The sequence below is a fragment of the Pinus tabuliformis genome, chromosome J (assembly GCF_031772625.1).
Source record: "Pinus tabuliformis cultivar Carrire ecotype Pingquan chromosome J, CPIR1, whole genome shotgun sequence".
In the NCBI taxonomy this organism is placed as follows: domain Eukaryota; kingdom Viridiplantae; phylum Streptophyta; class Pinopsida; order Pinales; family Pinaceae; genus Pinus; species Pinus tabuliformis.
In genome coordinates, this window is record NC_142295.1 from 207,800,390 (window position 1) to 207,872,478 (window position 72,089).

Genomic DNA, 72,089 nt, shown 5'->3' on the forward strand with positions numbered 1-72,089 from the left:
GGCCTCAAGGAAATCGGCCCACAGGAAATCAGCGCTCCTAGAAGAATTTGGCCCTAGGAGAATTTGGCCTCCCTCACCAGCAACTCGGCTGAAACGAACAAAGTTCGTTCTTCAAATTAAATGCTTCAGAAGACTTGGAATATGTAGATCTTCATTGAGATACAAAAATATATATATTAAAATGTATGAATGAGAATGATGATACAAATGAGAGTGAGGGGCCTACTTATATATGAGGCAGGTGCCTCTTCATGGAAAGTCATGTCCCATTTAGACATGTGTCTTCAACACTAATTACTAATTAACTAATCATTATTACAATTATCATCATTGTTTATATTTAATATATTTTATTCATAACATTGTCTTCCTCTTCAAAAAGCTTTGTCCTCAAAACTTACCGATAAAAGGTCTTGATCTCCTTTTCTGTTTTGAATGTCTTCTCGTCTCGCAACTGTCATCTTTGTTGATACAAGTTGATATGATCCTCTGAGTGATAAGCAAAATTGTCAGACTGAAAATGGATCTGACCATCCTAGATTAATCTTCTATGGAATATTCTGATCCCTGGAAATTTGTAACGAATTGTCATCATAGGACTAGATTGAGCTTACTTCAATATTCTTCGGAACATCAGTTTGTTGTTTCTGTTCTAAATGGTACAAATATGTAGCTTGATTGAGTTGTCTCCTCTCATGATTCGGATGTCGATAGGGAAATTTTTTGGTTTGACTTTCCCTTATTAGGTGTGTCGCATATTTTCTTCTAGTGAGGATGTTGTTGAGTTGGTTACAGAACCTTCACTTGGGGCGTTTATTGTTTCAACTGCAACATCTAAGTGTGTCTTTTGTTCAACTTGTTTGTCTTCTTCTTGAGTTGTGATATTCACTAGATCGGTATTTATTCATTTCCCTTCAACTTGACCTTCTTCATTCAATGTTACCTTCTCGATAAACCGTTGTACATTGTTTTCTAACAACTTCTTGTCCTTTTTAAGCTTCTTTATTTGCGTAAGAAGGCGTTGCTTATGATTTCTTAGACGTGAAAGTTCATCGTTTTCTAAATTGTTGGCTTTGTCCTTAATATCCTATCCTTTATCTTTTAAAGTGTTGATTGCTTCTAATAAATTTGTATTAAGGTTCTTTAAATGTAAAGTTTCCTCTTCTTGTTCTGATGAGTGCTTCTTAAGTTCTTTCTTTGTGACCTTAGTCTTCTTCAATTGTGCAAGTAATTTTTCAACATGGTCCTTGAGGTGAGAGATTTCTTCATCCTTTTCCATTACTTCCTTGTAATGCATATTCGCAAGATTTTTATGTTCCTATTGTAACACTTTCTTGTTTTGCCGAAGTTTGGCTATTTTTCCTTTTTTTTGATCTTCTAGTTGCAATTTCTCGGTACACTGGATTACGTCATTTTGTAGGAGTGATGATGGGTTTTCAACTTGCAATGTGGATTCTGTTTTCTCCATTTCCTTATTAAAATCAGCATGTTGTCGCTTATATATTGCCATTAATTGTTTTATATCTCTTGCTATTGATTGTTTTTGTGCATCACTTAGAAATTCAACAAAGGTAAAACTTTTTTAACATTTTGTGCAGACGACATTTTGATTTCTAAATGATTCCTGACAATTAGGATATCCCTTTGAACAAACATTTTGAAAAGACACTGTTGTTCTTTGTGGAAATCATCTTTTTACTTGCTTTTTATTTTTCTTCAAAGATTGACTCCTTTTGTTTTGTTGAGATGGATTTCGGGTTTTTTTAAAAGTAACCCTTTTAATTTTTTTATCTTTCAAAACCTAATAATGAATCCATGATAATCCTTTTTCTTAGAGGAACCAATTTAATTTATTTTTTTTAGTTTAACTAAATTATATAATTAATATAACTATATAAATTAAAAGTTATAATTTAATTATATTATTTGTTATAATTATATAGTTAATAATTATAACATTTTATAATTATAATTACTAATGCATAATTGTTTACCAACAAGCCCAAGTCGAACATGTGCAACGTTTTGGAGATCGACAATAAAGTTGGACGTTGGACGGACAGCGGACCAAGCAGTCGGATGACAGTTTGACAATATCAATGGTTCACTCTCAGGATGTGTCGGGGAGTAGGGCGGTTTGCAGCGGTGGTATATGTGGACGTCGGGAGCAGGACGAGCGACGAACAAGAATATGGTTGTGAGTTGTCGGAAAAAGTCATCAGGGTATGCAACGAACTGGGCAAATGCGCGACAATGAATTACGTGGATGGTTTTTACTTATAGTTGTGTTGCGGTGTGGAGTCGGGGTATGATGTGATGGAACATTTAACAAGGGTGGTGTTTGACAGAGATTCTCGTGGGCAGCGTCGTGAAAGAATTGTCGAAGAAATGCGCAGCAGGGATCGTGTGGCAGTGGCAGGGGCAACCATTGGCAGTCGCAAGTGCTGGCGTCAGCGTACAGGGAATGGCAACAACGTTAGAGAAGATGGCAGTAGAGATAATCGGGTGGCAATGTTAGAGAAGGTGGCAGGGGAGATAGTTGGGCGGCAGCAGTGTATGGGCAGCAACCAACATGATTGGATGGTTGTGGTGAATGCAGCGACGGATGGATCCGGATGAGTCACGGCGGTTTCCAGATGTTCCAGTGGTTGTTGTAGCATCAACGGTGTTAGCGACAGGAGTAGTTGCAGTAGCTCCGGATCGGTTGAAAAGTGTTGGCGGTGATGGTTGTGTGCCCGGTCAAGCAATGGTGGTAGCTCTGTCAACCGCACCTGGAGTTGTGGCATATTTTTTAAAATTTTAAAATTTTTTGTTTTTAATAAAAATTGTTTTATTGTTTTCTTATAAATAATTTTTATTATTATTTGTTTTTTTTCTAATGACTTTTTTTATAATATATATATATATATATGTTTTCTCCTTTGTTTATAATGATTTTTTTTAATGGCCAAGGACTTGATAGCGAAAATGGAGACCCTCCAAAAGCTTGTAGTGAAACGCTCCAACGTCAACAAGGTTGACGAATTTGATGGCCAAAGGCCTAGACCAGACTAGCTCTATGCAACGGTGGAGGGGCCAGAGGAACGAACAACTCTGATACCAAATGGAACGCACAAAGTTCATTCTTCAAGTTAAATACTCCAGAAGACTTGGAATATGTACATCTCCATTGAGATACAAGAATATATATATTGAAATGTATGAATTGTTGATTTGGGGTAGCATCGGATGTGCTCCAGCCACGAAATTTGGTGGAGAGGTTGGGGCACATGAGATCTCCAATACCCAGAAAGGGTTTGGGCAGATTCTAAACAGATCAAGAGATATTAAAATAATTAATATTTTTAATGGAGTCCCTAAGTCTAAACTTAGGGAAAATAAAATATTAATGTGTATTAATATGAATCTGTGTTAGAATGGTCCAAAAAACATGGATCAAACCAGATCTAATCTTAGTCGTTGATTAGGGACTTAATCTCGACCATTGAGATGTCAACAGGAATATTATAAGAGGAGGCTTGAGGGTCACTTGGAGAGTACACCAGAGTGATCAGTAATTCTATTCTCTAAAGCGGGGTTTGCTAAGACAGATAGAATCAGTGATCAGAAGAGCAGCTGAGGGGCATTGAGTACAGAGAAACAGAAAAGGCAGAGATTGTGCCGGGAGAGCAGCGCAGCAGCCAAGGAGGGTGACACAGAGCCAGCAAGGGCTCACGCAAGGCCACACAGAGGCAGCCAAGTGTTGCGTAGAGCACCAGAGGGGCCAATGTAGCTGACGCATAGGCTCCCAGAGCTGACGCAGGGCCTCCTGGGGCTGACGCAGGCCACGGAAGGCTGACGCAGGGCCAGCTCTGGGCTACGAGAGGCTGACATAGTCCAGATTGGGGAGACGCTGGGATTGCAGAGCATTTTTGTGCTGAGGAACTGCCAGAAGGATTTTCCGGGGTTTCAGCCAGGAGATTTCTCTCAAACTGTGAGGTATAGCTGCTAAGGAAATTCTCTGTTGGGTAGGCCAATTTCGACACCCCAGATTGTACTCTAATATTGCTTAATAAGAAAACCCTCAGATAGTTGCACCGATTTTCCTGCGTTGGGTTTTTCCAGGGACATTGGTCCAAAAATAATGGTGTCATGTGGTGTGTTTGTTCTTGTTTCTTTTAGTTGCTGATCTGTAATATGTTGAGCATACACTAGTGTTTATTTTCAGTATTTACTTTGTAAATAACTTGTTAAAGAAAAAAATAACAAGTAGGTAGGAATAAAACAGAAAAGTGCATGAAGGGTTTCTAACTAAGGAAAATTAGAAACTTCAACATGGTATCAAAGCGTGATTGCAGATAGCAAGATTAAAAGACATCAGCCGAGCGGAGAAATAGCAGCAGAAAACAGTTGCCCCAAGGTGACAAAAGTTGTTTCTAGCAGCGCAGAAGCCAAGGAAGTGTGACGCAGAGCCAGCCAGAGCCACGCAGAAGAAGCCGGGAATTGCGCAGAGCCTCAGAGAGGCCAGCATTGCGGACGCAGAGGGCCAAAGGGCTGACGCAAGGCATCCCAAGGCTGACGCAGACCTAACTAGGGTGACGCAGAGCCAGCGTGGGGCAGAGAGGGGCTGACGCAGTTCACAGAGAGGCAGTTGCTAGAGTCTAGAAGGTTGCAAAAATATTGCAGAGTGGAGATGGTGAGGTACTGTAGTCAGAACAGTACCTGACAAAGCAGGGTCAGAGGAGTTGTTACCGAGGGTTTCTAGCCGACAAACCTGGATCAGCAGTGCAGTTGCACAAGACGATCAGAGTAGGGGACATTTCAACAAGCGGCAAAAGGATTTCCAGGAGGGAAATCAGGACTCAAAGGGAGTCCAAAAGAGAACTTCTAGGCGGGAAGTAGAGACTCAGAGGAGTCGAACAGAGAACTTCGAGGAGGGAAGTAGAGGAGCGTCATGGCAATACACAGGGTAAGAGACCAGGATAGGCTGGACAGAGCATCGAACTTCGCAGTCTGGAAGGCTAAAATCTTATCAATGCTTGTCAAGAATCATGTCAAGAACTTTGCCTTGAAGGTTATAGTTGTCCCAGTCGACCCCAATGAAAATGAAAGGTACGAAGAGGCGATGGCGAGGGCCAAGTGCATTATCCTTGACGGGGTCAAGAATCATGTGGTACCACATATAGCTGAGAAAGAAACAGCGGTTGAGATGTGGAAGGCTCTCAAGAACCTGTACTAGCATACTTCTGTGCAAAGAAGAATGCTGTGTAAGAACCAAATGAGGTCATATCAGATGAAGAAGGGTCAATTGATTGACACCTTCCTCGGAGGACTGAATGAGATCTGAGACCAGTTGACTGCTATAGGAGCGACACCGAATCAGGAGCTTATGGTGAGGACAACCCTAAATGTTGTCTCAGAAGAATGGGAAGTGTTTGTCCAGAGTATCCTGATTCCTGATCGTTGATTCTATCCATGACTTTTCTGTGTTATTTTTCCTTTCCTTTTTAATGTTGATTTTGCAGCTGCAAAATGCTACGTCCTAGATGGAAATCTGCTTTGCAAGGAAATTGCTACAACTCCCTCTGCCTCTGGTAATCTCTGATCTGGAAAATTTTATTCTCTATCGACTCTCTCAGAGAAATAATTTTTTCTCAAAAACTGACCCTCCTGGCCCCAAGCGACTGCGTTGCCTCTAGAGTGTTTTGAACTGCTGCCTCTGTAGAGATTCGAAATTCTCTGCCCTTCTACTACTGATCCACATTTAAACAGGAACGCAACAAATTACAAAGATAACCATAAACACAAAGATGCAGCGAAAATAATACTTCATTTCATTAATGTAAAACACTGAAATATGCTTACAAACAGAAAATGGAAATAAACAGCTAGGGCGATGGTAGCTTATCTCTGAGAAAATATGTGGTGGCTACATGCCTCTGAAATGTGTTACAATGAGGCTCGAAGGCCTATTTATTGTTGAGAAACAATGGAAAACCCTAAACATCCAAAAACCTAACCCTAGAAGATGAAACGCCAAACTGTGGGCCCCGTTTGGGTAAATTGGTACATCAACTTCCCGAGGTCGTAACTTTGGCATATGATCTCTGTTTGACGCGTACAATATCTCATTAGAAAGATCTATCCGAGAACTACAATTTTGGGAAGAGCAACATCGGTCCATGGACACATGTTGCTCCCAGTTTTCCCAAAAACGTCATTTAGGGCCTCAAAAACGGCTCCCGAAGTTTAGGACCCGAAAAACTGCTAAAAATAGTAAACTGTGCTACAATTAAGGAAACTGAAAAGCTGAAAAAAACAATGGTGGGGGTACAAGTGGACTTGGCGGGTGGCTACCAATATCCACCTAGATCATTCCTCCCCCCTTAGGAAGCAATGGTCCCCATTGCATTGAGTTCCTCCATGAGATGAGGAAACTTCTGCTGAACTTGGTCCCTGGTGAGCCACTTGCCCTGGTGAAGGAGTTGGCCTGCTTTGACAACTCGATACAGTTGGATGTTCTACTGGCGAGCGTGCTTAATCTGTGTGTCCATGATTCGATCAATTGCAGCTTTTTCCATGCAATCTAGATTTAACTCTGTGGGTGTGAGCTGTTCTACAATGTCGGATGTGTCTAGTAATGGTGGAAAGTATGGCCGAAGGCGGTCCACATTGAACACTGGGTGCAGGCCAAGAAATGGGGGAATGCTGAGCTCAAATGCATTGTCTCCCACAGCCTTGTTAACGGTGTAAGGACCATATCGGAGTGGCCTGAGTTTTCGATAGGCTCTGGTAAGGCGTTCCTTTTGCAAATGCAACCAGAGTTTGTCACCCACCTGAAACTTGTGTGACACCCGATGTTGATCATGTCACTGCTTGTACTTGGCATTTGATTTCTCCAGAATGTCATGGACTTACTGGTGAATATGTTGGATATGCTCAATGAAGCTATTTGCCTTATCTGTTTCGGACTGGACATGAGCCGAATCTGCGTGAGTAGTTGCAAATGGCATGGCCACATCCATGGGACATAGTGGCTGGAATCCCAAGCCCACCTAAAAAGGGTTGTGGCCAGTCGAGCTATGGAGAGCCCGGTTGTAGCTGTGCTGAACATAGGGGAGGCTCTCATCCCATGTGCGTGGATGCTTTGAGTTGTACATGCGTAGAATGTGTACAATCGTCCTGTTGACAACCTCTGTCTGGCCATCAGTTTGAGGATGGAAGGCTGTGGACTTAGTGAGTTTGCTGTCCAGCATCGACCAAAGACTGGACCAAAATGTACTGAGGAACCTGCTATCGCGATCTGAGATGATAGACTGAAGGATCCCAAAGTGCACCCACACTCGTTCAAAGAAGAGTTTAGCAGTGGCTTCTGCTATGATATTCTTCTTACAGGCCGCCATAATGGCCATCTTCGAGAACCTGTCGACGACCACAAAAACACAGTCGTTTCCATGCTTAGTGGAAGGAAGGCCTGACATGTAATCCATGGAGATGGATTCCCAAGGTTGACTAGGGGTAGGCAGCGGGGTATAGAGGCCTTGCTTCTTGACTGTCGATTTGGCAATGGCGCAGGTAGTGCATGATCTGATGTACTTCCCGACATCCTGTCGAAGATTCGGCCAATAGAAATACTTCTGTAGTACTGCCACCATTTTCTCGACCTCGAAATGCCCAGCAGCCCGACTGTAGTGTGCTTCCCAAATCATCTTGGCACACTTGCTTGAAGGAACACAAAGGTGACCCAGGTGGCATAACAGGGCATCCTGGAGGTGAAAATCTAGAACATGCCGACCCTCCAAGAGTGTTTGGTATGTGTGGCCAAAGTCTGGGTCGCTTTTGTAGAGAAGTGGCCAATTAGAAGTCTCGTGCCCACAAGAGTTTAGCACAGTGGTTAATGACATGATCGGTGGTCGACTGAGGCAATCTGCAACATTATTGGTGCTGCCCTTCTTATACTTGATATTCAAATGGAACTGTTGCAGGTATGTGGACCACTTCTGATGGCGATCATTCTGTAATTTCCCTTGGGTCTGTATGAATTGGAGGGGTCGGTGGTCTGTGTGGATGACCGTTTCCTTCCCCAAAATGTAATGTTTCCATTGTCGGCAGGCCTGCACAATGGAATACATCTCTTTGTCATAAGTGGGATGCTTCCGGACTATGTCTGAAAGTGTCTCACTGTGATATGCCACTGGATGCCCGTGTTGAGTAAGGACTGCCCCAATAGCATAGTCAGAGGCATCTGTCTCAACCTCAAATGGTTGTTGCAAGTCTGGCAATGCGAGCACTGGTGCCGAGCAGAGGCGGTCTTTCAACTCTGTGAATGCCTTCTGTTGAGATTCAGACCAAAAGAATTTTGCTTTCGCTCCTCCCTTGGTGACTTGACTCAAGGGCCAAGTGATATGAGAAAATCCCAACACGAACCTATGATAGAAGTTGGCAAGACCTAGAAAGCTGCGGAGCTCCGTTAGAGTGGTTGGAGAGAGCCAATCCCGAATGACTTAGATCTTAGCTGGATCCACAGGCACCCCCTGTTCATCAATAATGTATCCCAAATACTGAACGTGGGTCATGCCAAAAGTGCATTTCTCCAAATTGGCACATAACTTGTGTTGCCACAGTGTTTGGAGAACCTGCCGGATGTGCTGGAGGTGCTCTTCCCAACTCTGGTTGAAGATCAGGATGTCATCCAAGTATACCACTACAAATGAGTTGGTGAATGGCCGCAAGATGTCATCCATTAGCCTCATGAAGGTTGCAGGAGCATTCGTCAATCCGAAAGGCATAACCAACCATTCGAAAAGGCCCTCCTTGGCTTTGAAGGCAGTCTTCCACACATCGGAGGGTAGGATTGGTACCTAGTGATATTCTGACTTCAAATCGATCTTGCTGAAATATTTTGCCCCCTTCAATTGGTCCAGGAGGTCATCGATCCGTGAGATCGGGTACCTATTACGGACAGTGATCTTGTTCAGCGCCCGATAGTCAATACAGAGCTTCCAAGTCCCATCCTTCTTCTGTACCAACATAATCGGGCTCCCACAGGGTGATGAACTCGGATGGATGTGACTTTTCTGTAGTAGCTCCTGAATCTGCCTCTTGATTTCATCGTTCTCCATAACAGAGCGCTGATAGATTGGCTCATTAGGCAGTGGCGCACCTGGGGTCAGATTGATGGAGTGCTTGACCTGACAGTGTAGAGGAACCCCTGCGGGGGAGGTGAAGATGTCCTCATACTCCTCCACGACCTTGTCCATCTATAGTTGTCGTGCGGAGGGGCCCTGTCTGGAGGTCGTGGCCACCGTCTTCTTCTTTCCTTGAGGGCGTATCATCAGGAAAACAAATTTCCCGGTTTTGGAAATGAGCTTACTGCATTGTTTTGCAGTAACCAAAGAGATGGCAGTAGGCAGTGCTACCTCCGGTATCCTGTACAACTTATTTCCCAAAGTAATAATAACAGCACGGGGCCTTGATTCATACACAGCATGTCGCTTCCACAAGTATGGTTGTCCTAATAATACATCACAAACTTCAAGGGGAGCAATGTCACACAATACCTCATCCGTGAAGGGCTTGATGTTGTATGGAAGGTGACACTGCTGGCTCACGCGAAGATCCCGTCCTTGGTGAAGCCACCCGATGGTGTACGGTTGTGGATGTGTTGTGGTCAGTAAGCCCAGCCGCTTCACGACCTCTGCCGAAATGAGGTTCTTTTGGCTCCCGCTGTCGACAATGAACTGTAGTGGGGATCCCTTTACCCACATCTGGGAGTGGAAGAGACGCTCCTCCTCCTCTGGATCTTCGAGTTCCTCCTTTTGGATCTTCGTGGTGGCAACGGTGGTGTTGGGCTCCGCATCAATAATCTGCTTCCCTTTGTCATTCCCCTTATCGAGTTCTGACTCAGAGTCTGAACATGCATCTAATTCTGAAACCTTTAGCTCAGCCACCAGTGACTGTTTGGCCCGACACCCACTTGTGTTGTGAGTGGAGCTCTTATGGAACTACACCATTTTCCCGTGTCCTTTTTCGGCTTCGCGGCGCTGTTCTTTGCTTGCAGCTTTGGCGGGTTGTCTTGGGCCACCCCGCCTTGACTTTGTCCTCTATTCTGCGATTTGAGGGCACCTTTCCCTTGCTTCGGATTTGCAAATCCAAAGTCTCGCTTCTTCTGTTTAAACTTTTGCTCGACCTTGACGGCATATCGATATGCCGTGCCGAGCGAGGAGATGTTTAGGAATTCTATTTCTTCCTGGATGTACTTGTGCAGGCAGCCGCGGTATTTATCAAATGTTGCTCCAAATCTTTGATACCCAACTTTGTGCAAAGGGTATGGAAAATATTGGTAAACTTCGGCACGTCTTGGTCCCTTCCCTGCCGCAACATGGTCCACTTTATGTATTGATCCTCATAGCTTCCAACAGGGTAGTACTGCTCCTTGATGGCATCCCAGAATGAATTCCAGGTGGGTGCGGCTGAAGATAGTGAACCGGTACTTTCATCCTTCTACTTGCAGTAGGTTTCCCACCAGTCCTTGATGTGGGGGGCTGCTTTGAGAAGAGCGAAAATAATCTTTTCCCAACTGGAAAAATCATGAACAGAAAAAATAACCCTCTAGCAGATTTAACCATTTATCGACGACATTTGCGTCTGTTTGACCCTCGAATATGGGGATTTCAAAATTAACTTGTACCTTAAACGGTGTGGCATTTCCAGAGTAGCTGTGGAAAGCCGATGCGTCGCCCCTCGGTAACCGCTGAAGGATCGAGGCAAAGTTGTCCATCATCGAGTTCCTTTGTCGCCCGAGGGCTTCTTCAAGCAAGATTTTGATAGGATCTCTTGCTCCCTCATCTTTCTTTTCATCCGCCATGGGAGGCCGTCGGGTTTTGCGAAGCTGGTCTTGCAAAGGTTCGACCTGTTCAAGCCCTAACTCCTTATATCCCGACCTCGTTGGGGACATGCAAAAAAAAACAGAGAAAAGGCAGACCCCTCTGATACCACTGATCCGGATTTAAACAGGGACACAACAAATTACAGAGATAGCCATAAACACAAAGATGCAACGGAAATAATACTTCATTTCATTAATGTAAAATCCTAAGATATGCTTACAAATAGAAAATGGAAATAAACAGCTAGGGCGATGGTAGCTTATCTCTGAGAAGAGATGTGGTGGCTACATGTCTCTGAACTGTGTTACAATGAGGCTCGAAGGCCTATTTATTGTTGAGAAACAATGGAAAACCCTAAACATCCAAAAACCTAACCCTAGAAAATGAAACGCCAAACTGTGGGCCTCGTTTCGGTAAATTGGTACATCAACTTCCTGGGGTTGTAACTTTGGCATACGATCTTCGTTTGACGCGTACAATATCTCGTCAAAAAGATTTATCAAAGAACTACAACTTTGGGAAGAGCAAGATCGGTCCATGGACCCATGTTGCTCCCAGTTTTCCCAAAAAACATTGTTTAGGGCCTCAAAACGGCTCCGGAAGTTTAGGACCCGAAAAAACTGCTAAAAATAGTAAATTGTGCTACAATTAAGGAAACTGAAACGTTGAAAGAAACAATGGTGGGGGTCCAAGTGGACTTGGCGGGTGGCCACCAATATCCACCTGGATCAACTATTGAGCTCTCCAACTTACAATATGTGCTCTGAAACCATGTTAAAATTCGAAGTCTAGAATCCTACTATAATATTTGTTAAATAAATTAAACAAATTACTTGCAGATTCTTACGGAAAATATCGAAATAAATACACTACAGCTTTCACAAATTAAATATTGTTGAAAAATAAATGCAAGGACAATTAGAGAAATGCTAGCACACATATAAGCACATTAACACATATTTTTGGATAATCGTCCCCGGAAAAACCCAATGTGGGAAAACCGGTGCAGCGAATGAAGGTTTTTTTATTATTCTTCAGCAGTAATTCATGTACAAGATATCAGACAGCGAAAATGGAGAAAGAAACACTAAGAGAAATTTAGCATTAAATTTCTCACTCTACAGCGATTCTCTCACCCCGAAACGAACTCTTTGCCCTTACGCTGGTCTCACTACGTCATCCTCTGCGCAGTGCCCTGATGAACTGCGTCCTCTCTCACGCTGGCCCTTCCAAAATTTATCCTGCACTATCGAACTATTGTTGATGCCCTCTCTCTCTCTCATGCAACTCACCCTCTGGCTCTATCTTCTCTTGCTGGACTTCAATGACTAAGAAAATCAATCTGCCTGGGCAACTAAGTATCTGCGTTGGTGTGTTCTCCATCTACCCATCGACTTCTTCTTATAAGCTTTTGTTGGAGTAGCAACGACCAAGATTAAAACATATTCAATGGCCCAGATTAATTCCCTGTCAATCTGTGTGAGTTTCTAGATGATTCTCACCACATCTCAATTAATACTGATTAATTAACCATATTCCCTAAGTTTAGACTCAGGAAATAATTAAAAATTTATTAATAATCTAATTGATACACTTTTGGGCGGAATTTCCATAAACGTTTCTGGGTTTTTGGGAACTCATTCATTCTAGCCTCTCCACAAAGTTTCATGGCTAGAACACATTCGATGATACAAAACTAACAACCTTCACTTGCCTTCCCTTCTCTTCTTCTTCCAAAATCGAACCACAAGAGATCCAGAGTAGAAACCCTAACTTCGATCTTCCCAAGAGAGATAGATAAGGCCCAGAAACACTTTGACTTCTTTGACTTCCTCTTCTTCGCACTTCCTTCTTCGACTTCTTCTTCTTCGCATAAGAGATGAGTGAGTGAGTGATTCAAGTGGAGGATGAGTTCCTTTATATATAGGCTTCTTCAAGGGTGGACGTGGCTCTTCATGTAGGCCAACTTGACAGCTCATTAGGCCGACTTGATCTTGGAGGTATTTTGACACTTTAAAGACAAAATAATTTTTTCTTTACAATTTACAATGTGCCCATAGGGTCTTCAATATATGACAATGACTCTTATACCTAGGACAAACCCTAAAAGCACTCAATGGGTGTTTGACCTATAAAATAAAAGAACTTGAGCATGAAACCCATGCTCCAATAATAATAATAAATTCTTTACATTTTATATTTACAAGAATACATTTCACACTTATGAACACCGAACCTAGTTACACATTTTTCAACATTCCCTCTTAACTAGGGAGGTACTCATAAGAGGTACTTGGTCTTCTCAATCTAAAGAGATCTCATAAGAAGAGTCGGATTGGTAACCCATCTATCTAGCAACATATTAACCAACATTGCCACATAGCAAGGCCTTGACTAACATCTCTATCTCTCCACAAGATCAGAGCACAATGCTGGCGAGACCAATGATGTATAGACACCATTCATCATTGCCTCCCAACGTACATACTCCACCCGGGTATTCACAAAGTATAACCTTCCATTGGACCATTCTTATCTTGGGTAGCTAATCCTCAAAGAATATCGGTCCACGACTACTCTTTTCTTGAATGCCCTAACACATTCTGAAAGAGTATCGAATGCGGGATGGTTACCCAATCCTCCATTCTTTCTTCCCAAGTGAAGACAAGAATGTAGTGTCTATGTCTCCCTCTCGATTAGGGAGGTCAAATCAACCAAACCAAGCTTGTCCCTTAAGTATACAAGCTTCTTGTTCGGAAGTGATTTTGTCAATATGTCAACTAAGGTGTTCATCAGTGGAGATATATTGTAGCTGCAGCACACCATTTTGTACTAGCTCTCGAATATAGTGATACTTGTTGTTGATGTGTTGTCTTTCCATGAAACATTGGATTCTCAAACAAACAAATACAACTGTTGTTATCACAAAGTATCACTGTAGGGTTCATCAATCCTTCAAACAAGTCGGATAGCAGCTTTCTTAACCATACTGCTTCTCTGATTCTTCACAAGTTGCAACATATTGAGCCTCAGCACTACTCAAAGCAATGGTGTCTTGCCTTCTGCTCATCCATGAGACCATGGAGGATCCTAAACTGAAACATCCTCCCGTAGTGCTTCTTCCATCCGGTAACAATACCCTGCCTCTGCATCATCTCTTGTCACGTCGCTGATGTCTGGCTGTTGTTGCCCACCAACTACTGCGGAACTCTAATATGTGTTGCATTTGTGTTGCTGTTGACCCTGCTAAACTGCTGTCAACTATTGCATCTGCATTGCAACTCCCTCTCCGCTGTTGCTACTGAGAATCCATCAGTTTCTACTATTGAAATGGATTCTCCACCATACCCATATGTTCTCTAAACTGGATGAACTTAGCTCTCCCTAGAGCTTTTGTAAGTATGTCTGCTACCTGATCGCCTATGGCGACATACTGCAGCTGGACTGCCCCACGTTGAACACAATCTCTGATGAAATGACATATGATATCAATATGCTTCGACCTATCATGAAATATTGGATTCTCAAAGAGTTTTACGCAACTCTGATTATCACAGTAAACTTTAGTCGCTCCCATTTTCTTTCTGAACAAACTCACCAACAATTTCCTAAGCCATATGGCTTCAAAAGCATTCATGTTGTTAAATTTTCAGATTGTTCTATGTTGTATCATTTACTTTAGCCCAATTTATCTTTTCATTAACAATGTATCCAATTTGTCAGCAATATAATCAATCATAAATGCAATTGAAGAAAGAACAATATATGCAGTGTTAGAGAAGACAACAGAACAACCATAAGAGACAGCAAATTGGTCCAAGACCAGGGAAAAACCCCACCAGGAGGAAACCCTTTCAAATCTTCTTCTTTAGTAGATCGTCATAAAAAGTTTCAGCGAAGAGTACAATGAGCCCAATAGATATGATTTGCAGCATATAACAATAGATCAAATCTACAAATCCACAGATCTGTTATAACAACAAATAAACGCAGATCCACTAGATCATTGAAGCCAATTGATGCCAAGATGTCAAAAACTCTAGATCTGAACTAGATTACCCTCATCAACACTATCTGCGAGCAACTAACGCTTCAAGGTCGCTCTCAGGAATACAATGTGCGAGCTACTGTAACTGCAGAGTCGCACTCAAGAGATCTCTATGCTTGCGACTTCGGCCCCGAACTGCAAAGACCTAAAGTCACTCCCTTATCAAGCTGTGCGAGCAACAAGAGAGCCAAAGTCGCACCCTGGCTGAGTTGTGTGAGCGACTGTGATGACAGGGTCGCTCTAAGGTCTACTTGGTGCGAGCGACTAGGGACTGAATCCTTCCAATTTGCCTTTGAACCCAAAGTCACTCTCACTGAACTGTCTCTGGGCCTTTGAACCCAGAGTCGCTCTCACTGAACTGTCTCTGAGCGACCAGAGATGCAAAGTCGCTCTCTTGCCTACTATGTGCCTATGACCAAAGACGAAAAACTTATGTTATGTGCCAACGACCGAGATCCAGAAAACCCTAACCTAGAGTGAACCTTTCACCTGTAATTTCGGACCCTTTGTGAACTCCTTCTGACATACCTGTGCGAGCCAAGACAAAAATAGAAGAATAAAAAGATGATGATAATGTGATCAAATGAACTTGAGGTTGCTTCCTTTTATAAGTTTTCCTACGGGTTAACTTCGAGTTAAGATTGACCCAAGCAATTACTCATGTGGTTAGGGCTGACCCATTCCATAATGTATGCATGAATAAAATAATTCAAAACTTAACTTTTGTTTAACCGAATTAGGTGATCTTTAGGTTGATTTTGGTCCTCTCGAAAAGAGGAATTTAATGCACATATTATCTTGATCATCTGAGTTGTCCAATGTGGAATTTGACCCTAGTTGCAAAAATTAACACTCCCTCTCAACTAGGAAGAATTCCACCTTTCAATATCTGTCAGTCTCTGCTCAACTCTATCTGCTGAAACTTTCTCGGATCTAGAAGAAGAATCGGGGAGCAATAGCTTCCACCCTTATCTAGCAATAGGATAACTCATCATACAAGGGAGTAAACCCTCAACCCTTGAATCATATCAAGTTATCTCAACCCATCCTATTGCCTACTGATCTTCCCATCGATGACCCTGAATAGTCATGTGGTAGAACACCTGCATCATAATCACCTTGGGTTGTACACCCCCAAGTACACTCTCACTCGTTGGCCAGACGAGGAGCGGTACTCCCAACAAGCCCAGCTTGTGGGTATGATGCCAACTAGGGTATACTCTGCAAAGACCAAGATAGGGTGAGCTACAACTCCAAACCTTTGGGTAACAGATAGGGATAACACCCTATTGTCCAAAGTTCCTCCAACCCCAGGAACCCTCCATCTCAATTCCTCACCTTAGGAGCTCAAACAGGGTAGGAAGAGTTGGCTCAGTGTTCTTGATCAGTGTTGCCCCTCATCCAAAGGGGACATATCCATCAGCCGAAGTTGCTCTCTAAAGACCAAGAACTTTCTCTTGGGTAATGCCTTTGTGAGAATATTTGCAATCTATTCATCTGTCGATATGTGATGGAGCTTGACAACTCCTCTCTGTATCATGTCTCGAATGAAGTGATATTGAATCTCAATATGCTTGGACTTGTCATGAAACACAGGATTTCTGCCAAACGGATCCCACTCTTGTTGTCACAATATATCACTGCAGTATCCAAGACTTGCTCAAGTAGCTCTCCAAAGAGCTTTCTCAACCAAACTACTTCACAGCTAGCCATGCTAACAGCAATGTATTCTGCTTCGGCTGTGCTCAATGCTACAGACTTTTGTTTCCTGCTCATCCAGGATATCATGGCAGATCCAAAGCTAAAGCAGCATCCAGATGTATTGTTTCTGTCAATAACGTTTTTGGCCCAATCAGCATCAGTGTATCTGTGAAGTTGAACATTTCCTGCAGAATATCTCAGGCCAAGTGTAATTGACCCATGCAAATATCTCAATATGTGTTTAGCAACTATCCAATGTGAGTGGTGGGGCTCGGTCATGAATTGACTCAAAGTGTTTACTGCATAGCATATGTCTAGACGAGTGTTCACAAGGAACATTAGAGCCCCAATCAGTTGTCTGTACTGAGATGGATTTTCTAAGTTTGGTCCTGCAGCATCTCCACATAATTTCTTGAAGTTCATTTCCATTGGAGTGACCATAGATTTACATTCAGTCATTCCAAATCTTTCCAGCAAATTTACAATGTATTTTCCTTGTGACACGAAAAGCTTACCAAGTTTTTGCCATACTTCAAGACCCAAAAAGTAGTGGATGAGACCAAGGTATCTCATCTCAAATTCAGAGGCTAGCTTCTGTTGATTTTGGGTAGCATCGGATGTGTTGTAGCTCCAAAATTTTGTGGAGAGGCTAGAACACATGAGATCTCCAAAAACCAGAAATCGTTTGGAGAAATTCCACCCGGATGAGGAGTTATTAAAATAATTAATATTTTTAATGGGTTCCTAAGTCTAAACTTAAGAAAATAAAAATATTAATGGGTATTAATAAAAATATGGGTGAGAAGGTTCTAAGAGATGAGGATCAAACCTGCTTTAATCTTAGTTGTTGATTAGGGACTTAATCTCGGTTGTTGATTCATCAACGGGAAAAGTATAAGAGGAGGCTTGAAGGTCAATTGGAGACACACCAAGAGATCAAAGAGTTCAATTTTTTTGGGGTGTGGTTTGCTGAGAAAGTCGAGCTAAGTGATCTGAGTTGTAGTGAGGGGCAGTTCGGCAGAGGGACCTGAGTCCAAGGTCAAGGATACATAGCAGAGAGGCAAAACAACCACAGGAGAGACAACGCAGCTCCAGAGAGGGTGATGCAGAAGCTGGTGGGGCTGACACAGAAGCTAGTGGGGCTGACGCAGAAGCTAGAGGGGCTAACGCAATTCCCTAGAGGTAGTGCTGGGGTTTTATGTGGGGCAGAGAGAGTAGCAGTTCAGCATATCGACTTTTGAGCAAGGGAGGCTCACTGGGAGGGTGACGCAACTCCTAGAGGAGGTAACGCAGTTCCAGCGCAGAGCTTGGAGCAGCCATCATTGCCCAGCACTGGGAACAGCAGTTGTCATCTGTGGGGTTTGATCATCCAGTCGCTGGATTGCCAAAATATCAGTCTTCGGATAGAGGTACCTCTGCCAGGTTTATTCTTTGTTGGGTGAGCCAGATGTAGCACCCTAGTTGTATTCAGAAATCTGCTTAATAATACAAACCCTCTATACGCTGCATCAGTTTTCCCGAATTGGGATTTTTCGGGGACAATTGTCCAAAAATAACGATGTCCCTCGTGTGATTGTCTCAGTTTATTTCAATTCATGATCTGTATGTATGTGTAGTCTGCAATAGTGTTTTCATCATTGTTTAAATATTTAAACAATTTGTTGAATGTAAAGAACAAGTAGGAGATGATAAACCAATGATTGCAGTAGGATTTCTGATGTGTAAATTCAGAAATTCTCACAGCTTCCTCTTACATTCGAGCATCAGAGGCTCACTACCGTCAAAAATAGATCGTCAACATATAAAACAAAAATCAATGGCATACCTTGGACTACCTTGAAGTAGAGGTTGGGATCGACATTGCTTCACTAAGTAACTATCAATACGTGCATACCAAGCTCGGGGAGCTTGCTTCAAACCATACAATGCCTTCTTCAACCTGCAAACATGTGTTCTTCGATCTTCCACTTCGAATCCTTGTGGTTGTTCAACATATACCTCTTCCTGTAACATGCCATGAAGGAATGTGGTCTTTACATCCATCTAATGAAGAGTCCATCTCTGACTTGCAATAAGGGCAACTATAGAACAGATGGTTATATATCGAGCTACAAGAGCAAATATGTCATCATAATCTTCTCCCTCTTTCTGAGAGAAGCCTCGAGCCACGAACCTTGCTTTATATTTCTCAATGCTGCCATCAATTCCATGTTTGATTTTAAATAGCCATTTTGAAGTCACAACAGACTTCCCTTTCAGTCTAGGTACAATGTCCCATACATCATTTTTCATAATTGATTCATATTCTTCAGCCATAGCATCCTTCCAAACTTGTTCTTTTACTACTTCTTTGAATGTGGATGGTTTGGCGTGAATCATAGTACTCATAACAGCAACATATCCCTAATACCTGCATGGTTGTTTCTTTTCTCTGTATGATCTGCGAATGGGGACATTTCTTTCAATATCCTGTAAAGTATCTCGAAACCAAAGAGGTCTCTTCTTGGAGGGAGGATCACTTGGAAGAGGATCTAACAGATCCATAGGCTCTATGGGATCATCAACCATATCAGACTCAGGTGTTGACGGACCATCCAAAATATCCTAGTGATCATTCTCTCCCTTGGAAGGAGGAGGTGGAGGAAGGTGTCTTGCTTTACCAAGAGTTGCATCTTCATCAAATGTTACGTCCATGCTAATTTCGACTTTTCTTTGGCCACGAATATAAATTCTATATGCTTTAGAATTTTCACAATAACCCACAAACGTATTGTTGATTTGTGGTAGCATCAGATGTGCTCTAGCCATGAAAATTGGTGGAGAGGCTAAAGCACATGAGATCTCCAAGACCCAAAAATCGTTTTGAGAAATTCCATCTGGATGATGAGTTATTAAAATAATTAATATTTTTAATGGGTTCCTAAGTCCAAACTTAGGAAAATAAAAATATTAATGGGTATTAATAAAGATAAGGATGAGAAGCTTCTAAGAGACGAGGATCAAGTCTATTTTAATCTTAATCGTTGATTAGGGACTTAATCTCGGTCATTGATTCATCAACAAGAAAAGTATAAGAGAAGACTTGAGGGTCATTTGGAGATACACCAACAGATACTCAGTATCTCAAGGAAACTCAGAGAGAGGGAAAATCGATTTCAGAGGGAGAGTTGTAGGGTGGAGGAAGAGGGGGTGATTAGCAGCAGTCAGGAAGCTCAGAAGAGGTGACACATGGACTCTGAGAGACAGCGCGAAGGTTGACGCAGTGGATGACGCAGAGAAGGACAAAGCAGCGCAAAACCAAGCAAAATGATGCAAGGCTAATGCAATAGGGAAAGGGAGTCCTCCAAGGTGTCAGAAAGTCTCGGAGAAAAGTCTCAGGAGTTTTCTCCCAGTGTCTACACAAAAATTTTCTGTAAAAGCGATTGTTGCTAAAAATTAATAAAACCCTCCTCTGTTGCACTGGTTTTCCCGCATTGGGTTTTTCCAGGGACAATTGTCCAAAAATAACTATGTTGATGTAATTGATTTTTGTGCATGTATTTGTTTTTGTATAATGGTGTGATATCTGCAGTAGAATTTATTTTAATATTTACTGAAGGGATTTCGTAAATAACTTATTGGAAAATAAGTAGGTAAAATAAATCAATTGTTGCAATAATAGAATTTTTGTTTAGAAATTTTCACATGGTATCAGAGCAAAAATTCAGAGACAAGAAAGGAAAATCAATTATGGGTCAAGAGCATGATGTAGAGGCATCCACGTCTGGAGACTCGTGCAGATTTTCAGAAGATTGCACAAGAGATAGAAATTTCGATTTCTCTATGCTAGCTTCCAGATTGGAAGAAGTTGCTTGCATAACAAGCTCTGCATCATCAGGGGTATGGTATATAGACAGTGGAGCCTCCTGGCATATGACAGGAATCCGGGAATGTTTCTCAGATTATCAGGAGGAAAAAATGAATTTTCAGATCACCATGGGGAATAAGGCAAAGTGTACTCTAGTAGGGAAGGGTACTATAGTTTTTCAAACAGAAACAGGAGAGCAGTTCTGAGCTACCAATGTGTTGCATGTGCCAGGACTGGGGATGAACTTACTTTCCGTATCTCAACTTCAAAGCAAGGGCTATGACGTTTTCTTCATTAAGGAGAAAGTATACGTCAAACACCTGAGTTGGAAAAAGAAGGTACAGATCGGAATCAAAAGTAATAGGTTGCATAGGTTGCAGCTAGAATCACCAATGGCACTGATAGGCAGTAATGGAGACAAGGATTTGAATGAACTATGGCACAGAAGGATGGGACATTTGCACCATGGGGCTCTGAGAATTCTCAGGAAAACTATAACAGGAGTTCCAGATCTTAGTACAAAACGAGATGATGTATGCAGAGGGTGTGCTCTGGGCAAGTATGCCAAAGCAGTGTTTCCTAGAAGTAACAATAGGGCCAAGTGTGTACTACGATTGATACACTCAGATATCTGCGGACCGATATCCACAAAAGCTCTTAGTGGTGCCAAATACTTCGTCACCTTCATCGATGACCATTCCAGGAAAACTTGGATTTATTTTTTGAAAACCAAGGATGAGGTTTTATGTCAATTCAAAGAGTTCAAGGCTCTAGTGGAGAATCTGATAGGAAAGAAAATAAGTGTTGCGCTCAGACAATGGTGGGGAGTATGTCGACAAGGACTTCACTGATTTTTGCGTTAGGGCAGAAGAGAGTGGACAACTCCCTATAATCAGGAGCAAAATGGAGTCGCAGAAAGGAAGAACAGGACTATTGTGGAAGCAGCTAGGGCTATGATGTATGATCAGAATATGCCAAAATTCTTGTGGGCAGAAGCATGCAGCATGGCAGTCTATGTCTAGAATAGAACTCCTCATAGGGCATTGGGCAAGATTACTCTAGAGCAGGTCTTCACCAGAAAGACACCTGAAGTTAGTCATTTCAAGATATTTGGGAGTTTAGCATATTGTCGTACACCCGAGGAGAAGAGGAAGAAGTTAAATCAAATTGCGGAGAAATGATATCTTGTTGGATATAGCGAGAATGCTAAGGCATATAGAATCTATCTTCCAGGGAGCAGGAAGGTAGTAGTTCGGCGAGATATGAAGTTCATGGAAGATAGGGCCTTTAAAACAGTGCGAAACACGCATGTAAAAGAATATTGAATGAATACATTCACCAGGAGCAAACAGCTCAATGATAATACAAGGATATTTACAATAATAGAAACATCAGGTTTCTATGTAGAATATAGAAACAAACAGTTTCATCTAAGAAACTGCTAAAAGAATAAAAATAGCAACAGCTAAAAGACTGAGCATTAAATACTAAATAGAGATATTCTAATAGCCTTCAGAAAATCTCGAGAAATGCCTTCCAAGGAGCAAACAAAAGATGAGTCGTTGGTCCACTTCAACCAGCGGAAGCCAGTACCAGAAATTCTCCTTTAGAACAGGAGGAATCACAAGAAAAGGAAGAGCTAATAGATGCACCTACTACTAGAGGAAGAACGAGTTGGGAACTCCGACAGATTCTACGGGATGCAAAATATTTCATTGGTGCACCCAAGAACAGTAAAAGGGAGTGAAGAAAGCCAGATAGATATCAGGCCTTAGTAGCTCAAGTTGGGGAACCTTCCAGTTTTCAGGAGGCCGCTCAGCATCAAGTTTGGATGGATGTGATGGGGGAGGAATACAGCTCTATAATAGTGAATGATGTTTGGGAAGTAGTGCCTAAGCCTCAAGACAAATTAGTGGTAGGTTCGAGATGGATCTACAAGATCAAATACATTGTAGACGGCAGTGTGGAAAAATACAAAGCAAGGTTTGTGGCTAAGGGGTATGCTCAGAATAAAGGAATGGACTACGAAGAGACCTTCGCCCCAGTAGCTAAGTATACATCTGATATCTCTTGTAGCACAAATGGGGTGGGAAATTCATAAGATGGATGTCAAAATGACATCCTTGAACGGGGTGATAGAAGAGGAAGTATACATTGAACGGCCAGAAGGCTTTGAGACACATGAGAAGAAATCTCATGTATGCAGATTAAAGAAAGCCTTGTATGAGCTCAAACAGGCACCTAGAGCATGGTATCGTCGAATTGATAACTATTTGCAGAAGATGGGGTTCGTCAAGAGTGATGCAGATCCCAATCTCTACTATCTGGTTGTATAGAATGAGCCTCTAGTCCTAGTATTATATGTGGATGATCTCTTCCTGACATGATCATCCAGGCTCATCGAGGACTGCAAGAAGAATCTAGCCACAGAATTCGACATGAAGGATTTGGGACAGATGCATTATTTCTTGGGGTTGGAAGTTTGGCAGTAGAAGGGTGAGATCTTCCTAGGACAAGGAAGATACGCTACAGAAATCCTGAAGAGATTCAGGATGTAGGATTGTAGGCCTATGGCTACTCCAATGATCACCAACTGGAAGAAAATTGATGCATCAGAAGACAAAGATGTTGATCCTACCTTATACAGGCAGCTCATAGGGTCCCTGATGTATCTGGTCAATACCAGGCCAGACATTTGTTACGCTGTCAACACCCTCAATCAGTTCATGGTGGAACATAAAAGGGCGCATTGGGACGCAACCAAACATGTTCTCAGATATATACAGGGAACAATCGAGTATGGGCTATTGTACACCATAAGTAATGATATTAGACTGAGTGGGTTTACTGATGCAGATTGGGCTAGAAGTTCAATAGATCAGAAAAGTACCTCTGGGTACTATTTCAACATTGGATCAGGGATGACCCCCTGGTGCAATAGGAAACAGAAATCCGTAGCTCTAAGCTTAGTTGAAGCAGAATATATGGCCGCTAGCACAGCTTCGTGTGAAGCCATATGGCTTAGAAAATTGCTTGTGAACCTATTTATAAGAAGGATGGAGGCGACCAGGATCATGTGTGATAATCAGAGTTGCATCAAGCTCTCTGAGAATCCAATATTTCATGATCGGTCGAAGCACATTGATATTCGGTGTCACTTTGTCAGAGACTATGTCCAACGAGGAGTTATACAGTTGAGCTACACTCCTACAGGAGAACAAGTGGCGGACATCCTTACCAAGGCCCTTGGAAGAACAAAGTTCGTTTATTTCAAGGAGAAGATGGGGATGGTAAAGAATCCATTTCAGTAGCAAAAATGGATAAGTGTTAGAAGTTGCAATGCAGCAGTTAGCAGTGTTATGGGCAGCATGATGCAGCATTTGAGAGAGAGTTGCAGTGCAAATGCAGTGTTGGGAGGAAGGACCAGCAGCAACACGGATGCAGAGGGAGCTGCAGTACAGATGTAGCAGTGGCAGTGGTAGAGCCATGGGCAGCAGTACAAGAGGCAGCAGTGCAGTGGATGTGTTGAAGTTTCTAAGTTTACTTAGTTAAAAACCCTCCATGCACTTTATCTAATTTATTCCTACCTACTTGTTATTTTCCTTAACAAGTTATTTACAATGTAAATACTAAAAATAAACACTAGTGCATGCTCAACATATTAAAGATCAACAACTAAAAGAAACAGAAACAAACACACCATATGACACCATTATTTTTGGACTAATGTCTCTGGAAAAACCCAATGTGGGAAAACTAGTGCAACTATCTGAGGGTTTTCTTATTAAGCAATATCAAAGAACAATTTGGGTGTCGAAACTGGCCTACCCAACAGAGAATTTCCTTCGCAGTAATACCTCTCATGTTCTAACAAATCTTCTGGCTGAAACCCCAGATAATCCTTCCAGCAGCTACTCAACACAACTCTGCTACAAAAACCCCAACATCAGCCTCTCTCTGGACTACGTCAGCCCCTCTCTGCCTCACGCTGGCCCTGTGTCACCCCGGATGGGTTTGCGTCAACCCTCTGGCCCTCTGCGTCAGCAACACTAGCCTCTCTGAGGCTCTGCACAGCTCCCGGATGCCCCTGCGTGAGCCCTAGGTGGCTCTGCGTCACTCTCCTTGGCTACTGCGTTGCTCTCCCGGCACTATCTCTGCCTCTCTATCTCTCTATACTCAATTGCCCCTCCACTGCATCTCCCGATCATTAATTCTATCTCTCTTAACAAACCCCGCTCTAGAGAATAAAATGACTGATTGATCACTCTGGTGTATTCTCTAAGTGACCCTCAAGCCTCCTCTTATACTTTTCCTGTTGACATATCAAAGGCCGAGATTAAGTCCCTAATCAACGGCTAAGATTAGATCTAACTTGATCCATGTTTTTTGGACCATTCTAACACAGTTTCATATTAATACACATTAATATTTTATTTTCCCTAAGTTTAGACTTAGGGACTCCATTAAAAATATTAATTATTTTAATATCTCCTGAACTGCTTAGAATCTACCCAAACCCTTTCTGGGTATTGGAGATCTCATGTGCCCCAACCTCTCCACCAAATTTCATGGCTAGAGCACATCCGATGCTACCCCAAATCAACAGGATGTAGGGCAGCAGGCCCAACATCAGCACAGGTACCGGTGCGGAAGGATCAGTGTGATGTTCAGTGGTGGAGCATTACTAGAGCACATTCCTCGCTAAGAGGGAGTGTTCATTTGTGGTAGCATCGGATGTGCTCTAGCCATGAAAATTAGTGGAGAGGCTAAAGCACATGAGATCTCCAAGACCCAGAAATCGTTTTGGGAAATTCCATCCAGATGAGGAGTTATTAAAATAATTAATATTTTTAATGGGTTCCTAAGTCTAAACTTACAAAACTAAAAATATTAATGGGTATTAATAAAGATAACGCTGAAAAGCTTCTAAGAGACGACGATCAAGTCTATTTTAATCTTAGCCGTTGATTAGGGGCTTAATCTCGTTCGTTGATTCATCAACAGGAAAAGTATAAGAGAAGACTTGAGGGTCATTTGGAGATACACCAGCAAATACTCAGTATCTCCAAGGAAACTCGATTTCAGAGGGGGTGATTAGCAACAGACAGAAAGCTCAGAAGAGGTGACGTAGGGAATCTAAGAGATAGCGCAAAGGGAGACGCAGATCATAGAGATGCAGTTGATGACGCAGAGAAGGACAAAGCAACGCAAAACCAAGCAGAATGACGCAGGGCTGATGCAGTAGGGAAACGAAGTCCTCCAAGGTGTCAGAAAGTCTCGGAGAAAAGTATCAGGTGTTTTCTCCTAGTGTCTATGCAAAAAAAATTTGTAAAAGCGATTGTTGCTGAAGATTAATAAAACCCTCCTCTGCTGCACTGGTTTTCCCGCATTGGGTTTTTCCGGGGACAATTGTCCAAAAATAACTATGTTGATGTGTTTGATTCTTGTGCATGTATTTGCTTCTGTATAATAGTGTGATATCTGCAGTAGAATTTATTTTAATATTTACTGAAGGGATTTCGTAAATAACTTATTGGAAAATAAGTAAGTAAAATAAATCAGTTGCTGCAGTAATAGAATTTCTGTTTAGAAATTTTAACACGTATCTTTTCTACCAGTAGCTTCAAATTTGTTCCTTTTGTCTTTCGGCACATGAAAATATATTGGGCATCCAAATACACGAAGATGGTTGATATCAGGCTTAGTGCCTGTGAATATTTCTTCAGGAGTCTTGTTTTCTAATGCTTGATGAGGCACCCTGTTCTGAACATATACAGCGGTAGATGTCACTTCAGCCCAAAGGAACTTTGGAACCTTTTGATCATGTAGCATAGCACAGGCAGCTTCTAATATAGTGGTTCTACGCCAAGATGTCCAAGTTCGAGTTTGGGCTAACATAGATGCTTTACTTGGGGCACATCATAGGCACAGATGGGGTCAAGGTGCACAAGGAGAAGATTCGGGCCATTCGGGATTGGCCAAAGCCTCGAGATGTGACAGCGCTGAGAGGATTTTTGGGCATCTGTACCTATTCTCGTAAGTGCATGAAAGGTTTCTCACAGTTGGCAGCACCTCTTACTGATCTGACTAAGAAGGGGGCTTTTGCGTGGACAGAGGGAGCTCAGGCAGCATTTGATCGCCTCAAGGAGGTGATGAGTTGTTGCCTAGTATTGGCACTTCCGGATTTTACACAGCCTTTCACATTGGAGTGTGATGCATCGGGTGTGGGGATCGGAGCAGTCTTGTCCCAAGGAGGGCACCCCATTGCTTTTGAGAGTCGGAAGCTGCTACCACATGAGATGTCGTATTCCATATACGACAAGGAGATGTTGGCCATAATGCACGCATTGGCCAAGTTTAGATAGTGCTTGGTGGGGAACCGATTTCGAGTGAAGACGGATCACAATAGTCTTCGCCACTTCATGGGGCAGTAGAGCCTCAATGACAAGCAGCAGAGGTGAGTCAGCAAGGTGCAAGCCTACGATTTTGATATTGACTATGTGCGGGGGAAGCACAACATGGTGGCAGATGCTCTATCTAGGAGACCAGCAGGACTTTCACTCATGAGCATTTTCCATGATTGGAAGACTCAATTATCGATAGAGTACTCCAAGGATCGTTGGGCATGCAAGATCTTGGGAGGGAAGCTATGCAGATGAGCAATACAAGGTGATGGATGAGGCCATTTATTACAAAGGGCACATATTTTTGGTTTCGAGATCCTAGTTGAGACCGCATCCTTCGAGCAGCTCATGATTCTCCTTTGTCTGGGCACCAGGGGTTCAGGAAGACTTATATGACAGTGAGAGAGCGCTTCACTTGGAAGGGCCTCAAAGGAGACGTGTTGAGGCATGTGCAGGAGTGCGAAGCATGCTAGAGGAACAAAGGAGAGTTGACTCATCCAACAGGATTGTTGCAGCCTCTTCCCATCCCTGAGGGGAAATGGGAGAGTATCTCTATGGATCTCATCACCGAACCTCCCTCAGTGCAAGGTAAGGATTGTATTTTTGTGGTGTTCAACCAACTGACCAAATTTGCACACTTATTTGCCATACTGACACAATATTCAGCCTCGCAAGTGGCAGAGTTGTTCTTTAGGAAGGTCTTTCGTCTGCAAGGACTCCATAAGACTATAGTCAGTGACCGAGATAGCCAATTCATGGGAGGATTTTGGCAAGAGCTTTTCAGGCTAGTCGGCACCGAGCTCACCCCGAGCACCAACTATCATCCACAGATCGATGTCCAGACAAAAAGGATGAACCAGTGGTTAGAGGGCTATCTCAGGAACTATGTGACAGGGCAGCAGAGAGCTTGGATTCGATGGTTGCATCTGGGACAGTATTGTTACAACACCACTCTTCACATGTCCATTGGTATGACTCCTTTTTGTGCTTTATATGGTTATGATGCTTTGTCTTTTATTGACATTGTTTCCGGAGACAGAAGGGCCCCAAAGGCCAATGATTCGATCTTAGAGAGCCAACATATCCTCAAGGCTCTTAAGGATAACTTACAAACAGCACAGTGTTGGAATTTCTAATTCTAACCCATTAGAAATTCTTCCTGTACTCTCTGGTTTATTTCTTCCTATGTGTTTAATTACTTAACAAGTTATTTACCATGTAAATACTGAAAATAAACACAAGTACAGTATCTACATCTACAGATCCTCAACTAAAAGAAAACAAGCACACAAGTGACACCGTTATTTTTGGACCAATGTCCCCAGAAAAACCCAATGCAGGAAAACTGATGCAGCTATTCAGAGGGTTTTATTATTATGCAGTTTTCAAAATACAACTGGGGTGCCAGAAATGGCTCACCCAACAGAGAATTCCCTCGGCAATAGTACCTCTCCTCGGAGACAGATATTCCGACTGATTAATCATTGGATGAACGATCCCACAGCAACAATTGCAGCTTCCACTTCTCTGTGTCACTCTGTAGGGACTGCATCACTATGTAGGGACTGCGTCACCCTTCCCGGATCACCAACACCTAGTTTGCCCCACGAGAATCCTCCCAGTGCTGCCTCTCGGCCCTGCGTCAGCTCTACTAGCCTTTGCACAGCTACTGAAGCTTCTGCGTCAGCCCTCAAACCCTCTATGTCACCCACGTTGGCCTCTTCTGGCTCTGCGCAGGTCCCAACTGCCTTTGCGTAACACCCGGCTACCTCTGCGTCAACCTCTCCAGCCTCTGTATTGTCTCTCTAGTACTAAATTTGCCTCTCTGCTATGTATTCACTGCCCCTCGTTGTTGATCACTGATTCACTTTTGCATAGCAAGCCCACTCTAGCAAAATGAATGATTGATCACTCCGGTGTGTTCTCCAACTCAGTGTTGTTAAAATCGCGATAAAATCGCGATTTTATCGGAAAATCGCGATTTTTTCGCCCAGCCGATTTTATCGCGATTTTTATCCATAAAAATCGGCAAATTTTTTTTATACACGATTTTTTCGAAAAAATCGCGATTTTTTGTGAAAAAATCGTGACAGGCGCGGGCAGCGGGCTTTTATATGCAAAAAATCGATTTTTTTTTTTATTCATTTGGCTGTTCGCGCGGAGGAGGAGGAGAAGAGGTGAGGGAGAGCAGCTGAAGGGTTTCCGTCGGATTTGGGAGCGAATCCAAGCGTTTTTAGGAGGAATCCAAGCCAAGATCACCAATTTGTCCATAAAAGAGGTATGTAGATTAATTTTTTTTGGTTTTGCTTCTATAAAAACTTTGTTTTTCATTGTTTTTAAAGAATTTTTTGAAATTTTTCATTGATTTGGGATGGGTTATTTGTTATGACTATGAGAACCAATTTTTTATTTTTATTTTCTCATTTTTTTTAAACATTGTTTATTTTTTTTGAATTTTCATTGTTTTTTGGCATTTGGTTGGGTAACTTGGGTTTAGAAATTGGGATTTTGGAAATAATTAACTTGTAATTTTGTAAATGCTAAATTGTAATTTGTATTTTGTAATCCTAAATTCCTATTTCCTAATCCTTATTTTTCCATAGGTTTGCAAATTCAAAAACAAACATGCCAAGGAAATTGGATCCTTTCTGGGAATATGGTGACCCTAAAACTCCGAATGATAGACAAAACTTGTATTGCAAGTTGTGTGGAAAGGAAATATTCGGGGGGGTGTACAGGTTGAAGTTCCACCTTGCACAAATCCCTGGACATGATGTGGGGCCCTGTCTAAATACAAATGCTGAAATTATCCAAAAAGCCATGAGAGCATTGGGAGAATTAGAGCACACTAGAGAGGCCAAAGAAGAACTCAAAAGGCAACTAAAAAGGTCAGCTGAAGGAAGTGGGCCAAGTGGCACTGGTTCTACTGCAGCGTCAGTCAATCCGGTAGCTGCATCATCATATTTTGTTCCTCGAACCACACCTGGTTCACAACCAACTATTGGTTCAATGCTAAAAAGAACTGAAAAAGAAAAAGCTGACAAGTTGATGACAAAATTTCTCCTCTGGAGTGATATTCCTTTCAGCATTGTAAGGAATAATCCATTTTTCCAACCTACTGTTGATGCTATTGCCAGTGTTGGCCCGGGGTACAAAATCCCTTCTCTTTATGATTTCAGAGGCCGGCTTCTTCAAGATGAAAAGCGTGACTGCACCCAAAGATTGGAGGATTTTAGGGCATCATGGGCACAAACAAGATGCACTGTTATGTCAGATGGTTGGACTGACCAAAAGGGGAGAACCCTTATAAACTTCTTGGTTAGTTGTCCCAAGGGGACTATGTTTATCAAATCTGTTGATGCAACTGATCAAATCAAAGATGCAAAAACTTTATGTGATTTGCTGGATGTGTTTATTTTGGAGGTGGGTGCAGAAAATGTTGTCCAAGTCATAACGGACAATGCTGCAAATTATGTTGCTGCTGGTAGAATGCTTATGGACAGGCATCCTGCTTTATTTTGGACACCTTGTGCTGCCCATTGTATTGATTTGATGTTAGAGGACATAGGGAAAATTCCCTTTGTCAAAGAGGTTGTTGACTCATCAAAAAGCATCACAAAATTTATTTACAACCACACATCTGTGCTTAGCTTGATGAGAAAATGCACCAACAACAAAGAGTTGGTGCGCCCCGCCATTACACGGTTTGCGACGAGTTTCATATCTCTTCAATCCCTCTTGAATTCTATGTGGGATTTGAAGAGAATGTCTCTTTCAGAGGAGTGGCGCGCTTCGTCAATGAGCCGCAAACCAGAAGGAGAGGCCGTCTGCAGAGTAGTTTCATACCAGGAGGACTTCTGGGCGGGAGTGCAGGAGGTGTGCGCTGTTACAGAACCTTTGGTAAAGGTTCTTCGGTTGGTTGATGGTGAGAAGCCCGCAATGGGCTATTTGTATGAAGCCATGGATAGGGCCAAAGAAGCCATTCGGTCCTACTATGATGACAAGGGAGATGATGGGTTCCAGAGACAACTCCTTCTATGGAACGTCATTGATGAGCGATGGAACAACACACTCCATCGTCCCATTCATGCTGCTGGGCTTTTCCTGAACCCTGCATTTTCTTATGCATGTGGGTTTAATTTTGATGTTGAGGTCGTGGAAGGATTATTAACCTGTGTCCAGAAGATGGTGAGATCTTCAGAAGAACGTATGGAGATCTCTAGACAAATTGAGCAATATAAGTTGTCAGGTGGCTTATTTGGCTTTGAGATGGCTGTCATTGATAGGACGGTTAAAATGCCAGGTATTTTTTAGTTTGTAGTATGTACTTTGTAACTTTGTTTCAAATTTCATTGTTTCTTCAAATTCCATTTTTTTCTTATGTTTATTTAAAATTTTATTTGTAATTTTGTTGTAGACGCATGGTGGAAGATGTATGGTGGCAGAGTACCCCTTTTGCAAAATCTTGCCATACGCATCCTCAGCCAAACATGCAGCTCCTCGGGATGTGAGCGCAATTGGAGTGTATTTGAAAAAATACACAACAAGAAGCGCAATAGGTTAACACTTAAACATTTAAAATATTGCAAATTTCCAAATAAATTTTTGAATTCATTAAAGTTTTAAACAATATTTTTTTTATAATATTAATTATTAATTATTAATTTATTATTTCATGAACTTTGTACAGGTTGGAGTCCCATAGACTTAATGACATGGTCTATGTCTACTACAATCTTCGATTGTGGGTGAAACAACTAGAGAAGACACCTGATACGGAAGCCATCTCATTGGATGGGATTGACACCACTGCTGAATGGAGGGTTGAGACCGAGAGGCCTCTCATGGATCCCACTGAGGATTGGTTAGTGCAGGATGAGGGGGAGGAGGAGGAGGAGGAGGAGCAGGAGCAGGAGCAGGAGGAGGAGGAGTTGGAGGAGCAGGAGGAGGAGGTGACACCGCCTACCCGGGCTACCCGGGCTACCACTACCACCAGTAGAGGACGTGGTCTCCGTCCACCTCAGCCTCCTGTAGCTGCTACTACTAGTTCTTTAGCTTCTAGAGCACATCAGACTCCACTGCCATTTCCACCAGCACAGGCACCAGCTTCTACATCTAGAGGGAAAGAGAAAGTTGTGCCATATTCTCGCAAGAGGGGCAGAGCAAATCAATAGGATTAGACTTTCATTTTATTGTATATGACATTATGACATGATGAGATACATTATCATATTTTTTGTTGATATTTTGAGGCTGAGTTGGACTTGGGACTCAGGACTTACTATTCAGGACATGATTCAATGTTATGTGTGATTTTAGCGCTAGAAATGATATTAAACATCTTATATATTAGTTTTTTTATCATATTTATGTGTCAATGTATTTATTTTATGTTGTAGATGGTTTAGATATTAAAAAAATTGAAAAAAAATGAAAAAAAAATGAATATTTTTGTGCCAAACGATTTTTTCCCGCTTTTTTCCGATTTTTTCCCGATTTTAACGATTTTTTCCGCTTTTTTCCCGGCGCCGATTAAATCCCGATCGCACTTTTAACAACATTGCTCCAACTGACCCTCAAGCCTCCTCTTATACTTTTCTCGTTGGTCCATCAATGACCGAGATTAAATCTCTAATCAACGGCTAAGATTAGATTTGGCTTGATTCATGACTTTTGGAACCTTCTAACCCAGTTTTATATTAATACCCATTAATATTTTATTTTTCCTAAGTTTAGACATAGGAACTCCATTAAAAATATTAATTATTTTAATATCTCCCAAACCTGCTAGAATTTGCCCAAACCATTTCTGGGTCTTGGAGATCTCATGTGCTTTAGCCTCTCCAACACTTTTCATGGCTAGAGCACATCTGATGCTACCTCAAATCAACTCTCCCTCTTAGCGAGGACTGTGCACTAATAATACTCCACACTGAGCATCACCCTGATTATCCAGCATCGGTCCCTGTGCTGAAGCTAGGCCTCCCCACCCAAAATCCTCTACACTGTTGCATCCTATACTGTTGCCCATGGCCCTGCCACTGCCACTGCTGCATCCGTACGACAGCTCCCTCTGCATCCATGCTGCTGCTGGTCCATCCTCCCAGCACTGCATCCCCTCTCATCATGCTGCATCGTGCTACTGCACTGCAACTCAGTTACTGAGAAGTAAGTAACTGATCCACCTAACTCTGACATCCTTATTAGGCTAGAAACACTCCTAATGTTGAAGCTCCCTCTGCCGCTAACAAGTGCTCCCTCTATTGACCTCTGCACTGTTGCAACAACTCCCTGCATCTCGCACTGTTGCACACCACTTTGTGCCATCCTGCACTGGTGCAACACTCCCGTGCCTCTCGCACTGTTGCAGCCTGCTAGCCTCGCGTTGCCTAGGAACTCTTGCATTGTAGCACTCTCTGCCGCTCCATCCGCATTCGTCTCTACCAACATCCGCCAGTCCTGCTACTCTTCAGGGCTCCCGTAGAAAGGTATAATCCAAGAGGTTGGGTACCTCAAGGATCCCGCCCCTCATCACCTGTAGTCCTCCTAACTACAGCTCGATGTCTCCCCATTTCTTCTCAAGTGGCACATCAGCACTCATGGCACAATCGTCCTCCTCCTCGATTTCTTTCTCCACCTTTGTAGGCGCTGCCTTCAAGTCCGAAGCCTTTCCCTTGCTCTTCTCCCTAGGACATTGGTTCGCAAAATGACCCAGTTCCCCACAATGGAAGCACTTGACCTTGGAGAGGTCCTTCTTCTTCCTCTTCTCCTGCTTTCTCGCAGATGCTAGAGCCGCATCCTCTTCTTTCTCTTTCTTAATCCTGACCCCTTTTCCGCTACTCCCCGCCTTGGTCAACCGTCTGATCTCTTGTTGACGAAGAGCCGCCCACAGTTCTTCCCAATCTGGAAGACTCGTCTTGCATGCTCTGGACAAATACCTCCCAATCCTCAAAAACTGTGTTCAGTGCGGTCCTCACATCAATTCCTCATTTGGTGTGGCCCCTATGGAAGTTAGCTAGTCACGAATCTCCTTCAAGCGACCGAGGAAGATATCTATCTGCTCTCCCTTCTACATCTAGTATGCCCTTAGTTGATTCTCCAAGAGCATCTTCCTCTACACGGAAATATGCTGGTACAATGTCTTCAAGGCATCCCACATCTCCTTTGTCGTTTCCTTCTCGGCAATATGTGGTACCACATGATTTTTGACCGCGTCAAGGATGATGCACTTAGCCTTCGCCATTGCCTCCTTGTACCTTTCATTAGCTACCGAGTCAACTGGGATAGCTATCACTCTCGTGACGAAGCCCTTGAGGTGATGTCTGTCTAGAATGGACAAGATCCTAGCCTTCCAGACCACAAAGTTGGACACTCCATCCAGCCTATCCTGATCTCTCAACCCATTCATGGCCATCTCGCTACTCTTCTTTCGACTCCTCCGAGTCTCTCTACTTCCCTCCTGGAAGTCCTCTGTTTGACTCCTGCTGAGTCTCTCAACTTCCCGTCTGGAAGTTCTCGGTTCGACTCCCTTTGAGTCTCGATTTCCCTTCTGGAAATCCCTCTGCCAATGTCAAGTTGCCCCACTCCGATCATCTGTGCAACTACACCACTGATCTGGATTCCTTGGCTAGAAATCCGCCTCGGCAGCAACTCCCTCCACCTTGGTCTTGCCCTGTTAGGTACTGTTCTGACCACAGTACCCCACCAGCTTCGCTCCGCAAATTACCCACAACCTCCTATACCCCAGCAACTAAAGGATTGAGCCACTTGGCTCTGCGCAATCCCGACACCGGCAAATCAGCTCCCCCAGCCAACTGCGTCAGCCCTCCTAGCCTCTGCGTGAGCCTGATTCTGCCTCCCTTAGACTCTACGCTGCCTTTCTCTAGCCCAGAATGATGATGCGGTCCCTCTGTGTCACTCCTTCCTCTATCGCCTTCTGCAAGGATTAGCTCTGTCACTCAGGACAGCTAAATCTGCTGCAAATGCTCTGCTCGGCTGATGCCTTCAGTTATCCTGTGATCTGCAACCACCCTCTCGTACCATGTTGGAATTTCTAATTCTAACCCGTTAGAAATTCTTCTTGTACTATCTGGTTTATTTCTTCCTACTTGTTTAATTACTTACCATGTAAATACTAAAAATAAACACTAGTACAGTGTCAACATCTACAGATCCTCAACTGAAAGAAAACAAGCACACAAGTGACACCATTATTTTTGGACCAATGTCCCTGGAAAAACCCAATGCGGGAAAATTGGTGCAGCTATTCAAAGGGTTTTATTATTATGCAGTTTTCAGAATACAACTAGGGTGCCAGAAATGGCTCACCCAACAGAGAATGCCCTCGGCAGTAGTACCTCTCCTCGGAGACAGATATTCCGGCTAATTAATCACCGGATGAACGATCCCACAGCAACAATTGCAACTTCCACTGCTTTGCGTCACTCTGTAGGGACTGCGTCACCCTTCCTAGATCACCAGCACCTAGTCTGCCCCACGAAAATCCTCCCAGCGTTGCCTCTTGGCCCTGCGTCAGCTCTGCTAGCCTCTGTGCAGCTACTGAAGCTTTTGCATCAGCCCTCAGACCCTCTACGTCACCCACGCTGGCCTCTTCTAGCTCTGCGCAGCTCCCAGCTTCCTCTACATCAACCTCTCCAGGCTTTGCGCTGTCTCTCTGGTACTAACTCTACCTCTCTGCTATGTATTCACTGCTCCTCGCTACTGATCACTGATTCACTTTTGCTTGGCAAGCCCGCTCTAGCAAAATGAATGACTGATCACTCTAGTGTGTTCTCCAACTAACCCTCAAGCCTCCTCTTATACTTTTATCGTCGTTCCATCAACGGCCGAGATTAAATCTCTAATCAATGGCTAAGATTAGAATTGGCTTGATCCATGACTTTTGGAACCTTCTAACCCATTTTTATATTAATACCCATTAATATTTTATTTTTCCTAAGTTTAGACTTAGGAACTCCATTAAAAATATTAATTATTTTAATATCTCCCAAACCTGTTAGAATCTGCCCAAACCATTTCTGGGTCTTGGAGATCTCATGTGCTCTAGCCTCTCCACCAATTTTCATGGCTAGAGAACATCTGATGCTACCTCAAATCAACACACAAAACCAACAGAAGATGTATGCTGATAGGCATCAAGTAGAGAGACATTTCGAGGAGGGGGCCTTGGTCTACCTTCGATTGCAGCCTTACCAGCAATCCACGCTGAAGCAGAAGGGGATCGAGAAGCTGCAGTCGAGATTCTTCGCACCTTACAAGATGATCAGGAGGGTTGGTGAGGTATCTTACGAGCTGGAGATACAACCAGGGAGCAGGATCCATAACATTTTTCATGTGTCACGCCTCAAGAGAGTGTTGAGGCAACAAGTTACAACAACTGTGGAGTTGCCACCACTTGATGATGAGGGGCACTTGATTTTACAGTCGGAGGCCATCTTGGAGACCAGGGAGAGAAAGCTCAGGAGTAGGGTCATCAGAGAGTACTTGGTGCGTTGGAAGAACTTGCCAGATGAGGATGTTACTTGGGAAGGGGAGCACATACTTGAGAATCTAGCATTGAAGTTGCTTGGGGACTAAAAACATTTGGGAGGGGAGGATTGTCATGTCCCTTTCTAAATTAATTTTGAACAAGATTAATTATTGCATTTTGGGGTTAATTTTGGAGATAGCGGGGCCCATTCGATTTTATTAGGAGATTAGACTTAGGAGAAGATTAATTTGTTTTGGTTAAGTTCCACGTGGGGGCCACCCACACTAGGGAAATACGCACTCCCTAGTTCGAATTGCATGGAGGGGGAAAGTCGATGGTTAAGTGAGGGCCCACAATGGAGGGGAAAATTGGAGGGAAAAGTGCTCCACAAAATCTATATAAGGAAGGCAGATCTCCTCATTTCATCATCTTTTGGCATATCGATTTCTCTTTGGTTGCTCGAGTTGCTTAGCCGAGTCACTTGTTGTTCAGCACGAGTTCTTCAAGCGAAGATCTTACCCTTTCTTCTGCGGACTTCGAGTGCCACCCTAGGAAGGATTTTCTTCATACTTCCGAAGGAGGATTTCATTGCGGTTTCCAGCAATTGCATTCATCTTCAGGTGGTGCATATTACTGCAGGACGCAGTGAAGAGGAGGCCGCGTTTGCTTGTGGTGTTTGGCAGTGGAGTTTGGTTGGGAGATTTTCCGGAGAGGAGGCATAGGAGGTTTGCTGCCATTTTGGAGAGTTTGGGAGCTGGAGGAGAGTGCTTCTTTATAGTACGACTTTCGCACTCCCTGGACTAGCGTAGGGGCAGTGCTTGGTGCACACGTGGGAGGTAGAGTATCAATGTTTGAGCTTGAGCTTTGTCAGAGAAGTTAAGGGAAACATTTGTGGAGGAGATTACTTCATTTCTGGAGGTTGGGAGGAGGATTTCACTGGTGTTCCTTGCAAGCCATATCATTGAGCAACTTGGAGGACGTAGGGCATATTGGAGGCTGAATTTGGGAGGTTAGATTCAAACCAAACCCTTTCTGGGTTTTTGTGGGTTTTGGCCAAGGAGCTTGGGGCTAAAGTTTCAATGTTTTCTAAGCACCGGAGACGAAATTTCTTGCAACCAACAGTGTAGTTTTCTGGGGACAGCACAAAGCATTAGAGGAGCAGTCATTTCCAGCTTATAATTAGTGTTTTATCACCTGGGTTCTATCACGCTTGCCCTTGAGGCAAGCCCAGGTGCATTTCTCCATACTATTGTACTTGCTCCATTCATTAATAAAATGGCTCAATTGGTTCTCACTTCTGGAGTTTTATGAGCATTTGTTGATTGTTTCAATTTTTTTTGTTGTAAATTGATTTTGCTTTTGCATATCATTGTTTATTTAAGTTTGGAACTATGTTACTTGGGAGCGGAAGCGAGAGCGGGGAGCGGGAGAGAAAATGGGAGCGAGAGCGACCATTTTCAAAATCTCTTGGTTTGGGAGTGAATCCTGGAGCGATTTTTTAAAAATATATATATTTTTTTTATTTTTTTATTTTTGATACATATATGTCAACAAAAACATGTAGAATGATGAATTAGATAAAAAAAAAAAAAAAAAAAAAAAAAAAAAAAAAAAAAACATAGATTGAAGTTTGAACCATATAACAACAATCATCTAGAAGTTATAATCTTCATCAACCACGTCCGCAAGTTAGTAACATAGTAACATACAACATATTGAGTCTCATGATTCATCAATCTTAAAGTTTCAAGCTTTCAAAATTCAATATATAACATTTATCATCATTGATCACCAAAGTTGTACTTGTAAGCTAAGTGTAACCATTACAACAAATAATATCTAACATGAAATGAAATGTTTTAAAATGAAATGAAATGAAACAACTTTCATGAAGCATCATATTCATAATTCATTACTAATGAGTTATAATTGCCAAATTCAAACTTAAATTGTCATATATTGTTTAAATAAATATCATAATAAATATGAAAGAGTCAATAGTTATAAAAGCTACTAGAAACTAGAAAAGAGAAGTAAATATATTATCTATTTCTTATGCTTGGGCCTCTTGCCACCACGAGAAATGTCTAATTTTTTAGTCTTGTTGCAAAATCAGGATCTTTGTCATTAATATCACCCTCCAAGCATTAATATCCAAAGGTATCTTTGTCATTACCTTTGTATCTGTATAGGGATCTTTGTCATTAATATCACCCTCTAAGCATTAACATAAGATAGAAAAAGCATAGCATGTCAAGTCAAGATTTTGTTTGAGTGATGCATATATTTTTAGGAGGGTCATGATAGAGGAGTTCGACAACCAATGTCACTAACATCAAGGTACATAGAGGGATTGGTGCTCTTGATTAAATACGAGTTCCATACCCTAATACATGACAAAATTCAATGGAAACATTGCAATCCCCCAAGCCTGAAATCCTGAAAAACTGATAAGTCTGCTGGATTTTGAATGAAATCTAAAATTCTACTTTCTCCATATGAAATCCAATGAGGACGAAACCACTCTCAAACATCCTGAGTCATTTCATGGTAATGTTAAAAATTTAAGTAAAAGGATGAAAATGAAGATTAAGAAGAATGTCACTTTTACTTTATCAATACTAGGGACTAGACTTGATCATTAAGCTGCCCCACTCAAAAACTATTTGTTTCTTTCAAAACAAATTGCATTTCGAACATTACTACAAAAAAAAAAATGCAAAAAAGGCAAAACGCTCCCGAAAAGGCAGGGAGCGAAAAAAATTTTAGGAAGCGCACTCCCGAGTCGCTCCCGCCCGGAGCGTAGATTGGGAGCGAGAGCGAGGGGGGGGCACTCCCCCGCAACATAGGTTTGGAACATTAAAGGGCTACCATTAGGTCAAGGGCAACAATGGAGCAATAGCCCACTGTCACCTCAGCTAAGGCTCCCTACTCTTTACGACCTTTCACCAATGGGAGGAGACCCGTTATAATAAGGATCACGAAATTGAATGGATCAATGATAGGATGAGAGGTGATCCTAAAAGCCTATTCACAAGAGAGGCTCAAATATATGGCTTGCTTGCCTTGAAAGCAAGATGAAAGGCTCTCTAGGAAGGGCTTAGGGGAATTCTAAGAGCTAGGGTTTGAGTATATGACTTGTCAAGAAGATTCTTAGCTCCTAAAATCCTTGTGGAAACTTGGCTTCCAAGTGGTCTTTGTGAAATTGGCTTCAATAAGTTGTGGGACCACATGGGACCAAGTGGACCCTAGGTTAGGTCAAGGGGATAGGATTTAGCAACCAATGATATGCTTGACCTAATTAGGGAGGGGAAAGGGATCAAGGAATGAATTTTCAATGAAAGGCAATGCAAGGATCCCAGTGAGATTTCTAGCCTAAGGGAAACCAAGGGCAAGAATTGGTCTTCGAGCTAGGGCTTTCGATATCTCAAGATCCCACAATTGGAATCTCGTGAAATTTGAAGGACTTCTTGAGCACACACCGCAGTTGTGGACCAAAAATCGAATTATTTGGATGGCTAGATTGTGAGATAATTGATGCCCTAGGTGACCCAGAGGACTAGACCTAGAGAAGAGGAGGGGAGAAGGGAAATAGGTTTAGGTGATCACCTTATGGTGGAGCAGTGCCTAATCCTTTGGGGAGATTTGGAGTCAAGAGTAATTATTGTTGACGAATCTAGGGCAATTAGATTAATAAGATTCTACTTGACTTAATAACTATTTGTGAGGCATTTTAATTTTCTTATTAAAACAATCTTCTCTTTGACATTATTAGAGTGTGTGTTTCTTATTTCATCAAATAGCTACCAAAAAACAAAGAGACAAGAACACAAGATGTTGGCATTCTGCCAGGGCCAAAATCTCTCCCTCTTGGAGAGGAAAACCCGCACATAATTCTTCTTATAAAGATTCCAATTTACGAACACCAAGACCATGACCCTTGACATGTTATGCCACTCCAAAACCAAGACACCAATCTTCTTCTTTGTCACTACTGAGATCATCATCAATGTTGCACCATTAAGGTCATCACTTACTGCATCACTGAGGTCATTATTGTTGCACCATTGTTATTCCTTCACCTAGATCATTTCTACATTCTTCTCTGTTATCATCACCATGTCTTCATCGATGCACTGAGGTCTTCATCATGCCCTTGTCTTCACTAATATCATTATGTCGAGGTCATAACTATGTACAGTATGTTGAGAGAGCATTGTTGTGGGATTACTATTATGTCGAGACAGTGATCAGTGTATCATCTTCATCTTCTTCATAACAAACATACCGAGACAGTGATCAACACTAAGGTCTATGTCATTACATCTATAACGAGATTGTGACTGTGGTCTTTCCTTGCACCCTAGACTGTCACCACCAAGGAGGAGAAGATTGTAATTTGCTTACTGAAATTATACCCAAAATAGCAGGGGTATCTGAGATGTGTCCTCCTGTAATGCGAGGTTCAAATTCTTGTACCCATCCGAGAGGATCTAAGGTCCTGTACTTACCCGAAGTTTCAGAGATCCGAGACACTGTTTTGCTGCCTTGATCCGAGATTCTTGTACCTCCTGCACCCATCCAAAGTTCAAAAAAAAATCTGAAATCCTTCTTTTCTATGGTGACCCTAACTGCGTATATATATATATATGTGTGTGTGTGTGTGTTGATTTTTGGTAGCATCGAATGTGCTCTAGCCATGAAAATTGGTGGAGAAGCTAAGGCACATGAGATCTCCAAGACCCGGAAATCGTTTTGGGAAATTCCACTCGGATGGAGAGATATTAAAATAATTAATATTTTTAATGGGGTTCCTAAGTATAAACTTAGGAAAATTAAAAAATTAATGTGTATTAATATAATATGGGTGAGAAAGTTCTAAATAACGAGGATCAAGCCAGATCTAATATTAGCTGTTGATTAGGGACTTAATCTCGGCCGTTGAATCATCAACAGGAAAAGTATAAGAGAAGGCTTGAGGGTCAGTTGGAGACACACCAAGACACTAAAAGAGATCAGTCAGTTCAATTTTTTGGGTAGAGGTTTGCTAAGGAAATCAAACAAGTGATCAATTGCAGTGAGGCGCAATTCGGCAGGAGGCCGAAGAATACATATCAAAGAGGCAGCGAAGTGCCAGAACAGTCAGCACAAAGCCTAGGAGGGTTGACGCAGAGGCTAAGGAGGCCAACGCAGAGGACGCAGAAGCTACAGAGGCAGACGCAGAGGACGCAGAAGCTGACGCAAAAAACTGTAGACGCTGACGCGGACAGCGCAGAGGCTGTAGAGGTTGACGTTGGGTTGAAGAGGCTGTGCTAATGAGTTTTTGTGGGGCAGGCTAAGAGCAGATTAGCTAGGAGAGGGTGACGCAGTTCCAGAGAGGGTGACGCATTTCCAGAGGAGTGCTTGGAACAGCTTTCGTTGTCCAGCACAAGGAAAAGTCAGAGTCACTGTGGGGTTGTTCATTTGGCTGTTGATTTGTTGGAATGTCTGTCTCTAGAGAGAGAGGTTCTACTGCAAAGGAAATTCTCTGAAGGGTGAGCCATTTCTGGCACCCTAGTTGTATTCAGAATCTGCTTAATAATAAAACCCTCTATATGTTGCATCGGTTTTCCCGCATTAGGTTTTTTTGGGGACGATTGTCCAAAAATAACGGTGTCCCTTGTGTTGTCTCAGTTTTTTTCAGTTGTTGATCTGTATATTTGTGAAGGCTGCATTTGTGTTTACTTCGATATTTATGCATTTAAATAACTTGTTAATCCCAAGAACATGTAAGAGATAGTAAACCAGAAAATGCAGTAGGGGTTTCTGATGTGTTAGATTCAGAAATTTTCACATGGTATCAGAGCGATTGCAAATCAAGGAGGACTAAAGACACCAGCAGAAGAAATCTGAGGATTTGCAGCAGAGAAGTAGTTGTCCCGAGAGACAGCGTTGTTCCAGAGCTGAAGAGGCAAGAGGAGTGATGCAATGCTAAGAGGGTGATGCAGAGGCTCACGCAAAGCCTGCGTCAGCATTCTAAGCCAGGAGAAAGACCAACGTAGAGGCAGAGGGGGGGCAGATCAGGCCTACGCAGTGCCCGGTCATCTTTCTCAGCCAGGAAGGATTGACGCTGAGGCCAGGAGGAGCTGATCCAGCTCTCACTGTGATTGCACAGAGCCTGAAGGGCTCAGATTCTTCAGTTGTCGGGGCTAAGGGAGCTGTGCAGATTGTGATTTGAGGAGCTGGTGGGACGTTGTTTCTATCTGTGCAGAACAGTGTCTAAGGAGACAAAACCAAGGTAGAGGGAAGCACTACCTCGACAAATTTCTAGCCAAGAAATCTAGATCCGAGTTGCAGCAGCAAAGGGGGATTAGAGAGGAGTGATTCGACAGTTGGCAACAGGATTTCCAGGAGGGAAATCAGGACTTAGAGGGAGTTTAGCAGAGATGGCAGTGAACGGATTGAGGGATTAGGACAGATTGGACGGGGTTTCCAATTTTTTCATCTGGAAGGCCAAGATCCTGGAAATTCTGGATAAACATCGCATCAAGGACTATGCCTTGAAAACCGTAGCTGTCCCATTTTACCCTGATGCAAATGAGAAGTATGAGGAGGCCATGACGAAGGTGAAATGCATGATCCTATGTGGGGTCAAGGATCATGTCATACCACATATTGCTGAGAAGAACACAGCAAATGAGATGTGGTAGACGCTGACCACCTTATACCAAGGCTCTTCCGTGCAGCGGAAGATGTTATTAGAGAATCAGTTGAGGTCATATCAGATGCAGAAAGGAGAGGAGATAGATCACTTCCTTCTCAGGTTGCAAGGAATTTGCGACTAGCTTACTTCTGTGGGGTCTACATCGGATCTAGAGTTTATGGTCAAGACTACTCTGAATGCAGTCTCCAAGGACTGGGAGACGTTTGTCCAAAGCATTTTGGGCAGAGCGACTCTTCCCAGTTGGGAGGAGATGTGGGCAGCTCTGTGACAGGAGGAGATTAGGAGGTTGACCAAGGCGGGGAGTAGCAGTAAGGGAGTTTGAGTCAAGAAATAGGAGGGGGAGGATGCGGCTCTATCATCTGCGGGATAGCAAGGGGTTCAGAAGAGGAAGAAGAAAGACATCTCCAAGGTCGAGTGCTTCAACTGTGGAGAGTTGGGACATTATGCATCTCAGTGCCCTAGGAAGAAAGGCAAGGGAGAAGCTTCCAACTCAAAGGAAACTCCAGTAAAGGCGGAGAAGGATGCCGAAACTGATGATAATTGTGCCATGAATTTTCATGCACCTCCAGAAAAGAGGTGGGGTGACATCGAGTTGTAGTCGAGAGGGCTACATGCAGGGGCAGGATCCTTGAGGTGCCCAAACTCTTGGATCACATCCGGCTACAGGAGCCCTTAACGACAATAACATGATGACAAGTGTCGGGGGGAGCAAAGGGTAGTGGAGCAGCAAGGCGGGGCTAGAGTACAGAAGTTTGTAGCAGCGCAGTGCAAGAGGTACAAAGGTGTCTGCAGTAGCGCAGTGGCAGCAAAGGGAGCACAGGATAGCAGCAGAGGTATCTTCAGCATCACGAAGCTTCCAAACTGACCAGGATGTCAGTATTTGGGGGAAGTCAGTTACCTACTTCTCGGTAATTGAGTTGCAGTGCAGCAATTAGCAGTGCCAGTGTTGGGCAGCACGATGCAGCATGTTGAGAGGGAGCTGCAGTACAGATGTAGCAGCGGCAGTGGCAGTGGCAATGTCATGGGCAGCAGTACAGGAAGCAGCAGTGCAATGGATGTGCGGCAGTAGGGCAAGCATCAGCACAGGTACCGATGCGGAGGATCAGTGTGATGTTTCTATGGTGAAGCATTACTAGAGCACATTTCTCGCTAAGAGGAAGTGTTGATTTTTGGTAGCATCGGATGTGCTCTAGCCATGAGAATTGGTGGAGAGGCTAAGGCACATGAGATCACCAAGACCCAGAAATTGTTGGGGAAATTACACCTGGATGGAGAGATATTAAAATAATTAATATTTTTAATGGGGTTCCTAAGTATAAACTTAGGAAAATTAAAATATTAATGTGTTAATATAATATGGGTGAGAAAGTTCTAAATAATGAGGATCAACCCAGATCTAATCTTAGTCGTTGATTAGGGACTTAATCTTGGTCGTTGAATCGTCAACAAGAAAAGTATAAGAGGAGGCTTGAGGGTTAGTTGGAGACACACCAAGACATCAAGAGAGATCATTCAATTCGATTTTTTGGGGTGAGGTTTGTTGAGGAAATCGAACAAGTGATTAGTTGCAGTGAGGGGCAGTTCAGCAGGAGGCCGAAGAATACATATCAGAGAGGCAGCAAAGAGCCGAAAGAGTCAGCAAAAAGCCTAGGAGGGTTGACGCAGAGGCTAAGGAGGCCAGCGCAGAGGATGCAGAAGTTGTAGAGGCAGACGCAGAAGCTGACGCAGAAAGTCGTAGAGGCTGATGCAGACAGCGCAGAGGCTGTAGAGGCTGACATTGGGCTGAAGAGGCTGCGCTGAGGAGTTTTTGTGGGGCAGACTAAGAGCAAATTAGCCAGGAGAGGGTGACGCAGTTCCAGAGGAGTGCTTGGAACAGCTTTCGCCAGCACAAGGAACAGTCAGAGTCATTGTGGGGTTGTTCATCCCGCTGCTAATTTGCCGGAATATCTGTCTCTAGAGAGAAAGGTTCTACTACCAAGGAAATTTTCTGAAGGGTGAGCCATTTCTGGCACCCAAGTTATATTCAGAATTTGCTTGATAATAAAACCCTCTATATGCTGCACCGATTTTCTCACATTGGTTTTTTTCGAGGACGATTGTCCAAAAATAACAATGTCCCTTGTGTTGTCTCAGTTGTTGATCTGTATATTTGTGAAGGTTGCATTTGTGTTTACTTCGATATTTATGCATTTAAATAATTTGTTAATCCCAAGAACAACTAGGATATAGTAAACCAAGAAATGCAGTAGGGGTTTTCGATGTGTTAGATTCAGAAATTTTCACAATATAGTAGTTATGTCTCTGTATTTAAGCCGATGTGACAGTGTGTTGTGTCCATTTATTGAGCCGACATGACTTTCTTTAATTTATTTAATTCAATTTGAGGCTGACATAACTGCTCTCTTTATCATTTTGCTTGCTGCCTTCTTCAAGAGGATTGTGCTTGTCTTGGAGGGTTGTTCTAGACACTAGGTTGACTCATATACATTACACATATGCTCAAGAAGAGCTCTTTACACAAAAATAATATTTATTTTTCTTGACAAGTACAAATATCAAAATTACATTTGTAAGTACCGAACCTAGTTACACTTTCTTCAACACTCCTTCTTAACTAGGGAGGTATTTATAATGGTACTCGGTCATTCTCAATCTGAAGAATTTTTCATGCGAAGAATCGGATTGTAACCCATTTGTTATAGCATCATAGTAACCAACATCGTTTCCACAACAAGGCCTTGACTGACAGCTCTATCTCTTATCAGATTAGAGCACAATGTTGGTGGGACCAATGACTATAGACACCTTCATCATTGTCTCTCAATGTACATACCCACCCGGGTGTTCACTGAGTATGACCTTCTAGGACTACTCTTATCTTAGGTTCCCAGCCCTCAAATAATATCGGTCCTCTTGCCTACTCTTATCTTGGATGCCCTACACATCCTCAAAGAGCATCGAATGCCAGATGATTACCCAATCCTCCATTCTTTCTTCCCAGGTGAAGACAAGAATGTTGTGTCTATCATGTGTCTACATTTCCATTCATGGCCTTCACCTAGACTTACGATTGTTAGTCCTGGTCTAGTGCATGACACATGAGATAGAAAAACACAACTGTCACTCCTTTTTAATCAGGGGTGATCTAATCCAAGCTCCCTCTTGATCAGGGACCTGTCAGAGCTCCCTCTTAGCTAGGGACTCTTCTATACATCAGCAACTTCTTCTTCGTGGGTCCTTCAACTGCTTGATCAACTTCTCTCCTTGATGTCATGAAAGTTAGTTGAGCTTCTTTCTTGTAGGGCAACAGTCATCGATCACTTTCCTCCTTAGTTCGTCATGTCATTCCTTTCTTCATGGAAAGTGGCCTTCTTCATATCTGGAACCTTCGTCATATGACTACTTCTTTCTCATCATGCTTCTTCCATTCATCACATGAATGCTAGTTGTACTTGTAAGTAGCCCTGCATGAACTTATCCAAATATTATTCAAGAAATAAAATATATCATTAAATCAAATCGTACCTTACTAGGTGGCTCTTCATCATGACATCTTTCTGTAGGTATCAGCATCTTGCATTCATGTTGACACATCTCCCAAAGATATCCATTGTCAAGGGTCTACATATTTTCCATCAAAGTCTTCATATCTTTCCGGGATATTTTCTAGTCAAGTCTTCTTGATCTTTTGGATGTTGATTTCCTTCATCAGGGTTGCATATCTCACGATCTCTTCCTTCCTTACACATTCCATTCCCAAGTGCCTTTTAATCAGAGTTTCTTAGTTGTGATCAGCCACCTCATACTTCATATGAGGACATATTATGTTGATTTCATCTAGTGGGTCTTATGCTTTCCTGCATCCTTTTAGAGGAGGAGATCATTTTTCTCTTGATCATGCTTCTCAAGATAGAAGTAATGATCCATGTTACCTGCAACCATATGACATGACATTATAATTTTCAACACAAGCATACATACCTTAATTTACCTTTAGGTCATCGAGGCTTCTTCTAGCAGCTTCCTTGATTGAAGAGATCTTCAATCCCTTGATCTGCGTCATGTCATCACATCATCATCTGGATTCCATAAGTTGGAATTCTTAGTGAAACACTTGCTTCCAGTCTAGACCAGTGAAACCTACGATGAGGATTCCATCAGAGAATTTTGAGGAACCTATATATCCCCAACTGGCATATGTTTCCTTTTTGACTTGATGTATGATGAGCCTTGTCCTAGATGACTTCTTCCTTTCCTTCAATGTTCACTGACGTTCCCAAGAGTTGTATCCTTCATGTTTTGTTTGTCATGGATTTTGTCCTTCATGATTCCCATGGTGATGTCACGAGCTCTTGTTTCTGATGCTTCCATGATGTTACAATGCATCATTGTCATATCTTATAATAGAAGCTTATGATAGGACCATTTTGTGAGGGATACTATCCCAATCATAGAGATCTATTACTCCCTCTTTCCTTGGCCCTTTTCTTTAGCTTCCTCCATCTATCTGGTGATATGAGCTTCCATAATTTTAGCTATACCTATTCTGCCTTGTTTGAGGACCAAACTTCCCTTTTCTTTCTACACATGATTTAGTCCTTTACCCTTCAATACTTTTGCCATCAACTTGTCTTTCTCTATTTAGCATAGAGACCATAAGTTGTTGAATGAGGTAACCTTCTTATCCCATGGATATTTGTTACCTTGATTATCTGTTAGTGCATTATAGATCAGTGATGGTTATCTTCCTTCCTCGATCTTGTATATGGGACCTTGTGAAGATATCCTACATCCTTTGATACCTTTTCTTCCATGTAGATCAGATTTCATGTGACCTTCTTCATTGCATCTTTAGCGAATGATTTTATCATCTACATCACTTTGATGTCTCTAATATTGCTATGTGAGGGGATCTTTCGTAAGCATCCCTTTCCATAAATTCAAAGGAGACCTATTGATATGTTTAATGACTTCAGCTTCTTAGAGGACTATGACTATCCTCCTTCTTCATGCAAGGAATCTTGATGACCCATCCAACCTATAGATGTCCTTGCAATCATGAAATCATTTAACCAAACTTAATTATTGAATGAAAAGATACTTACTTGTCATGTGAAGATGAAATCTTCACCTTGATTGCTTTGATGATGGTTGAAGAAGATATATGAGGGCTTCTTCTTGGATGACCTTCTTGCAAATGAGAGAGCCTTTCCTCAATAGAAAAGGTTGCTCCTTTTGATGAGGATGATTTGTTGCATTCTCAGATGATCTTCTTCTTGGATAAGGAGATGATCTTTGCTTGATTATAACCTTGAAGATGACAATGCCTTCTCGCCTTTAATATGCTATGCCTTCTTTTGTAGAGTGGATCAGGACTGTTTCAATCTTTTCCAAGATGATGAGATCTTTATTTTGAGGTCCTTTGAGTTACATTGCTTTGTAGAGATCTTGATAGGAGTCTTGGTGGCCTTTTGATGATGACTGTGGAGAATAGGTTCTTGCTATTGTAGACTGCTTCTTTGATCCTTCAATCTTGACAAAACCCTTCAACTTGCTTTGATGTTCTTCTTAAAGCTTGATCCTTGAATGTCTCTTAGCTGCCCTTCTTTTGACTTCATCACCTTAGCTTTGACACCATGTTGAAGAATCTAGGGCAATTAGAATAATAAGATTCTTCTTGACTTGATAACTATTTGTGAGGCATTTTAATTTTCTTATTAGCACAATCTTCTCTTTGACATTATTAGAGTGTGTGTTTCTTATTTCATCAAATAGCTATCAAAAAAAAGAGACAAGAACACAAGATGTTGGCACTCTACCAAAGCCAAAACCTCTCCCTCTTAGAGAGGAAAACCCGCACATAATTCTTCTTATAGAGATTCCAATTGACGAACACCAAGACCATGACCCTTGACATGCTATGCCACTCCAAGACCAAGACACCAATCCTCTTATTTGTCACTACTGAGATCATCATCATTGTTGCACCATTGAGGTCATCACTTACTGCGTCACTGAGGTCATTATTGTTGCACCATTGTTATTCCTTCACCTAGATCATTTCTGCATTCTTCTCTATTATCATCACCATGTCTTCATCGATGCACTGAGGTCTTCATCATGCCCTTGTCTTCAATAAGATCATTATGCCGAGGTCATAACTATGTACAGTATGTTGAGAGAGCATTGTTGTGGGATTATTATTACGTCGAGACAATGATCAGTGTATCATCTTCATCTTCTTCATAACAAACATACCGAGACAGTGATCAGCACTAAGGTCTATGTCATTACATCTATAACGAGATTGTGACTATGGTATTTTCTTTGCATCCTAGACTGTCACCACCAAGGAGGAGAAGACTATATTCTGCTTACTGAAATTATACTCGAAATAGCAGGGGTATCCAAGATGTGTCCTCTTGTAATGCGAGGTTCAGATTCTTGTACCCATCCGAGAGGATTTGAGGTCCTGTACTTACCCAAAGTTTCAGAGATCCCAGACATTGTTCTGCTGCCTTGATCCGAGATTCCTGTACCTCCTGCACCCATCCGAAGTTCATAGAAGAATCTGAAATCATGCTTTTTTGTGGTGACCCTAACTACGTATATATAGTAGTTATATCTCTGTATTTGAGCCAACGTGATAGTGTGAAATGTTGTGTCCATTTATTGAGCCGACATGAGTTTCTTTAATTTATTTAATTCAATTTGAGGCCAACATGACTGCTCTCTTTATCGTTTTTCTTGTTGCCTTCTTCAAGAGGATTGTGCTTGTCTTGGAGGGTTGTTCTAGACACTAGGTTGACTCATATACATTACACATATGCTCAAGAAGAGCTCTTTACACAAGAATAATATTTATTTTTCTTGACAAATACAAAGATCAAAATTACATTTGTAAATACTGAACCTAGTTACACTTTCTTCAACAATTATGACTATGGACATTGAATTTTCTATGTCAAGGAGGCCTCAAAGACAACTTCGCATAGCATTAGGGTAGCAGCAAAAGCAACTTCAAGAACTTTATACTTCGTTTTGCAAAATTGATGGCTTATCAAGATGAATTTCAATGAAGAAGCATCTCTAGGAACATTCATTCATAATACATGGCCCATACATGAAGCATCACTATCTAGAAACCGAATTTCCACAACTTCGCATAAATGGATGCAGTAAATTAGCCCTAGTATAGCGAAATCCCAACAACAATGTATGTGACAAGAATAGAAAAGAAAATAGCATTAAATTGTACTTACATGTATTAAGAGTATATCCAACCATCAATAATTTGCCAATCAAGAAGCTCCAAGACAAGAGAAAATAATCCAAACATCAAAATTCATTCCATGCTCCAAAATTCGTCCTCCAAGAAGGATAGCAAAATTCTCAAGAGAGATACAAGTCCAATCCAAGTGATGATGTTAAAATGAATCCTCATCGCTTCTATTTATACACCTCTAATGAGTTCGATTTAGCTAATTAGGCCTACATTAGCCCCTAGAATAAAAGAATGTATAAGACAACTAACTTTTGGTGACAAGCCCACCAACTAGCTCATAAACAAAAGAATAGGTTTCTCAAGGGGTCGAATGATCAATAATACATGGCATTGGACCTTGTAAGAAGCCTGATTGTAACGACCCAGCTAAATTGATCCATTTTATAAAGTTTTAAACCTTGTAATAAAACCAAATATGATGAAATTTAAACAATAAATGTGTTAAGTTTTATAAATAAAATTTAAATTTATAAACATATATAAGTTAAATTTTATAAAATATATAATTAAACTTTATAATATATATATATTAAATTTACAAAATACATAATTGTACTTTATAATATAAATTTTATATACTATATAATGGAACTTTATGATATATATATAACTTAAAGGTTATAAAGATATATGGCTGAACTTATAAGTATACATATGCTAAGCGTGAAACACAACCTATGCTAGCATACCTAAAATAAAATCATTAAAGGATCCATTAATGGGGGGCGCGTCCAACCAACTGAGAATTTATAGCAGAGCGCCCTTTGCCAGGAAAAGATCTGAGAGTTAAATTGCATGGAGGGCGTGTCAAGTCGGGGGAAGGCGGTGGCTGCAGGTAGGAGGGCGGCCACCGCCAGGCCCGGAGATAAAAGCCAACAGCCTGGATCGAGAAACGGGGGGAAGAAAAACCAGAGAGGGGCAGAGAGGACCAGAAGCAGAATTTCACCAGGAGAAAACCAGGAGAAAATAATTATCTATGGGAAGAGCTTTAAGCCGTCTAAGGTTCTGGGCACGGAGGGACAGAGAGCTTCTGTTGAGCAGCTTTCTGGATTGAGTAGCTAGGTTTGCTCAGTCAGGTTGGGTGGTATTGGTCTCCCGGAGATTGGATCAAAATAGCCACGGCATCACCAGCAGCAGATTCACCAGTTCAGTAGCAGAATCAGCAGCAGTTAAGGTAAGTACAAATTAATTCTTCAGGCTTCTGTATTTCAGATTTTAGTTACTGTGTGTGAATGGTTATTACAGATGGTATCAGAGCCAGTTTTAAACTCTGCGGTACCTTATTGGCCCTACACCTGTAAACACGCTCTTAAGGTTTATGATTCTGTTCTGTTTTAGAAAGAAAACATTTTCGTAGAAACAAATTCCAGACTCAGATGCAACAGTCTCAGGGTCTGTATCGAACTGAGTTACAGAGGGAACTTGAAATCTCAATTTCCTGCAATTTCTCATCACGGCCCTTACAAATCCGTATCTGGCATCAATTCCGTACCCTTTTGTTGTCCCGGCAGCTTCTGTTTGATGTTAGCAACCATACCTGGCTTCCGACTGTACGAAAGCAGGGACCGGAATATTTCAAATAACCGGGAGCCGAAAAATCGAGTCGACAGTCGGCATTCAATAAATCCTCCCCGTGGTTCGGAAAGGGAATGACAGGGGCCCTCGAATTTTGCACTTAAAGTAGTAAATTTGCAGAGACTTAAATTAGCCTTGCAAACGCCGCTATGTTCCGTGTCTGTAAAGCTTCAATGGGTAGAATTTTCAACAGACAGCAAAAGATTCAATGGCAATTATCAGTCGACGTTGTCTGGTTGAGAAGTCCTGAGAATGTAAACGACATCGCCGTTGCTGGGGATCGAACCCGGGTCACCCGCGTGTTAAATCATGCACTCTCTTCGTCGAATGTCTATATTTGCCGTTGCCTGAGAAATTCTCATAATCTTTCCTTCAGATTAGAGCCTATTCACCAAAGTTGTTACGTTAAAACCTAATGTGGTCGCGTAAACCGTTGTCAGATCAAGCCCGACGCGGGTATAAGGCGGTGATTCCATCCGTATGCAGGAATTATTTAAATCAGTTGCATATATATTATGACCTTAGGATAGGATAGATAGCGCATAAATGAAAGAAACTATAGAAATAAAATGAATAATTTAGTTCAAACTTGGTAACATCGAATTTAAAGTTTAAAGTTTTTAGCGCAAGGCTCTTAAGCTTGTGGTCGTGGGTTCGAGCCCCACGGTGGGCGTCCGGAGGAAGGCATCAACGGTTCTCCGATTATCTGTTTAAAAGCTTTCTTTATAATGTAGAAATACATCCTCTTCCTTTTTTTTGCGCGCAGTCAGTATAAACGTCTTTCCAAGCCACAATGTAATGTGGGGAAAGGGAGCTCCTGTACGCGCACGCGTGTCATTGTTAGTTAACATTAAATGTCAACTGGCCGCCGCTTATGATTTACTTTATTCATTGCAGTCGTAAAAGATCGTTTTACCTTGAATATTAGGAGATTCATCTTTGCTAGAGTCAATATGTCATTTTATACGGTCACAAAACAAGAACCCCTCACACGCCCTACATCTACTAGTTTATCAGAACAAGATATCATTACATTGACGTTGACAAATTTATTTTCGTGGGATACACACATGACAGTTAATGAGTAATTCAGTTGTATCAAACTACAGGAGCACATTGATCGCTGACAACCAACAAAGCATACTCTAAAATTCCTTTTATGCTTCAATTAACTGAATTTTTATCATCCAAGGAAATTAATAACACTGTTTTCTTTATTTTTTTAAATTATACCCAGGAATGAATAGTGAGAATTGGATAAAGGCAACCACCTGTTGAACAGAGTTCATGCCTTGAGGCTTTTTCTTCCTCATGCCTTGTATAGCTGTGCGCGAATGGTTAAAAATCGATTAGTATATATATTGGAATCAACTATTAAAAGAAAAAACATTTTCAAGTATGCCATTGTTTTTGAAATACTATTCTTTATATTCAGCGAAAAGTTGTTTGTGAGTTTCTTTATCATCTTATCATGTCAATTCAACTTGGGTTGTCATCATCACATCCTTTTCTGGCCTGTTTCAGGTGAATTTTAGTTGTAGTTCTTGTGATTGAACACATTCACCAAAAAATTCCCTTTATCTCTATCTTCTGCATGCAGCTCTCTTCATTTTGCTTCTATCAGCACTGTTTTTCAAGTCAATTTATGAGATGTGATCAATGTTATCCTCTCACTTGAAATGCTGGAAGTACCCTGTTTAACTGACTACTCACATAGGAATGGAAGAAAACCAATCATGTAAAAATTATATAGTTTATGTTATCTAATTAATTTTGTGACTATATATAAACAGTTTTAAAATCATTAACCTTTTATTTCCATACAAATTATTTAGAATATTTCAGCGAGAAGTTGGATTTGTTCCACAGGTTTGGAGTCTAGTATATATATATACTTTCCAAAACCTCAATTAGAGAACGAAATTGTACTAAATACATCCTTGGACGGGACCATTTTCACAGAACTGGTTCTCGAAATCATAAATCATTGTTGTCCTCCGCTTAAAATCCAATCTACTTTTATGATTCACTGATGAACTTTGCCTCTTCTAGATTTTAATCAGGACATGTCTATGGTAAATTTTACGGCTAAAGGTCAAACGAATATGGAAACAACACAACCCTTCTTTTGGATTAAATCCATATCCAAGTAATATATTCGGGAGATAGATATATATGACCGCCTTAAATGTAATAGTCAGATTGGGGGGGTATGACAAGTATGTTACCAATGAACATTATAAACGAGACATCTAACATTTTCATTTTGTGAATGTTATTAGGTAAATAAACTTTAGATGTCTTACCTTAGGAGCTAATAAACATACACTTCTGCATTATTCATATTAGGATAGAATACCCTGCATTAGGACAAGGAGGTCGCGAGACCACCCTCCTTGACCTCGATACCAGTAAGATCCGCCTAGCGGGTAAAAATAGCAAAACTATACCCGTTTATAAATGTGATGTTGCAAAGAAAGTTGTGTGTTAAAATTCGGTTATCCACCTCAAATTTTTTATATATATATAAATTTTATTGTGTGTTCAGGGACCATTACCATGGTAAGGACGTATGAGCGACGATGACGTGACCAGGCAACATCATCACCATTAATGCCGCCACCGTCGCCATCATCATCCCCATCACCTTCGTCACCACCAAGACCACCGTCAACATCAAACGCTCCAACGCCAGAGTTGACTGTGATAATGAACTCTTTGGAAGCCTTATTGGAGACATTAAAGGAATCAGCTAAGGCTAAAAACAAAGAGGAATTTCAGCATGTAGCCACCAGTTCAGCGGAACCAAATAATTTGGAGCCCAGAGGATCGAGAGAAGACATCTCTAGAGAGCTTCAGAAAATTAGACTCCCAGAATTTTCGGGAGGTCGAGCTGGTGAACGCACTGAGGCATGGTTGGAAGGGATGAACCGGTGCTTTAGGTTAAGAGAATATTCGCCTTCAGCAAAAACAAAGATTGTCGTGTTTCAACTAAAGGAAAGTGCCTTGATTTGGTGGGGAAATCTGGAAAAGCAGCTGCACCTTACATCGGATAATGTTCCTTGGGAACTATTTGAGGAAAGGTTCCGTGCAAAGTATTTACCTCCATACTTTCAACAACAGCAAGCCAGAGCCTTTCATACACTAATTCAGGGAAGTAAAACGGTGAAAGAGTACGAAATAAGGTTTATGGAGCTGGTAAAATACATTCACTACTTAGACTCTGATGAACGTCAAGCTGAACGCTTCATATTTGGGCTAAATCCTCGCATCAGAGCCTTGGTAAGTATGTGGAAACCATCATCTGTAGCCGAGGCAGTCGAATGTGGCCGTTATGCAGAAGAGCACCTTGGAATCAAAAAGAATATGGGGCTAGCAGGGCCTTTACAATCAGGATTTCCAGGGAAGGCTCCCCGGAACTTTTTCAGAGGAGGTAGCTTGAGGCCACCTTACGGTAACAGGTTTACCCCAAGTATGGGGACAAGAGTTCCCATGGCTGTAAACACTATAGCCGCGGAATCGTCCAACACCAGACCATGGGCATCGCGAGGGACTACCGGTAGAGGAAGGAGTGCGAGAGGAATCAACATGGGAGGACGCGGCTCGTTCTCTAGAAATTCTCACCTTGATTCAAGAGGATCAGCGCAACTCAATTGTTGGGGATGTGGGGGGCCGCATTTCCAGCGTAACTGCCCAGAAGCTTCATCGAATATATTGCATAAGACTGGGATGGAGCCGGTATCAGCCAATCGAAGTAATCATAGAATTCATGCAGTAGTCAACCACGATCAAGCCGCCCATCAATCCACTGTAGTGGAATCTTCAGGTATTATCAATGGCATAAAACTCAAAATCTTATTTGATACTGGTGCCACAGATAGTTTCATTTCGTCATATGCATTAAACAAATGTGGGTTGGCAGCTCGTAGACAAAATGATTTCCACCAAGTGGAAATGGCCTCAGGGGAACTCCAAACCGTGGGCTTGAGTGTGGATCAATGCAAAATTGACCTAGGGGTCTGTTCAACTAAACTAAAAGTCTATGTCACAGCCTTAGGAACGTATGATCTTATCATAGGTATGGATTGGCTGGAAGCTCACCAAGCTTGGGTGGACTGTTATGGAAAAAGGATTCTAGGCATAAACGACGAGGGAGAAGTAATCCAAATTCAAGGAATCAAGAGGGAAGTTTCTTTACACTACATTTCGGCAATGCAGGTGAAGCGTTGTTTAAGAAAGGGTTGTCAGGCTTATGCAATTCACGAAGTAAGCCAGGAAAAGGGGCCATCCTTAGAACAATATCCGGTGTTAGCCGAGTTCCCGGATGTATTTCCAAAGGAACTACCTGGATTACCCCCGGTAAGAGAATTGGATCTCACTATTGAATTAAAGCCAGGTACCCAACCGATCTCTAAAACGCCTTATAGAATGACAGCTCCAGAACTTCAGGAATTGCAAATCCAGTTGAAGGAACTACTCGATATAGGGCTTATCCGGCCCAGTACCTCACCTTGGGGCGCTCCTGTAATTTTTGTGAAGAAGAAAGATGGATCCTTAAGATTATGCATAGACTATCGAGACTTGAATCGAGCTACAATAAAGAATCAATACCCTATGCCGCGAATCGATGATCTTTTCGATCAAATGAAAGGAGCTGCTGTCTTTTCAAAAATTGACCTTCGATCAGGGTATCATCAGCTAAGGATTTCTGAAAGTGATATCTCTAAGACTGCATTCCGGACACGTTTTGGGCACTATGAATTTACTGTGGTACCATTTGGGTTAACAAATGCGCCAGCCGTATTCATGAATCTTATGAACAGTGTTTTCCGTCAGTATCTTGATAAATTTGTACAAGTCTTTTTAGATGATATTCTCATCTATTCCAAGAATGAAGAAGAGCATGAAGAGCATTTGCGGATAGTATTGTCCTGCCTTAGAGAACGTCAGTTATATGGAAAACTGTCCAAGTGTTTTTTCTTTCAGGAAAAGATTCATTATTTGGGTCACATCATATCAGGTGAAGGGATTTCAGTAGATCCTGAGAAGGTAAAAGCGATCATGGAATGGCCAATACCGAAAAATGCACATGAGATACAAAGCTTTATGGGTTTAGCAGGTTATTACCGGAGATTTGTGGAGGGATTCTCCAAAATCGCAAAGCCAATCACAACCCTTCAGCGTAAAGGTGTTAAGTATGAGTGGACCGAGGAATGTAATAAAGCATTCTCTGAACTCAAAAGACTACTCACCAGTGCACCAATCCTAAGAGTCCCTGATATGGGCAAAGACTTCACGGTATGTACTGATGCATCCAAGCAAGGGCTGGGTGCAGTGTTGATGCAGGATAAGGGAGTGATAGCTTATGCTTCCAGAAAGCTAAAACCTCATGAAGAACTCTATGCTACTCACGATTTAGAATTGGCCGCTGTAATGCTAGCTTTAAAGATCTGGAGACACTATCTGGTGGGACGAAATTTTGCACTTAAAAGCGACCATCAAAGTCTCCAATATTTGTTCACCCAAAGAGACTTAAATGCCAGGCAAAGACGATGGAGTGAATTCCTAAGTGAATATGACTTCGGAATATCATATATTAAGGGAAAAGAAAATGTCGTAGCCGATACCTTAAGCACGAGACCCCGGATATTTTCTCTCATACCCATTAAAGTGGACTTAAGACAACGAGTACTGGATCGTCTTATAAAAGACAGCTGGTATTTAAAGGTGAGGGCAAGTCTTGAGGGAATTAAGGCAAAAGAATCTAAATTTGAAGGTTATGAATTAGAAAACGATGGGATCCTACGGTTCCATGGAAGGATGTACATTCCTGATGATAAAGATCTTCGGGATACCATCCTTGGGGAAGCTCACAAAGCAGTATATTGTGCTCATCCTGGAGTAGGGAAAATGTATGCGGATACCAAGAAACTCTTCTTTTGGGCAGGCATGAAGCGTGATATCGCTCAATTTGTTGCAAAATGTTTGGAATGTCAGCAAGTAAAGGCAGATCATCATCACCCAGCGGGCCTCTTACAACCCCACGACATTCCTATGTCTAAATGGGAGACCATTTCTATGGATTTTATCACTGGACTACCTCTTACTTCTCAAAGACACAATGCCATTCTGGTAGTGGTGGATAAATTAACAAAGAGCGCCCATTTCATTCCGGTAAGAGATACTTATGATGTTGCTGACGTAGCTAAAGTATTCATAAATGAAATCATCAGATTTCATGGAGTACCTAAGAAGATTATATCCGATAGAGATTCGCGATTCACTTCCAGATTCTGGACGTGCATGCAGACAGCCTTAGGTACTCAGCTAAATTTAAGCACTGCTTACCACCCTGAGACTGATGGGCAAACTGAAAGAGTAAATCAAGTACTTGAAGACATGTTGCGAATGTATGTAATGGATCAGCAATCACACTGGGAAAAGTATTTACCCTTAGTCGAATTCGCATACAACAACAGTTACCACAGTTCGATTGGAATGCCTCCATTTGAAGCTTTATATGGCAGACCTTGCAGAACACTGTTAAGTTGGGACAGGTTAGAAGATCGAGTGATAATAGGACCAGAATTAATTCAGGACATGGAAGCGCAGGTCAGACAGATTAGACAACGATTAAAGGAAGCCCAGGATAGACAAGAGTTATGCTGATGCTCACCGAACTGATAGGAGGTATGAAGTAGGGGACCAGGTCTTCGTCCGCATCAAACCAAATAAAAGTACTATTCGATTCGGAAAAGGGACAAAGTTGTCACCCCGATTTATAGGACCGTTTAAAGTCGTGGAAAGAGTTGGACCTGTTGCCTATCGTCTTGCCCTGCCACCTCACCTGCATAGAATTCATAATGTATTTCATGTTTCTGTATTAAGACATTATGTAGCTGATCTATCTCATAACATCCAGTGGAAAGAATTGCAAGTATCGGACGAGGGAGTCATAACGGTCGAACCATTACGTATACTGGAACGTAGAGTTCGACAGTTGAGGAACCGTCTGGTGGACCAAGTTAAGGTCCAATGGGACAAGTATAGTCCTGGATCAGCAACTTGGGAGAATACAGAGGACATATGTCAGAGATACCCTAATTTATGTCCATTTTGAAGAACTTTACACTATGTTTAGTATATATCTACTTCACTACAATCAGGGACTCAAAAACATTTTGAATGATTATGGATAAACATGAAATTTTGTGGCATAATATATGTTTAAATTCCTGCTGGTACATGGATACCAAAATAATATGTGTTTAATTCCTGCTGGTACATGGATACCAAAACAATATATGTGATTTATTTTTCTAAATTATGAATGTTGAAGTAAAGTTAAGACAGTTGAATAAGTTTTCTTCTGATAAAAATTAAGCTATTGTAGATCTGATTTATTTTATTTTAGTATGATCAATGGGATAGAAATCAGGAAGTGAATACATTCTAGATGAACGCCAAAAGACGTGCTTGGAATATGGCAAAATATGTTATGCTGTAGTGACATATGTAAATAATACATGAGTTATTTTGAACATGCTGATGCACATTTTACAAATGCATGGGTAAGTGTATGATTGCAGATAAATGATCCAATTTCCGAGATGACCACGTGATGACAGAACCTCAGAACAATTAAAGCTCAAAGTGATCCTATGATAGGGTAGTAGCCCTAATTCTACTGGGAGGGATGGAGGTGTTACCCACCGTTTATCCTCCGAACCCTGGAGTCATGGGAGGACTGTGCGAGTCACGCTCCCCTAGACGTGTGATGATGACTGCCGGATGCCTACTGGGAATCAGGTCGGTATAACCGACGCTGTCACCTTAGTGTTTATGAATGGTTAGGTCAGTAAAATTGACGCCATGGCATACTCCAGTAGAGGACGGATAGGATGGCAGCATAAGAGATTAGGGAGGATAGGATGATTTTGAATAGCTTGGGGACCGAGATAGAAAAGGTCATGTCCATTAAAACCTTGAACTTAAAACTCTAAACTTCGGGACGAAGTTCTCAGAAGGGGGGGTGTATGTAACGACCCAGCTAAATTGATCCATTTTATAAAGTTTTAAACCTTATAATAAAACCAAATATGATGAAATTTAAACAATAAATGTGTTAAGTTTTATAAATAAAATTTAAATTTATAAACATATATAAGTTAAATTTTATAAAATATATAATTAAACTTTATAATATATATATATTAAATTTACAAAATACATAATTGTACTTTATAATATAAATTTTATATACTATATAATGGAACTTTATGATATATATATAACTTAAAGGTTATAAAGATATATGGCTGAACTTATAAGTATACATATGCTAAGCGTGAAACACAACCTATGCTAGCATACCTAAAATAAAATCATTAAAGGATCCATTAATGGGGGGCGCGTCCAACCGACTGAGAATTTATAGCAGAGCGCCCTTTGCCAGGAAAAGATCTGAGAGTTAAATTGCATGGAGGGCGTGTCAAGTCGGGGGAAGGCGGTGGCTGCAGGTAGGAGGGCGGCCACCGCCAGGCCCGGAGATAAAAGCCAGCAGCCTGGATCGAGAAAGGGGGGGAGAAAAACCAGAGAGGTGCAGAGAGGACCGGAAGCAGAATTTCACCAGGAGAAAACCAGGAGAAGATAATTATCTATGGGAAGAGCTTTAAGCCGTCTGAGGTTCTGGGCACGGAGGGACAGAGAGCTTTTGTTGAGCAGCTTTCTGGATTGAGCAGCTAGGTTTGCTCAGTCAGGTTGGGTGGTATTGGTCTCCCGGAGATTGGATCAAAATAGCCACGGCATCACCAGCAGCAGATTCACCAGTTCAGTAGCAGAATCAGCAGCAGTTAAGGTAAGTACAAATTAATTCTTCAGGCTTCTGTATTTCAGATTTTAGTTACTGTGTGTGAATGGTTATTACACTGATGAAGTCCATAAGTGCCACAATGATGAATAGGACTCCCAAAAGTAGTGGACAAGGGGTTGGCCCCTTGTTCTCCAAATAATAAACTTGTGGTGCTCGCAATGGGTGTGAGGGCACACAAGTAACCTCATGGGTCTCCGACTAGATCAAAGATGCATGTATACCATCTGTAAGGGCTCAGATGATAGTGTAAGTGATGCCACATCAGCATACAAGTCCTAGGTCATCTGCCAAGTGCATGGTACAACTATGGGTCCGGCTAGACATGGTGAATCAAGTGCATCTTCCTCGTTCAATAGGTGAATCTCGAGCAATCTCTGAACATCTCTGGGGATCCTAGAGTGTTGTCTACTGTTGTGAAGGCCCATGGGTCTCTACACACACCCTACATGTGCCAATGTAGCCCTTTGGAGGGTTGGGACCCCATATAGGGAGACCAAACCCAAAATGGAGACCATCTGCAATCCTGCATAAGATCCAATGTGTACCCTCGCCTTCCAGTACAACAAGTCATCAAAATAAATCGAGTTAAAGAGCTTACAAACCATGGACAACAGGTGGGCACTTCATAATGGCATGCCTTTCCATAGTGGGCTTTGGCATGTGCTAATGTCTCCAAGCTCCAAATGGGGTTAACCAAGTATCCTATTAGGTGATTTCTACCTTTAAAAGGGATAGTATGTCCAAGGTACATCCTTCAAAGTGGTGGCATGTGATAAAGAGATGAATGGAGTAGGTAATAAAAGGGGCAGCCGTGGGCCACATGCTGGGGTACAAAGGTAGCTAATAAAAGGGAAACCCACACTTGGGTATATAATGTATAGGAGGGAGCAATTGTGGTGTATGAGGTGCCCTGACCTTGATTTTTCCACCCTTCTTTATATGTCTTTTTCCTTTTATGAATTTTCTTTGATTAACTACTCGGGGCTCAAGGGATAAGAGCATGATGTATAAGGTATAGCAATGGATATCCCCTTTAAGGTAGGGTGTTTCATTATCCACCGAGGGTTGAGACAATCATGGGTTCCTGAATGATAAAGGAGACTCATCTAGGGCCTATAGGAACCAGGGTGATGGCCATGATACTGGGGTAGAGCTCATGTATTGGCTTTTGCCCACGTGCTAAATGTGTTTGTCCCGACTATCTTTTGCATGTTATGGTATATTTTTCTGTTGAATGTGGCCAATTATGCTTTTACTTTTCTTTTTAGCTACATCAACCTACGGGACATCATTCCAGGCCCAACCCAAGGTGTGGGCAGGGGTTGGGGGAAGGCTAACCCTATGTGGACCCAGTGGAGGAATGTGGACCCAGGTAGGAGGAATGATGAATGCAGTTATAATGAGTGGAAGGGGAGTGATATATGTGAATGAGGGAATGGGACCATGCAACCAAAATCAGGGTTTCCCATGTAGTACCATCCTTAAAGCCCAAAGGTCAGTAAAAGAGATCCCACGGGACTAGGGTCCAAGGTTAACATCCAAAAGAGGTCTAGGGGACAAGACCACAAGCCTAGCCCACTCTTTCCCCCGAATCCGCCCATTAATCCATTCCCGGAAGTATCCATGATAAGAAAACTACAATACTCAATTACCGAATGACAAGGCATACCTTTAAGTTCGAGAGGCCCACCTTCAAACATATGATCATGACAGATGGATGAGGGACCACATGGCTGGCTCAGGTGGCGGCGAAATGGCACAACGAGCTAGTTGGTGGCTGCAAGGGGTTGTTGGCTACCGGTTGACGACCATCTTGGAGAAAAAAATTCTCTTAAGGATATCACCCACAAAATGGTGGGTAACAGGTCCAACTTGTGTTTAAACTTTATTGCTTTCTATTTTGGATAATGTAGCATTTTATCACTATTAAATTTTGATGGCCGTGCCCAACTGATTTTGACTAACAAGGTTTTTGTGCCTTTCATCTCTTGCTCATGGTGGCTGTCTTGTGGCTCTTTTCAGTCAAATGTAATTGTTTTATATATTAATGGAAATATGAAGCATTTTATCAAGAGAAAATCCATTTAATGCAACAACAAGAGGGTTTCCACCAATATGCATGGAAAGTCAATTTGTCACAGACATGAGAAATGAGAATCGATGTTCAATACCACCTCTTTTGTAGATCAATCAACTTCACACTAATTCCTTCTTCTATAAAGTTGGGCTAGGAATATTTGTTACTCTTTGAAATATGAATAGAATTAACCTTAACAAACTGGTAGGTAACATAGAATTTGTCATGTTTAAAAATAGATGTCATTCTCTCACTAGAAAATTATGAATCCCCTAAACAACCTCTCACTTTCGAGCCTCAGATTGCCATCACCTTCTTTCTTTTAAGGAAGAATCTGATTGGACTTCCCTAGCTGATCAATTAACTGGGCAATCCTTTTCAGTTCCTTTTTTCTGAAGAATCTTAGCAGCCACTCAAAAATCCTCCCCTCATTTTTTGTGCCTTCCTTAATAAAACCAGATTACAGGGTAGACTGAAAATTATTTCTTTTGAATATATTTTCTGTGCTAAAGCCACAAATACTTCGTTTCCCCTTACAATTGTGATCAAATGCTAAAAAGAAACTCTGTTAAATGCCTCCATTTCTTGAATTTTAAGAAACTAAATATAGTTGTTTTGATGGAAAAAAATCAAGTCTCTCAAATTCCATGTTGCATCTCGATTCGCTTGGACTATCTATCTGATTTCTCCACTAATGAGTATAGGGCAAGCTACAAACTGTCAATCAAACTGCTGTTCAATGTATTCTCTTCTTAAAGAACATCTTCTCTCTTAGGGCATAAACAGATTTCTCTCTAGGGTTCATTACTGCCACTGTCCCCATCTGTATGCATGCAGCAAAAACTGTTTTGCAAGCTGTATGTGTCATGTCTACTGCATAAAAGAAATGGTTCACTGATGACTTGACTTTTTTGGCCTGCTCTCCCAAGGACTTGCAAAGACAGATCGATGCCCTATCTAGCTTCTGTGATATTTGGCAATTGACGGTCAACTTGGGTACAAACAAAGTTACAATCTTCAACACATCAAAAAGATCTCTCACTGACTTTCATTTCTGCTTTCAGAGTAGAGAGAGATTTCCATGGACTATACTTAAACGGCAGTCCAATTCATAGGGCCACATTTTAGGCTTTCAGCATGAGTTAGGCCCTCCACGATGACTCGACAAAGGATATGGATCCCTCGCCTTCCTTGAGGGACAATGCTTCCAGAACAAGCTCCAACACATATCATCCAAGATGCACCTCTTGGATAAGAAAATCAAATCCATGGTCCTCTCTAGTTTAAAGATCTAGGGACCAAGTTTGCTTCAAACCAACTGGACAGCACTGAGAGAATCCAAACCTCTTCCTCAAATATTATTTGTGTACACAACCTCTTTTAGGAATCGATGCCCCAAACTAGCAATATGTTAATCAAAGGCCATCACCTCAACCAACACCCCAAGGCACACCCTTGGTTCCCAAAAACTTCTTGGCTTCTTCAATCTATGTCCATCTCTCTAGACCATCTAACCCCTTTCAAATACTCTATGGACATGCCAAGACAGCTCCTGCCATACAAGAGGGAACTAAACTGACCTATCAAAGAGAACATTTACAAACAATACATCCAAACCACCTGGATTGCACCTCCATAGGGTCTCAACAAAAAGATGGCTTTCTATTTAGAGCACTCTTTGGAACTATACACGCAAACACTAGATACATGCCCTCAATATCCCCTTGGGTCACTGCTGGGTGGGTCTTCACAAACTCCAGGTTGATGCTCGAACAAAATCACCTACCTTTACAACTTACAAGAGCTAAAGATGGAGGTACATCTCAGCTTCGAGTAACCCTTATACTACAAAAATAGAGGTAGATATTATTACCTATTTCGAGACTCAAGGGGATCTCTTTCCACCTTTAGATAACCCAACCAAAGAGGCCGTAATCTTTACATGAGAGAGATGTTTGAGCATATATCTCAATCTTTGGTCCCACCTCAGCTAGAGGCCCACAAGGGGATCACTTTATATTTCTCAGTTGCCCTATCCAATTGAAGCAACAAACAATAAGCAAAGGCCTAAGATACCTGAGAACTCAGATTAGTGAGACAACTCCTATGATATACCAAGACAGCTCCTATTGTACAAGAGGGGCTTGAGCCTTGAATTGACTTATAAAAGATAACTTTTACAAACAATACATCCAAACCACCTGGATTGCATCTCCTTAGGGTCTCGGCCAAAACATTGCTTTATATCTAAAGCACTATTTGGAGCTATACATGTAAACACTAGATGCATTCCCTCATTATCCCCTTGAGTCACTGTTGGGTGGGTCCTCACAAACTCCAGGTAGAACCAATCACTGCCTCCCATACTTCAGAATCTATTACCTTTACAGGAGCTTAAGATGGAGATACATCTCATTTTCCAGTGACCCTTACATTACAAGCATAGAGGTAGATATTATTACCCATTTCAAGACTCGAGCGGGTCTCTTTCTACCTTCAGTTATCCCAATCAGAGATGCCTCGATCTCTTCGTGAGAGAGGTGTTTGGGCATAGATCTCAATCTTTGGTCCCACCTCAGTTGGTGGCCCACACGGGGATCACTTCATATTTCTTGGTTGCCCTATCCAATCGAAGCAACAGACAACAAGCAAAGACCTAAGATACCTTAGAGCTCAAATCAATGAGACCTTGTAATATCTCAGCCTCCCCAAAGGGTGGGCAACTGCTTTTTTCAAGAACCATGAGGCGTCGTCATTCCAAGTCATGAGAGGCACACCATTATACCAGTTGATGAATCAAGTCTATGTGAAAATTCCTACATTGAAGGAACCCCCATTGCAGCAAATCTAAATCTACTTCACCTACTTGATTTTTAAATTACATTCATCAAGTTATTCTTCTGAATACTGAAGCAAATTACTTCTGCAGCCTACACTAATTAAATATTTGATCTCATGAAACAAAAAACAAAGCAAAGAACAAGATACATAGGACACACTTATTTTTGTACACAATAGTCCCCGGAAAAACCTAATGCAGGAAAACCGGTGCAGCAGTTCTGAGGGTTTATTATTATGCAGGAGAAATATCTAAATACAAATCTAAGATGTCCATCTAGCAATCCTTTACAGAGAAAATACTAGCGGAAAATCTGAGTGAGTTTTAACTCACTTCACCTGGCAAAATTTCGGTTGATCCAGCAACAAAACTGGCTAACCCCGGCTACTTCTGCGCTGGCCCTATGTAGGCCCTGCATCAGCCTTTCAAGCTCTGCGTCAGCTCTTCTGTACTCTGTGTCAATTATCCCGGCAATTCTGGCTTCTGCGTGACAGGCAGCTTTTCCCTCTACGCTAGCCCTTCTGGCGCTGCGTCAAGGTTGCGTGGGCCCAGACTAGCCCAGCATCAGCTCTCTCAGCTACTGCATTACCTCTCTGCAAGCTCTCTCCGCCTCTATGTCAGTATTCTCCGGAAAGTCCTTCTCCCAGATTCTCACTGCTCCTCTGCTGCTCAATGATCACCTAGTTCGAATTTCTCAGCTTCCTAGCCCCAGAAATCAAACTACAGATCAATTCGTTCTCTCCGTGTGTCTTCTCCAACTGACCCCAAGCCTCCATTTATACTTTTCCTGTTGAAAAATCAACGGCCGAGATTAATTCTTTAATCAACGGCTAAGATTAAATTAGACTTGATCCTCGTCTCTTAGAAGCTTCTCACCCATATTTTCATTAATACCCATTAATATTTTAATTTTCCTAAGTTTAGACTTAGGAACCCCATTAAAAATATTAATTATTTAAATAAAATACAATCCGGGTGGAATTTCAAAAAACGATTTCTGGGTCTTAGAGATCTCATGTGTTCTAGCCCCTCCACAAAATTTCAGATCTAAAGCACATCCGATGCTACCCAAAAGTCAACACTCCCTCTTAGCGAGGAATGTGCTCTGACAATACTTCCCAGCGGAAGTATCACACTGATCCACGACATTGGTCCTCTGCGCTACTAATGCTCGATCTGCTGCCCCTCATCCACTGCACTGCTGCAATTTGTACTGCTACCCAATGACACTGCAATATTTTGCATCATGCTGCCCATAGCACTGCCACTGCTAACTGTTGCCCTGCAACTCAGTTGCTGAGAAGTAAGCAACATAAAAGTCACCCAAAAGCTAACATGTTGGTCAGTCTGGATACCCCGTGATGTTGAAGCTACCTCTACTGCTAATCTGTGTTGACCCTCTGATGCTACTGCGCTACTATTGTATCTGCTTTGTGCTTCTTGCACTGCTCAACACTCTACTGTTTTACTTTAGACTTTGGCACTCTAGCTCTGCCACTGTCGCTCCATCATCCCTCGCACCAATTGACTCCCGTCATTCTACTACTATCATTAAGGGCTTCCGTAGCCATATGTGATCCAAGAGTTTAGGCACCTCAAGGATCCTACCCACATGTAGTCCTCCCGACTATAGCTCAATATCACCCCATTTCCCTCCTGGAGATGCTTGGGCACTCATGGCATACTCTTCCTCGTCTATCTTCACAGTTGCAACCTTTGGATCATGCTTCTCGTCCTTAGCCTTTTGCTTCAAAGGACACTGAGATGCAAAGTGACCCATCTCGCCACATCTGAAACATTTCACCTTCGAAATGTCCTTCTTTCGCTTCTGTTTCTACTGCCCCTTCAATGTTAGGGTTGTGTTTTCCTCCTCCTCCTTTGTCTTTGTGCCACTCCCACTGCTGCCATTGAGGTTAACCTTCACTAGGTCCCTCCTTAACTCCTCATGTTGAAGAGTTACCCACATCTCCTCCCATGAAGGTAGTTTTTCTCTGCCCAATATGCTTTGGATGAAAACTTGCCATTCATCCAAGACTCCATTCAGGGCTATCCTCATCATCGCGGTTGGCTGAGGAGTGGACCCCACTGCAACAAGCTGGTCTCTAATGTCCTGAAGACGTTGAAGATAGATGTTCACCCCTTCTCCTTTCTACATCAAGGTATGTTGCAACTTCTACTCTAAATACATTTTCCGTTGTTCGAAAGAGCCTTCATACAAAGACGACAAGGCTTCCCACATCTCTCGGGCTGTATCCTTGCCCTGCAAGTATGAGACCACATGATCTCGAACTCCATCGAGAATGAGCCTCTTTGCCTTCCCCTGCTCGTCCTTGTACTTCTTCTTTTGATCGTTGTCAGCAGGAACAGCTACAACACTTTTGACGTAGGCCTCGAGATCATATTCCTCCATAACAGCTAAGATTCTGGTCTTCCATATGACATAGTTGGAGGGATCTTCCAACCTGTCTTCATCTCTGAGCCCATGCGATGCCATCTCACCCAACTGTCGAACTAACTCCTCTAGTCACTGCCTAGTTGCTCAGCAAGTGATAAATTCGAACTTTCTGGCGAAAAGTTCTCTGAGAAGAAAATTCCCCTTCTACGTGTCTTTGTTCTTTTCCAACGGATTTCTACCCTGGCAGAAACTGCGCCCTTCAAGCACCGCGCTGAGGCTTTGCATCACTCCCTCTGCCTCTGCAAACTCATGAACTGCAAATCGTACCTTTATGTCGTCCCACTCAGAGAGGTTTTCCTCGGATCTGCTCCCTGGCAAGGATTGCGCAATCCCTTCAAGGGAATTCGAATTGCTGCCAAGTGCAGCTTTCGGCCTCACTGCTCAGCACTGAATCTGCTCTTCCTATTTCAAAATCAATCCTCTGATACCATGTGAAAATTCCTACACTGAAGGAACCCCTACCGCAGCGAATCTGAATCTACTTCACCTACTTGATTTTTAAATTACATTCATAAAGTTATTCTTCTGAATACTAAAGCAAATTGCTTCTGCAGCCTACACTAATTAAATATTTGATCTCATGAAACAAAAAACAAAGCAAAGAACAAGATACGTAGGACACACTTATTTTTCGACACAATAGTCCCCGGAAAAACCCAATGCGGGAAAATCGGTGCAACAGTTCTGAGGGTTTATTAATATGCAGGAGAAATATCTGAATACAAATCTAGGATGCTCATATAGCAATCCATTACAAAGAAAATACTAGTCGAAAATCTGAGTGAGTTTTACCTCACTTCACCTGGCAGAATTCCGGTTGATCCGACAACAAGACTGACTAATCCCAGCTACTTCTGCGTAGGCCCTGCATCAGCCTTTCAGGGTCTGCGTCAGCTCTTCTGCCCTCTGCGTTAGCGATCCTGTGAAAATTCTATCGCTGCAGCAACTAATTTATTTTTCCTACTTATTCCACAATAAGTTATTTATGAAATTACTTCAATAAATATTAAAATAAATATTGTTGCAGATATCACACTGTAATACAGAAACAAAGATATGCACAAGCATTAACACATTGACACAGATATTTTGGAAAACAGTCCCCAGAAAAACCCAATGTGGGAAAACCGGTGCAGCAAGGGAGGATTTTATTATTCAGTTATTCTTCTGTACAACAGGGTGCCAAACTGGCTTACCCACAGAGAGAAATAATTCTCCAGCACTTCTTCCAATCCCAGTTGTTGTAGCATTTTTTGGTTTTCGTAAGTTAGTATCAATTAGTCAAAAAATGAAAATATATTTCAGAAAATGTTGAGTTAGGATATGGACAAAAAGAATATTAAATAAAAAATGTTAGGGATATTTAATAAATAAGTCCATATCAAATAAAATGTTAGAATAGATGCCCTAAAAAATGAAGGCAAAAATAAAATGTTAGGTTAGAAAGAAAAGCAAAAATAATAAACTCTGAAAGTGTTGCAAATCCAAATGCCACTACTCTTAGTCCAGTTTAGTTTTGCAAATAAAAGTTGTGAGCAAATTGTTTAAATGCCACAGAGTTTATACAATCCAATTGTACAGTTTAATCATAATTAGATTTTATTTAAATTATTTGTCAATAGGTAGCAAATAAAATTGGCTCAACAGTTTAATCTTAGCCAAAGGAGGAAATAAGGGATAGAAGTAGATTAGTCATTAAAAGGAAAATATTGAGTTGCTAGTCTAAATGCACTCGGAGAAATAAGTGAAAATGTTAGGAGAGTAAAGTGTAGGTAGACATATGAGATACAATTGGAGCATGAAAGGATTTTATCCTAAGTTGTAACATTGGAAATTTGTGCATACGGTGATGGGTTTTAATTAACCATAAATTCTAAGCACCAATGTTATTTTGTAAATATCCTAACTTCATTCATCCATTTATTCGCCCATAACCTACAATTGTCACATCCGCCATAAATCTTGACCCCACCATCACTTTCCACCTCACATTGCTAAATCCCTTTCATCTTACCTTACATCCTGCACACTCCCCCGAGATCCGATGGCCCACATCGCTCCTCGACCCTCATTTGTCGTTTGAACTTTATCGGTGCGGTGGGGGGGAGGGGGGGTCCGAAGTGGGCAGTTTTGGAAACCGCCCTCTTAAACTACTTTTCCCTCATTCTAGTCTTTCGGGACTTAAAATCCTGAAACAACTTACCACCTGAAGTTGCTCTCGAACGCGGTTTGAATTTGACCATTTACTGCCGCTCCAACGTCACTGTCCACGTCCAATCAGCTGTCGCCTATCCGTTATTCATTTAATTAGCAACTCCCAATTATTTATGCCCCATAGACCCGTTTATCAGTCCTGTTGGATAATTAATGAGGATTTAGTCGTTCATTAAACAACCCCGCTCCATTTTTGTTCATTATAAACCCTGTTCCTTCATGAAAATTGTTACACAGTATAATTCTGAAACTCAATTCATCACTGGAGATTTCATGCTTATAGCCTAAACAATAGACTCATCATTCAACCGAATTCGTCATTCTGTTCAAAACCAAGCCGACATCCAAGTCCACCTATCTACTTTCAGTTTTTCTGTTTTTCTGTTTTCACTGTGTTTCAGACCGATTTCTTCCATTTCTGTCACTTTCAACCTGTAATTCACTTAACAAGATGCCTCCTAAGGGAAAAGAAATTGCAGAAATCCCAAATCCTCTTATTCATCCACAAGTTGACTTCCATCATACTCCCCTGGTCGACAGAGATTGTAAAATCATTGAGTCTTCCTCTCAATTTGATTTATATGAAATTTACTGTTGGATGGAGGATCAATTAATTGATCAGATAGATGAAATAGGACTTTGGGACTCCCACCTTCCCCACTACATTTTCCCTCAGATACACAGAGCACCTGAATTTGTCAAGAAATGCCATGAATCCTATGATCCCACTCAAAGAGCAATCATTTCACCCACAGGAGAAATCCTCTATTTCATCAATGTTGAGTCCATTGAAAAGATGTTGCAAGCCCCAACTATTGCACCAACCCATCCTTTTTCTCATGAAAGCCTGATAGAAGCTTATCAAAAGCTAGATTTTACTAAAAGATCTCAAACTCTTGAACTTTTCCTAGCTGTAGATAGCCCTTTGCCTAAAAGAAACACATCTGAGACAAGTAGGAATTAAATTTCCAGTTCGCCCCTTTAATGACTATTTGTCTCAATCTCAATATGCAAAGTCTAGTTGTGGTAAAAAATGACAAAATAATATGTCAACGTCCATATATATGATTCATCCATGTTCCCAAACAGAACCAAGCAAATCACTACCATTCTGTCTTATCTGCTTGGTTACAATTCTGATCAATATGTTAATGAAGCCATCTTAGGTTTCTTGTCTATCTTTTCTGTTGATTCCAAACCCACTGTTATTTATAACTTCAGCCAATTCCTAGCTGAAACCATACATGAACAATTTGTCCAGTTTAACACTGAAGAAGTATTCAAGTATGCTTCAGTGCTTGTATACCTTTTTATATATTTTCAGGGAGACAAGTTTCCATTCACCTTACAGAAGCTAGATGAGGAAGGCAACCAGCAATCAGTGATCTTTTGGACTTCAATGGGAATGAAGGAGAAAGAAGAATTTACATATAAACAGTTCATAGAATTGTTTATTCATCTAGCTATTAGTCTTATGAGCAGCACTCCAGTACCAAGAATCAGTGATGAAATTGTGAAAGTGTTGCAGCTAGTTGATCAAGCCACAACAAGAGATTGGTATCTTTACCAAAACTATACAGAAATCAAGGTTTATGGTTGTGAGCTTCCACCCTACAAACTTCCCAAGTACCTCCCCATCAGAATCTTTGCATTGGAATATATTAGGAAGAGGTTAAATGCAGATGAAGTACACTTTGTGGCTGCAAAGAAG

The 72,089-nt window shown here is 41.8% G+C and overlaps 1 protein-coding gene across 1 annotated transcript; it reads left to right on the forward strand.

Moving 5' to 3' along the window:
* The first annotated feature begins 2,316 nt into the window (after positions 1-2,316).
* Positions 2,317-37,162, forward strand: LOC149226415 (uncharacterized). The gene is made up of 4 exons (XM_089376844.1): positions 2,317-2,554; positions 31,286-31,427; positions 31,559-31,967; positions 36,998-37,162. The coding sequence occupies exons 1-4, from the start codon at positions 2,317-2,319 to the stop codon at positions 37,160-37,162; spliced, it is 954 nt and encodes a 317-aa protein (XP_089232970.1).
* The last annotated feature ends 34,927 nt before the right edge of the window (positions 37,163-72,089 follow it).

Bases quoted from the DNA above. Each gene is read 5' to 3' on its own strand.
- LOC149226415 (XM_089376844.1), top strand. From the start codon at position 2,317: ATGGAACATTTAACAAGGGTGGTGTTTGACAGAGATTCTCGTGGGCAG. The intron at 2,555-31,285 runs GTATGGGCAGCA...ATTTTGTTGTAG, and splicing joins GATAGTTGGGCGGCAGCAGT to ACGCATGGTGGAAGATGTAT. The intron at 31,968-36,997 runs GCACCAGCTTCT...ATATTACTGCAG, and splicing joins TGCCATTTCCACCAGCACAG to GACGCAGTGAAGAGGAGGCC.